The sequence below is a fragment of the Indicator indicator genome, chromosome 6 (genome assembly GCF_027791375.1).
Source record: "Indicator indicator isolate 239-I01 chromosome 6, UM_Iind_1.1, whole genome shotgun sequence".
NCBI lineage: Eukaryota > Metazoa > Chordata > Aves > Piciformes > Indicatoridae > Indicator > Indicator indicator.
Genome location: NC_072015.1, coordinates 22,739,797 through 22,811,885, shown reverse-complemented (window position 1 = coordinate 22,811,885; position 72,089 = coordinate 22,739,797). Strand labels below are relative to the sequence as shown.

At 39.6% G+C, this 72,089-nt stretch overlaps 1 protein-coding gene across 14 annotated transcripts; it reads right to left on the bottom strand.

The window, feature by feature from the left end:
- Nucleotides 1-13,750: 13,750 nt before the first annotated feature.
- On the bottom strand, nucleotides 13,751-69,136 carry IKZF1 (IKAROS family zinc finger 1). Of its 14 annotated transcripts, XM_054381986.1 has the most exons (8): nucleotides 69,097-69,136; nucleotides 61,719-61,838; nucleotides 36,805-36,864; nucleotides 35,064-35,324; nucleotides 26,718-26,885; nucleotides 24,802-24,927; nucleotides 18,800-18,934; nucleotides 13,751-14,457 (listed from the first exon to the last, which is right to left on the bottom strand). In XM_054381986.1, exons 1-8 carry the CDS (start codon nucleotides 69,134-69,136, stop codon nucleotides 13,751-13,753), a joined length of 1,617 nt encoding a protein of 538 aa, XP_054237961.1. The 14 variants fall into 14 exon arrangements, with proteins under 14 accessions (XP_054237961.1, XP_054237962.1, XP_054237963.1 ...); XM_054381987.1 differs by lacking the exon at nucleotides 36,805-36,864; XM_054381988.1 differs by lacking the exons at nucleotides 24,802-24,927; nucleotides 36,805-36,864.
- Between the last annotated feature and the right edge of the window lie 2,953 nt (nucleotides 69,137-72,089).

Below are 72,089 nucleotides of genomic sequence, written 5' to 3'. Positions count from 1 at the left end.
TCACCAAAGAAGTGTAAGAGAGCTCAAGATGATTTTCAGAAACTTTTACTGTCATCTGCTAAAAATACATACTAATGCCTTGTCTGTAAACATCTCAGAAAGGACAAACTTGAGCATGCTGGGAACTGCTCCTTTGTAATTTCATGCATACTTTTAAAAATACTTATGGTAGTAGAGTTCACTCCTCTAGGGACCCTAGAGTAGGGGTAGTTTACACAGGGGGTTTCTTTTTATCTGTATAACATGATCCCTCCATTAAAAATATTATCTTTTAATAGTGTCTTTGTTCTTTCAGCAGTGCAAAAGCAGTACCACCTTATTTATACCACTACAGAGGGATATAGCCATTATCTGTAGGTGAATCCCAATATCCTGAACACATTTGCTTGCAGATGCGGGTGGAAATAGTGCTCCTGCTTCTCATCAGCCACAGGCTAGGGATGTCTTTTGCACAGTGCTCTCATCAAGAAAAAATGTGCAGTGAGGTATGTGAACCAGATGAGTTCAAAAGCTTTTGCTAGCCATGCATTTAGGACAGATTTAGTAAGACTAAAAGATGCCTTGCTGAGTCTATCCTGTGTAAGGTTTAGAAATTTATGGAGGAAAAAAAAAGATTCACAACAAGTCCACTCCATTTCTAGTAAGAGCAGTCTTTTCAAGGGAAAGTAACATTTCTGTAGTGTTGACTTCTCTGTTTTTCTAGCCTACCACCAGATGGAGACCTTTTCCTAAAGAACTTCAGTTTCTGAAGGAAAGCCCAAGGCTAGTCAAATTTATATTTCCTTGTTCTCTCACCTAAAATCATTCAGCATTAATGAGTTGTTACTGGCATTTTATTAAGAATTATTGTTGATTCTTTGGGTGGACTTTGATTTTTAAGAATATTCTTTCTTGGGGAAACTGTGAAAGCAGGCCTGTGGAACTCCCTAATTAAAAAAAGACTTTTTAAAGATTAATTTTACCTTGTATCTCAAGATGTAATATTATACTGGGATTAGGAAAATAAGTGAATCCTGATACAAGTGTATTTGTGTTGAAACTGATCCATATCTTGGGAATTTTAATAAAGTAAATGAGCAGATGTGAGAGTTCTCCCAGGATGAAGATCCTGAAAATGCATTGAAATGTAGATACGGAACAGGTAGGTAGCAGGAGCTGAGTCGAATTGGAATTAATTCAGTCTGAATTCATCTAGTTTTTGCCTCACAAGTAAAAATCATAATCTATCATAATAGGGTCAAACATCTGTAACTGCTCCTGCTCCAGTGGTGCAGGGACCATGTCCTGACCCATCTGACAGAAGTCCCAAAAGACAAAACTCCTACATGCTGGGTAATTAATTAACTTACAGGGGAATCCCTCTCCTAATATTCAGCTGATTTGCCTGGGCAGCATAGGGCATTGCCTGTCTGTGATTGCCATTATATATAGTTTTCATGACTGAAGAAACCACTTGGCTAATTTCTCTGGAGAAAGAATTCTCCAGAGCTGCTGGAGACTTCAGCCCCATGAGCACATTTTGAGTGAAAACGGCTGATGACATCCATGACCATTATCAAGTGTATTAAACCCCCATAAACATTTAGACACAGGTGGCTAAAATTGCTCTATCTTCCTGAGTCCTACACTTTCTCACTTCTCTGCTTTGTGGGTCAAATGCTTTGCAGCCAATTTACATCAATTCCTGGCACTGTTTTTAAAGGAAGCAAGGGGGAACAGCATGAAGTCTCACTTTCTGCCAACAACAGGAAGTGTATGCTCTTTGAGTCCGAGTGCTTGTTTCACCCATGCCTTTTGTTGAATCAAGTTGAACCAAACAATTACTGGACTGCAGATTTGGTCTTCAAAACAGTAGTGCCATTTTGAAAATCCCTGGAAAGTCAATGCCACAGAGTGGTGGCATGGATTGTTGGGAAGCAAGCTGTATGCCACTGTATATCCCTCTTTTGAAGGGAACATTCACTTTAAAGACCAATTGTCTGAAGGAAGAGAGAGGAACTAACATAACATTTCTCTCTTGTTCTGTCCTCTGGATCTGAACATGCTGCTACTGAAATCTTGCTAGGGGTGACCGCTGGAGGAGTCTCATGTTGGAGTCTGGGATGATGCCATGTAACACAACTGTTATGACTATTGACTGGAGAGATGTGCACCCTTAGATCCTGTATTTAATTTTTGTGTTTACAACAGGCTAAGATCCTCTGTGAAGTCCAAGAATTTGTTACATGTTCATTCAAGATTTCCATAAACCAGTACCTAATCCCTATTTTGTTTATTTTTCCTGATGCATTGTTAAAATTCAAACTAATATGAGATTACCTTAAAAAAAAAGTGAATAAAAAAAAATCCCTTATCTGAAATATACATATTTGCAAAAGTTGTTTCCAGGTCTACTTTATGTATGCTGATTGGACATGGCATTTGCCCTATGGTTTTCCTTTTTTTTTTTTTCTTATCACTATAATAAAACTTTTTAGAAAGCTAGCTGCAAAAGTCAGCCATCAACCATCATTCCTCCTAGTGCTTTCCTGATGCAGAAGCAGGCTTGGTCTAAAGAAGCCAAGAATGAGCAAAGTGCAATTTTCTGCAGAAATTATTTTTCTTCTTTTACTGTCCTTCAATATACTTTTTTGAAAATTGTGTAAATTTACTTTCCCCTTTCCACTGCCATCAAACCTCTGTGTGTTTGTTTCTTCTAGGTATTTCCTTTCAAAGTACACACTAGCAACTTGCCAGTGTGTGCTGTGGGGGCTGAATACATGCCTCGTGAGGAAACGGAATGTCTGCAGATGCCTAGTGAAGACTGAAGGCAGATGAAAGCCCCTGAGGCAGTCGTCTGATGACCAAGGGCCAGACCTGGGATGCTGTCTGCTTTCCTCCTGCATAGTCCTGTGCCCTTGCAGGCTCTGACACTCGAGGAGCTTGCTGATGGGCTTCAGCAGGGCACATCCCAAGCTGCAGATGAGGGGTGTGGATATGCTGGGGAAGGGCTCACTCTGACACCAGGAGGCAGTTGCAATGGGAGAGCAGAGAAAGCAAAAACGCTGATGGCCTGCCTAAGATGAAGCATTTATTCTGCTTTTCTGGAGAAAAAGCTCCAAGAATGACCTCAGAAAACACTGAGAAATTCAGGCTGTGTAACTTCCCCTGTTGGTGTAACACAAAACAGCAAAGGCACTTGGCCCTCTGTTCCCTGCATGCCTTTGGGAGAGGTTCTGCTGAGAGCTGCTGAATGGTGCTATCCTTCCTCTTCCCACTGTTCCAGTGACTTTATCTTGTTATTAGTGCAACCTAGGGTTTAAGAAAAAGTGTGGTATTCATAGACTTCTAATACTTGTAATATAAAATTACATAAATCACCAGAGGCTTAGAAGCACAACTACTCATCATGGTAAGAAATGTAAAGGATGGGGTTTTGATCTAAATATTTCTTTAAAATTGCAAAGGAAATTAGGCAATCAGTTTATGTAGAAGAAGCAGAACCAAAAGGAAACCTTTCCCCTTCTGTACATACTGTTTCTCCAGTGAAGCTGTAGTGATCCTGCAAAATTTGACAAGGAGGGTGTAACAAGTTCTTCCTTATTTTCTGGAAATCCCACCCTCTTTCCACAGCTTATCTGAAGTTTCAATTTTGCACGTTGGTATTTGTGTAAAGTTTCCAGTGAGCCTTCTGTTTTCTGTTGTAAATTAGCCTGCTAACTAAACCCATCACAGGCTTCATTTTCTTTGTCAGTTGCCCTGTTGGGGTTTTTTTGTTGTTTTGTTTTGTTTTATTTCTCCTGAGACAGTAGGAAGAGTAAATGCAGTGATTTTTGCATTGTGTTTTTAAGACTTAGAGGAGCATCCAAATCTATTAAATCAGTTGGTTACCATAAAACTGCTATTTGAGCAGCTCATTATATGTGCACTGGCCCTTCTTCTAATAGTGTTTTCCCTTTTTACCTATGCATCATGTAAAGACAACTGCAAGGCAAAAGGTGTCCAACAAGTCTCTGCATGTTTGGTCAAAATATTCTGTAAGGGTAGGTAACGTGATATTTTTAGTAACAAGGAAGTAGAAAAAAAGCTGGCAACCAGTTAAAAATATTTAAATTATTGACTATTTTGAACTAGACATACATGCAGAATATACACACATGCACACCTTGATGTAATATGAAGCCTGAATTCTTAGACCTGTGGCCTTGTTATGAGTCTTAGGAGTTAATGCAAGAATCTTCAAATACCAATTATTGAGTTTACTACCCACTGAAGAGGAAGCTAAATATGAGCCTGGAGAATAAGCAAGTGTTAGAAGGCCTGGTTACCAGTCCTCAAAACCTCACTGGACAGTATTTATTTCTTCTGTATAAGGAATCTTCTTTTGCGTTTGTTGCATAAAGAATTTATGGGGTTTTTTAGGGTTTTTTTGCTACAATTTCCCTTTCAAGAAAGGAAGGCAAATGTAAAAATTTCACAATAGTATTGCTGTTTAGCAGCTCTTAGAAATTGTGTCTTGTTTTTTGGAATCCCTAGAAGAAATTTAGAGATAACAGGATGAAATGCCACTCCAGTTCAGAAGCATTTGCACTAACTGTAATCTTATCCACCCATTTGCACACCACCCCCACGCCCCCTCCCCAAGTAAACATAGCTACACACCTTCAGTACTAGGTGACCTAATAACAGCCTTCCAGTACATGAAGGATGGGGAGAGACTGTTTACAAAGGCCTGGTGATAGGAGAAGGGGCAATGGCTTCAGACTGGAGAAGAGCAGATTTAGACTGGATGTTAGGAATAAGTTCTTTGCTATGACGGTGGGGGGACACTGGAACAGGTTGCCCAGGGAGGTGGTTGGGGACCCATCCCTGGAGATCTTCAAAGTCTTGACAGGGCTCTGGGCAACCTGATCTGGTGGAGGATGTTCCTGCTGACTACAGAGTGGGTCGGACTAGGTGACTTTTGGAGGTCCCTTCCAACCCAGACCATTCTATGATTCTATGAGTCTGTGATCCTATTTGAAACAAAAATGGGTAATCCTCAGGACTGTGTGTCTATGGAGACTGGGATATTAAGAAACAAGAAACTTTTTTTCCATGTTAACAGCAACATGAAAGAAATTGTTACAAAGTATTTACACTCTGTGATTTAACCTATGTGACACACCGCTTTGTCAGGTATTGAAGAAAGAAGGAAGTATGAATGTGTAGCAAGAACACCTGCACTGGCTGGCTGGATTTCGTAGAGGAGGAAGTTGCTAAAATCCAAACAAAAAGCAGTTTTAGTTCTCAAATTGATTTTAGATTCAAGGATAAGCAAGAGAAGAGGCCAATTATTCCACAGTATAAAAGCAATGAAATTATTGAGAATGGTGGATTTTTTTTCCCCTGTAATGCACTGATTTGGGCTTTTCTTAATTCTGTAGTAATAACCCTCATAGTAGAGAGTAATTTTATAACTGCTGAACTCAATGTGTTAATTTTTCCACCCAATCTTCTTCTACTCTTTATTTCCCTTCTAATCTTCCTATCACTTCTGGTACATTTGCCCCTACCATCAATGACCAAATTATGATTCAGTTCTCAAGAACTATTTAATGGAATTCAGGCAGATGCTTTTAGTCTCCTTCTCCTGGTTTGGGCTTTGGAATTCTTTTGATAATGCTTCATTTTAGACTTCTTTGTGTGTTAATACATGCATTTCAATGTCTTCCTAAAACCACTCTAGCTTTTCTTCTTGTGTATTTCTATTCTTTCTGCTGATTAGGATCCAATCTTCTGTGGAAAAGCAGCATGTGGTATGTGCATGAACTTCAGGGTCTGTTGATAACTGTGTGTTTTTCAACAGTTTGATTGTTTCCATTTATCAAGGTTTACTCTGGTCACTGCAGTAGAAATTCTCCTCTCCTAGTTACCAACATTAGACCATATAAAACCGGCTTGTGGCGCAGCCAGCTTATATTTACAAAAGATAGCAAGACAGATGTTTTCAAAGCAGAACTAATCATTCTAATTTGTACTAATATTTAATGAGTCAAAAAAAATCCCCCTAAATACATGTATAACTCTAAGTGCATTTCCCATGTGCATTCGCTAGACTATGCAAATAAAATACTATATTTATTTTTACTCTAGAACTAAGCAACTATATGCAATGTAAAAATAAAGAATTTGTGACTTCTGAGGGGGAGAGGTGAATTGCAAATGTTCTGTGCTCAAAAAAAAAAAAAAAAAAAAAGGAAAAGAAAAAGGTACCAAAATTCATATAACAGTGCTTCTGTTAGTGCCTACAAATATGTTTTCATCGAATATTTACTCCCTTTTCTTTTTCTATAGGCATGGGCCTATATTCTTTCCAACTGCTATGCACAGGAATCTCCCTAAGAAAATGTAGATAATTTTTGTACAGTGGGACTATCAGCAAAACAAAACCAGAGTGTTTGAATCTGGATTTGAACTTGCCTTAATGTGTGGAGCTCTTCATAGTTCTGTTTTAACTTATGTGATACAGTAAAGCTGCAGTGTATTTAGTCCTTGTCAATGCAACAGGAAATGATTGCAGTAAAAGCTGCAATCAAACAGACATTACTATGTCTATCTGAAACAAAATAGGGAGGAACAGAAAAAAGAAACACCTCCTTTACTTGTAGTACATCATATCTACATGTTAAACTGCCCCTTCAATATTCATATTTTGTTCCCAGGGTTTTTTTGTGAAGTTTTTTTGTGCAGCACTGGCAGGTGTAAAGGCTCTGACCAGCCAGTGAGGTTTTACCATCAGAGGCCCACTCTGCCTTGCTCACAGTGAGGAGAGATGCTCTGTGGCTCTTAGCTCTGCTCCTGGTAGGAACAAACTTATGAGGGGTGTTAGCCCAGGCTAGTAACATAACCATATCCACACTCTATCAATTGCAGTGCATGCAAACAGAGAACATTACCTCAGGCTTGCTCTTCCTGGTTGCTCACAGAATGATGTGAAGTGTATGGACTTGAAAATCAAAGTCCACTGAAATTAGTCACTAAAATTTTAAGTGACTGAACAGAGATCAGGATTGTGGCCCCAAAAGCTTCCGTAGAGACTGTCCGAGTCATCCCATCCTGCATCATAGGTTTCCTGAGAAGATAGCTGAGAGCAACATCAAGCAAACAGTAGGTTCAAAATTATAGTTTAATCTGTTTGAATGCTGAGTGGGAAACAAGAAGTGAAAACTGTCAACTGTGCCCAGATCCATTCAGATCACTTCTAGGGACAGTTTTGATACCAAATTATCCTTGTTATGCAAATTTCCTCACCAACCGGCTGGTTCCCAGTTATGCATGGGGAGAAGCAGTGGCCACATCTGCTTCCCGTTTTGCCGTTTCAGAGACGAGCCATCTGTTTGGCCTCATCCCGAACAGCCTGCTTGGTGCTGATTAACTTCCTCACCCTGCCAGCCTCAGGCTCACTGTCTGCTGCAAGGTGTAGATTTTTTTTTCTTCTAGTTTGCTTTTTCTTCTCTAACTGCTTATAAACCAGAACCTTCACTTCTCTCCCAAGGGACAGGAAGGCGTTGCTTTGTGTGATTTGCAGCCGCCACCAGTGTCACCAGCTGCCTTCTATCACTCACATTTCATATGTGTGGTCAGGAAAGATAAAACTGGGAATTGTTCCATGCCCTGGGACAAACTTTAAAGCAGTGAGACCTTACCTTATATGAAAAAGAAAGTAAATAAAATAAATGTTGTAATGTACATTGTAACTTGTGTGTGCAGAGAGAGAAGGGGTTACTTAATGAAAAGTGGGATTCTACAGGATTGGGAGAGAACATAATCAAAGAAGAGCCAACAATACCCTTTTTATATACATTAAAAGCAAATCATACTTCACAGACTATATTTCAGGGGTGTTCTATCACATACCTGCTTGCCTGCCTAGTGACACAAACAAGGCATGCTGTGGTGGAAAGCAGTTCCATGGAAAAAGACCTTGGAGTCCTAGTGGACAGCAAGTTATCCATGGGCAATGTGCCCTTGTGGCCAAGAATGCCAACAGCATCCTCGGGTGCATCAAGAAAACTGTGTCCAGCAGGTCTAGGGAGGTTTTCCTCCCCGCTCTGCAACAAGCTGCCCAGAAAGGTTGTGCAGCCTCCTTCTCTGGAGACTTTCAAAACCTTCCTGGATGTGTCCATGTGTGGCCTGCCCTAGGTGATCCTGCTTTGTCAGGGGGGTTAGACTGAATGATCTCTGGAGGTCCCTTCCATCCCTAACATTCTGTGCTTCTGTTATGTCAATATCAGAAGCATGTCAATATCAGAAGCACTCTTGCCAGTGGAAACATTTTACTTCCTACTGCCAAAGAAACTCAGAACCCTCTGGATGGGGTGTCCTGTTCCACATCTGTTGTCTGTGAAGCCATCTGAGATTGGCCCCTCCTTCTTTAGTTCATTTTAATCTCCCCAAAAGAGTCAGATAATACCAGGAAGTCAAACCCCATACATCTGTGTGTCCCCTTCCCCACACAGCTTGCCCATCCCCTGCCTGACATCTTGAAGCCTGCCAAAACAAGCACAAGTAAAAACTACCCTGCCTACCCCGCCATGAGTAAGGTGCACCAACCATAAAAGCTAAAACCAGAACTTTTCCCATGGCTTAACGGATCAGATTATTTCCTCCTCTGATGAAAAAAATTATCAGATCTGCAAGGTCCAGGTCTGGCTCCGAGTTCTGATTTTGATATCTGCTAAAAGAATCTTATGTGTTTTAATGTGTTTCTTGGTTTCAAAGATTGACACATTGGTTACTGAGCCCATCTTAATGCTGTTTTGGTGTTTAGATGCTTATATATGGATTGGGAATCCTGTCTGGGAGCTCAAGACTGAAAGTACTCACCCTTGGTCACCATATGTTTGTGTCTGTATAACAATTTGCATCTGGGCTCCTACAACAGTTTCTAATATGATTTAATCAAGCTATTGGAGTAGGAAAAAACCCCAAATATAATTATTTTAACAAAGTCTTTAGTTATAGTTAGATACTCAGAATAGATTTTGGGGTACACAGACTTGAATTTAAATCTGTGGATGTCTCTAGTTCAAAGATCTAATAACACTGATTGAGAATACTACATTTGGTCTATTAGTAGTATTTTAATTATTATTATTTTGTTAGTGTGAGCATATTATTATTAAACAGACTATATTTACTTTGCCAGAAAAGTCACCTGCTGAAACAGTAATATGCAGTTTATTTCATTTAATGAGGACTAGCTACAATGGTGAGCAGAAGAATTATAACATTAAAAGGTTCCTTGTTATAGAAAAGTAGTCCTAATTTATGATGAAACCACAACACAGTATATTAAGGAAAGTTTAGATTTTGGAACCTGTAAAAGAATTTGCTGTGGTATTGAATTCAATACCATTAGAATGTGGAGCTTGTTTTAATCTCATTTTCTTCATAATAATGCACTTTTACAAGTAGAAATATTTCCAGAACTTTCTAAACAGTACTTTTTCTAAGTAGAACAGTGATTTTTGTTTGCATTAAGTATGTGATGTGAAATTTACTGTGCTGGAATTTAAAGGAAATGGGGACACCTGCAGAGGAATTATCGTTTTTATGGCAAATAGTAGAAATAAATTCTCAATGTTTCATTTTGAATTACCATGCCTCTACATGCAGAGTATCTGTGTTCTGTAATCACTGTGGCTGGATGGTGGAAGGGAAAGGTGAAAAGGCTGGGATGGAAGCAACCTTCTCAAAGTCTGCTGCTTGCAGAAGATGCTTTAGTTTTGTGGCCAGTTTAGGACTTGATCTTCAGCTGAAGTTTTCTTATCAAAGCTAACTCACCATGATGAATGCTGTATGTGTGGTAGCAGAGGCTGAGGCCATGTATGCTGCTCAGCAATCCCTCGCTGCCCACAGAACAGTCTAACTGTATCTCACCATACATTGTCTCCTCACACACAGAGCCACCACCCCCTGGAACTCAGGGTCCCCAGATGTGCTGAACTTCTTCACCCACTACAAAAGTGATGGAAATGTTCTGAGGTTTGGGCTTGGGTTTTTTACCATGTTCTCATGTCTTAAAAGATACATCTCACTTTGCAGACATAATTTAATAACATTTCCAATTTTTATGAAACTTGTATTTTTTTTAATACAGTGTTATTAAAGGAAAATGAAGTTACAATATAAAATCACAGCAAAAAAAAAAAAAAGAAACAAAAGAAGTGTGTAAATACAACTTTTCTATTAGAAAAGGCAGTGTCTGAAGAAGGGCTGGAAAGCAGTTAGTTTTTGCTTAAAAAAAAAAAAAGGAGGAAGATATAAACCTAATGCCATTTTGATGTACACACAGAGAACGTTCTATTTTCACACTGTCCTTGCATATTTTCATAAATAAAGTTATTGAAACCCTTATTTCTAAATAAATTGAAGATGATTTTTTGCACAAAAAAGAAATAAACAGCAGAAAAATCAAACCTGAAAAAAAAGCCCTTTCATGAAGACTCCTGCCTTTTGACTATGCCCTCTGGTACACTGTGTCTTACACTTACTTATACTACAATACTGTTCAATATACAACATCGACATTTTCTGTTATAGTATAAATAAGAAAACTCCAGACCCAGGAAACAAACCCACTGTGATCGACAGTGGCTCATCATGTCATATGAACCATTTAGCTATATATACACATACATATGTATATAAAATATTAATGGTACACAAACCCACAGATAGGGCATGTGCATGTCGATAAGAAAAGCCACACCGAAACTCAACATGTGCACGTGTGCACAGAGATGTTGCAAAGGCAGTGAACCTACCTGCTAATCAGAAATTACATTTAAAAGCTAAGTTCAAGGAAGATATAAACTCCACTGGAGCTGTGCTTGTTTACACAGTTAATGAATGTGGCTTTATTTGTGTTGGATTTTAGTAAAAACAAAGAAAAAAAAAGAAAGAAACCACCTGAGAAAGCTTCTGTCCCCTTCCCTTTTATAGTTTGCGGTGTTCTAAAAGGAAAGATTAAAAAAAAAAATATGGTGGGGGTATATAGAGTCCTAAATCTAAGAACAGTGGCAAAAAGGTGTAAGAGCACTAAAAGCAGAATGTTTCTGTACAGCCAGCATCTGACTTCACACAGGATATGGTAGCAGTGCTGGGAAATTTGTCCCTTCTTGATTGGTATCATCTGAAGATGGAGAGGAGTAAGAACAGCTGAATACATCCCTTAAAAGCTGTCCAAAAAATCAAAACCCAACCACATTTAAACTTTATTAAAAACAAAAAATAAATAAAGGAAACTCATCACCCCTTGAGAGTCCTCTTCAGGTCATCCCTATGCAAAATAGTAAGTATACCTCATTGTTAGGTACAGTCTGTTGTGAAGCTGAATGTGCAGCAGACATTGATGTTCAAAACGCAGCTGGGGCATGGAAGTGGCCAAGGATTCCTTGTGCCCATTCTCTGAACAGTGTCTCTGGCTGGAAAGTAACAAGCCACGATGTCTCTTAAGGCAACTGAGTTCTAATGCAGGCCTAGAGGGTTTGGGGCCTGTAGTTTACATAACTCATCTTTTCGGGGGGCGTTTGCTCTCTTGTATGTATTAGCCTACCTAACATGAACTTGTAATTTGTTTTCACTGTTGTGGGTGTATGTGTGTGTATCAAGTCCAACATCAGTGGATTGATGTTGATACACAGCATTCACATATGGTGACAAAGCTACAAAATAGGCATGCAAGCACACCCTGTCAATGTAAAGTCTCCTCTGTGCCTATGTGTCTTCTAGTTGGTATGGAAAGCTAAATTAGGAGATTGTAAAAGCATAAATTAGTAACTCATTATTTCATTAGTATCTTTCCTCTAACTTCGCTGTTGTTGCTCCTGACTTACACCTGCAAAAGTGAAAGCAGAAGAAGGAACTCAGTGTGCTTGTGAGAGTATGCATGTACAGGAAATGTATATCAAATATAGCTACACATACCAGGCCAAAGTGGCCTAGATACAAGCACTCATAGTTCCATTGAATCTGTTTTATAATAAATCTATGTGCTTGTATGCACTTGTGAATGGAGAATATGTAACCACATGACAAGTGTGACATGGCATGTTGGTTATATGACTGTGTTTATTTCAAAATACCCATTTATTATGCAGAATGGAAGTATTTATACATTGAGTTAATAAGAGGAGTTATGTTTATGAGTGCTGCCCAGGAATTATTTCAGCACTGATGACAGATTTTAAAGCATCTGCAATTTTTTTTTTCTTTTTTTCCCCAATCTTGAAGTACAAGGGTGTTCAGGAGAGGATTGAACTATTTGGAACAGGAAGCTTAGCAGAAGATTTTTTTAAAGCATTTTATTTTTATATCATCTGGGGTTAAAATTCAATCATCATAGAAGTTTTTACTGTAACCAAAGTTACGGTATTTGCAGCAGAACCCACCAGGGAGAAATCTCTCAGTGGATTTTACTGCACTATGCAGAATGCTGCAGTCTCTGGTCTCCATTCAGAAAAGCACCATGTCTTTTTAACCTTAAGATTGGTTTGACTGGTAAAAGTAACTCAAGGCACACAGTGAAATGATTTGCTGAATGGGAATCCAGGGTTCTCAGCACCTTTGTGGTGCTTGGTCCTTCATTAAACAACAAGTACCAGTCAAAAAAGACAAGGCTACTTAATTCAGCTCAGTGCTTTAAAAATAATTAAGTGCAACACCTACAAGTAGATGCACAGAATCTACAAGAGGACATCTACTATGAAAGCAAAATGGGATTTTTTTTTTCATTTGTATGAGAGGGACACTTGGATATTTTCCAGGCAGTTTAAAAAGGTGAAAAAATGTGCACAGGGAGACTTTCCCCACAGGTATACCTAGCTGGTGCTTTGCTCAGCTGCACAACACACTTTGCTAAACAACTAAAACTTACAAAAGAAAGAAAGAAAAATTAAATACATCATAACTTGTTTATGTGGAGAGAGGAGGGCTTAACAAAAAGTGGGGTTCTATTGGATAGAGTGAGAACACATTTATTCAAAGAGCCAGCAATACCCTTTTTCTATACATTAAAAGCAAATCATGCTTCACACAGTATGTTACAAGGGTGTTCTATCTTTCACATACCTGCTTCCCTGCCTAGTGACACAAACAAGGCATGCCATGATGTCAATGCCAGCAGCACCCTTGAAGATGGAAATGTTTCACTTCCTGCAACCAAAGCAACTCAGAATACTTTGGCTGGGGTGTCCTGTCCCAGCCCAGCTGTTTGTGAAGTCATCTGAGATGGCTCCCTCCATCTTTAGTTGAGTTTAACCTTCCCAAAAGAGTCAAATAGTACCAGGAAGCCAAAACCCATACATCTTGTGTGAGAGCCCTATGCTAGGGGCATTAAAAGAGAAAGCTTGGGCACTCCTGCCTGTTGCATCCTTGTCCATGCAGTGCATCCTGCACATGGTTACCAATTTTGGCATGGGAGGTTTGCAAGAAGCATCAGTTAAGGGAAGGGCTTTCACCTACGTGACTACAAAAGCTACTTACATTACTAAAGGTTTTTGGTGATCAAATATTTCCCGTAAAAACTTTAGTACTCATTTTAGAAAACTGAGTTGCAATGCATGCTACCAAAAGGAGAAAACTTTACTTGTGGGAGAAGATAGATAGCTGAATTCTTCATTCTCTTGTTATTTTTATTGACCAGCTGAGTTGTGCTTTGTTGCTTCTGTGGCTTGTGCAGCTCCTGTAACACAGCTGTTGAGACCAGATCTGTGCTGGAGGAGTTTTAACTCATGTGGAAACGGTGTTCCCCTCGAGTTATGTGGGAAGAGAACTCGTACCTGTCCTGGCTATGGTAGCCACACATGTTGCATTCAAAAGGATCACGGAACCCATGGCAACCCATATGGATGGTATACATCACGTGATCCAAGAAAAGAACTCGACAGTGTTCACACTTGTAAGCTTTCACTTGTTCCCCACTGCTGCTGATCACTTTGAAAGAATCCTGGGAATTGTCAGTACCTGCCCTCAAGACATCATATTGCCTGTTTTCTTCTTTTATAGAGATGCCATTTCTTGCATGGGGACCTATATGGTTTGTCAGGTAAATTAAACCACTGCGTTCCTCATTATTGCTCTCTGTGTCTGTTGAGTCTTGGCAGCTGTTGCTGGGAGAAGCATCTCGCTCAGAGGAGACAGACTTGGCTTTGGAAAGCAGCAACAAGTTTTCCACGGCGCTGTCCTGAGCTGTATGATTGGAGCGAGCCTGATTGTCCCCGAGAGGTTTGTGAAGCTGATACATGGGGCTGATGACGGGCACCACCTCAGAACCAGCTGGTGGTGTCTGGACCAGGGGACGCAAGGACTCTGCCCCCAGGTAACTGATGGCATTATTGATGGCCTGGTCTATCACATGTGTCTGCATTATCTCATTCTCCTTCTCATAGTTGGTGGTGGCATCATATGGAAGATCGGACAGACATTTCTCACCTACAGGGAAAAACAGTCAGGAGTTAGAAGGTTGACTTCTACATAATTAAGGAACCAATCATCATGGATTAATAAAACTGCAACATGAAGAAAAAAAGATCAAAATCACCTCTGAAATTTACCTGAGGTATTCATAATTCTCTGATCTAGCTGGTCAGAAAAATAGTTCTTTGGTGTTGTTTTATGTTGGTGGTGTTTTTTGTTGGTGGTGGTTTTTTGGTTTGGGTTTTTTTTGTTGTTGTTTTGGGTTATTTTAACCTGAAAAATAATTTAAGGTATTTGGAAAAGCAAATGGATGAAAACAGATTCTTGCAATCATTATACATGGACTTATGGAGATTGAGTGTTTCATTGTTCCTTTCTCCTTTCTAACTGGCCTTCCTCATTTGCCTCCTACAGTGAGCTGAGGCATGCTTTTTTGGTGAGTGAAGACAACGTACCAGCACAGTTACAGCAAGCCTGGCCATCATGCTTCAGCACATGAAGGACATTATTAACATTTTTCCCTAAAATATTACAATTATAGATGGGAAATTCTAAGTTTTAGTTTTAGAACCTCAGTTTCTTACAAAAAACTGACATTGTCAGTGTGGTCATATGTCAGTTTGGTGAAAATAAAAAAAAAAAATTAACTTTTGTTATTGCCATATTCCACCCCTCCACCCCCACCTCCCTTTGTGATTTAAATAATTTAAATTAGACACATTACCAGAAGCTACTCATATTCTTAAAAATTTTGTGTCAAAAAGCTACCATCTACAGGAGCATCCAACAACCATGGGAAAAAATAGTGTATTTTTCATTGGAATACATTTTTTCTGTGAAGTAAAAAAGCCCTATACGGAGCAAAACTACATTTTATTTGTAAGTTTTGGGTTGCCAAAAGTAAGAGGACACTGTTAATTTTTCAAAAAATTGGACAACATTGATGAATCTCTAGCTGGATATCTTAGTATTGAACAGTGAATTTCATTACAATTTCTCAAAATTCCTGGACAGATAGGACTAAACAAAACATGGGAGAAGGAGTGGGAGAAAATATTTAAATGCACTGATGCTGATTTTTTGAACCTGAACAATCTTCTCAGTGTAAACCATCAGCATTATTATCAAGCCCCTATTAAATTTATGCAACTAGAAAAGGGGTAAAAAATTCCCATGGAACTAGGGGACTACCTAGTCCTAGGAACTACCAATAACACATTGTTTAAAGTGCAGATGGATTTTCTAGCTCAGCAGATCTTGGGAAATGCACTGAAAGCCACAAACATCTCTGTGAGATGCTGTCACAATTTCCTAATCAACATAACATTTGCTGGTAGGCCTTGGAAAGTCCAAATTTGGTCTAAAAGAAATGCTAACAGGAGCATGGAAAAAAATATCAGAAGATCTGCAAATTAATTTATCAACATTTTCCCACCCAGTTTCTACTCAGTTTGACTACTTGAAGTCAGTGAAGAGCTCAGAAAACTAGCATGACACTATTGCAATGATGGGCCTAAAGTGTAGAAAGCCCTGCTGTCCGTATTTCCCACAAGATAGGGTTTCATACTGTTTTGTCCATGCTTTGCAAGCAGAGAAAGAAACACTCTCAAACACTAAGTTCCTGTAAGGGATGTAGGCTACAGACACTTTCTGGCTGCATTGCACAAGCTTCTGCTTCCTCTTGTTTCCTTTCCCTATTATTGTGCCAATTTGAGCACCCCTCTACTGGGATGCATGTTTTTTTCTTTGAGATTTATCCTTTTTAATTCTATAGTTTTCAGGCAGAGTTTGAGGCTTAAGTTTCCAAATAGGTATTGTGAAAGACTCTTGAATTAAATACAGAAAAACTCCCCTAATATGAACGTATACCCTTGACTCAGGCATGAAAAAAATGAGGTCGAAATCATTTCTATTCCACGGGCACTGTATACCACTGAAAGTGGGACTCGTCTTCATTACTCACAAAAATCTGGAAATCCAGAAGGCATGATTTTAATAGCTGTTTCTTGAGTAATATTTGCTTTATGTAGCATAACTAGTTGGCAGTTAGAATGAGAAGACCAAGAACTCATAAAAAAATATTTTTAAGCAGAGTGTCTGAAACAGACACAAGTTTGAGGTAGGCAGGTATCATTTCTATATCTGGGCAATGCAGGTAATACATGCAGTCATTAGAAATAATAGCATATTTCTGTGGTTATTAGAGCATAAGTAAATTAAACTGCTAACCGTCTGATGCACATCAGGTTTTGCACTGCTCAAGGTTCTGCAGCAGGTAGCTAAACAGTAAAAATACATGTGCATGTGGGCACTTTTTTTCTAGTCCTTTTTGTTTTGCTATTTTTTTTAACCCTTCTTTTCTTTGATGCCTACTGTATCAATATGATACACATCAACCTCTCCTGCAGTTCTCACGTGCTAGTTTGGATGGCCCATTTCTGGTTTCGGGTCTGGGAGCTATTCCAGCTTAGAATACAGACAGAATTTTACAAGTAACAGGCTTTATGTGTTGAAAATCTCACTTTTGAAAGATAATTAATTTAGCCTTAAGAAAAACAAGTGAAGCAGTAAACAGTCTTTCCCTTATGTGAAGTATGCCATTTGCTCCATCTCCTCGGAGTTCAGCACAGGAACTGGGACAACATTATAATTTACAGGAGCAATAAACCTGTTTTATTACCCAAAAGCTGTCTGGACCAGCCAGCTCATCCCTGTGTTAATCAGGAATATACTTATTATATAGCAGGTGAGGGCTGTAAAGGCTGGGGGCATTTTCTTCTCAGAAAAGTCTGTCCTTTTGGAGGTTAGCTGATTCCTATAAACATCTGCTGTCAGTAAATTGTCTTCCTACACTGAACGCTGACTAACTGACAGAAAACTCTGTCCTCCTAAAACTCATAGCTAATCTGGCTGTCTTTACTGTTTCTCAGGGCGAAGAGAGAAAACAAGAACAAAAAAGCTAGCCCACACCCAAGGATGTATCACATATAAGATACTTGGTACAGTACCTTTTAAATTTCAACACTTCTGGTCTCCCTGGAGCTTTCATAGAATTAGTACTTTGCCTAATGCAATCAGTTATTAGAGTGTCTCAACAAATCAAGTTTGCTTCACATAGCTGTTATATTTTTGATAACTACCTCTATTACAACTTTTGTCCTTTAACAAGCATAAGCCTTTCTGATCAACAATTTTGGACATTCATTTGAAACCTTGTGTTATACCTTCTGAAGTAGCAGAGATTGCCTTTTCCTTGTCTCAGAAATACTAATTTTCCCTTCATCCTTGTGTCTTCATTGAAGAAGGGATATTTGGAATTTCTGTTCCATAAACTGGTCTTTTTTTTCCTTAACTTTTGAATAAAGACCTTCTTATTGTGTTATGTTTTAAAGACTTCCATTTTCTCTGATTGTTTCCTGTTGAATAATATTATAAGTGAATGCACAGAGAAAAAAATTAATCTAACTAGATGTTGTCCTCTGACCACCCATGGTTTTATTCATTTAAGACTAACTCTACATAGATAACAAAATATTGTCTGTGGGTCTCACTATTATAAAATTGATGTAACCACTACTTCATACAGGATTACCAAATAGAGCAATATAAGTGTAGCTTCCATTTTTGTAAGTATAGTCTACATTTCTTTATTGTTAAAGCAAAAACTACTGGGCAAAAGTAGGAATGAAGTTTTTTCCATTATTTATGTAATGTACCCAAAGATCTTTTAATTTAGGTATTATTCTCAGACTTAGGTTTATTTATTTCAATGATCATTTTGGGCTGTGAAAGTATAGAGATTTTATGAAGTGGTGATGAATATTATCTAGCCTATGCTGAACTATTCATAAATGCTTTCACAAAGACCAATATGCCCAGATTTGGATGTCATCCAAGACCTTAATAAAATAACTCTGAAAGCATGGTCAAACACTTTCCTGATAGCAAACTTCTATTCCTATCTTCAGTTTTTTAACACAACTTCAAGAGCCTGAACAGATCTTGCATTGATCTGCTTTATAAGCATTAGAAAAAAGACAGGAAATAGACTTCAAAATCAATCTCCAGATGTGGGAAAGTAAATGTGGAGAAATGTATGCTGGAGAAGTTGGGTTTTTTTGTTTGTTGGGTTTTGGTTTGTTGGCTTTTTTTTTTCCTTGTTTGTTTGGGGTTTGTTTTTTTTTTTTTTTGTTGTTTTTCAATCCCAAACATCGCTATATCTGCTTCTACAGAGACAGATATTGCTAATTTAGTAAAACAAGCAAAATTATAAGACAAAATTTAATATCCTGTGAGATGTTTGGGGATTTTAGTTTTGTTGTATTTTTTTAGGAGACAGCAAACGTTTAACTCTTACCAACAAATTTCTGAGGCATAGAGCTCTTACGTTTGGCGACGTTACTTGCTAGTCTATCCAGCACGAGGGATCTTTCTGACCCTATCTTGCACAGGTCTTCAGCCATTTCACTCTGGTTAGTTTCGTCTTTTATGACTGAAATCAAATGACATCAGAAGGGTTAGGCACGTTTGTTCCATTTTAAAGGAACTGTTGTCTTCAGGTTATTGTTTCTCAGCTAATGTCTTTTAGGCTCCTCAACCAGCTGGAAAAAGGAGCTCACCACTGCAGACACAAGACAATTCTGACTCATGGTAAAAAAGTCCCTCATGCTGAGTAATCTGTGAACATGTTCACGCACTATATCCGTGTGTATGATCATTGCTCCTTTAGCAGGAAAAATGGACAAACTTCTCAGCTCCAGCAGTGGAAGGTGCATTTGCAAGCTACTTGTATTTGCAACACTTCTCCCCACCCTCTTTCTTTCCCCCCTAGTAAATGTTTCTATACTTTCTTGGTGTACTTTAAATGACAAGTTGATAAAGTCACATCTATTTCCAATACTCAAACCTGTTTTCTAACCTCCTGCTGCTGCTGAGACACTGTAGAATTAGAAAACAGCTTAGCAGTGAGGCTCTAGCAAAGGGAGACTATCTCACCTTTGTTTTACTTCAGTACTTTCCTGCAGATATGGAAGAGATGTATGAAAATGCATCAGAACAATGACTATGAAAAATGTATGGAAAGGTATTTCTGACTTTCAACATCTAAAGGAAAGATGAGATGCAGTGAGATCACAGAACTGTTTGTTTGGTTGTGTGTTTTTTGTTTGTTTTTAATATTTTTTTCCTTTTTGTTCATTTGTTTATTTTTTGTTGAGGGAGGTCAGAGACAGGAAAGAAATTAGTTCATTTTACTTTTACCTACAACTAGCATATGTATATTGTTCCTGAATGCCTGAGTTGCTATTAGAAGAAGAAGCAAAAGATGATTTTTAGGCTTTGATTCTACAAGCCATTTGAATCAGATGCAACACTGCACTACATTTTGACTTCTGTGCCTGCTGAGAATTTTTTTTATCACTTTACTGGTTCACAGAACCCATTACTCTAGTACCTGGGTGCTGCTTAACAGTTGAGAACATGCCATTCCCATGCAATGTTATTTTGGCAATATATCACTGCCATAAAATGATAACTGTGAAAGTTTCATTGTTCCTGAAAGATATAAAATCAGGATCTGGTGGAAATAGCAGGTGAAATAGTCTAAACAACACTATTCCACAATACCACACTGAAGAGTACACAACTGGTTTTTGAGTTCCTGATGCAGCAGCACATACTGCAATGACAATAACAGTATCAGTGACAGAGAGTCTTATGGAATTATGGCCCAGCCCCATGAAGACTTTGACCAATGCAAGGTATGAGCAGAATTTGGTTAGAAAGTTGCAGATGAGTAAAAGGCTTTGATAGTACCTAGTCATTATTGATCAAGCACATGCCAGCACCTTGCATTAGCGAAGGCTTCTATCTACCACTTCAGGAAGAGACTAACAGAGAATGTTTTAAAGCAGTCCATTCCACGTCTGTGGAAGCTATGCTGCCATAGCAATTTGTCTCAAACAAGCTTCTCTGCTGCCAGAGAAGTTTGTCTCAAGCAGACTGCTTCTCTGCTCCCCTTTCTTTGTATTCAAGCAACTGTGGCAGTCTGTTCCTGGAACAGGACATTGTGGTTCAGACACTGCTTGAGCACCTATACCTGTGCCAGCTCAAGGCAGTTGCTGCCACCTTCATAACAGCCTGCACAGAGGTGAAGCAGCAGTCACCTGGAACATTTGGGGCACTCACCATTTTGCAACCACCACAACACTATGCAGGCACCCCAAGAATGGCTGGGGTCCCAGAGCACCTGTGCCATCGCATGAGGTTCTCGTGCTGTGAGAACACCTCTACCAACCACCCCTAGGTGGGGAATGAAGGGAAATTCAGGAATAAAAGCCAGCAACATGAGCTGTCAGTGTACACCCACCACCAAGAAGACATCAACCACATGGGATGTCACTGGAAATCAGAGTGGTGATACTTTTCTCCTCTTACCTCTGATCTTATCTCACTTCTCTCTCCGCTCTTCTCTCTCCCTCTGACATACACTAGGTAATCGCCTCACCTGCTTTAAGAGCCACTGGATGATCAAAGAGGTCTGCACAAATGTGTAATTAATAAATCTGTAATCATTCCAGCTATTTTGGTGTCAGTTTGCCTGACATCACTCCTTAGGTATCCCTAAAGAACCTCTCACGAACCTTTCTTCTGAGGTCAGGTCACAACAGCAGGGAACCAAAAGACTGAAATTCTAGTTAAAAGTTGAAATGATTAAGAAATATATGTTTAGGACATAATAACATTCAAATTCTAATCAATTCCAGAGAAAGTTGTGCATTCAACTTTCTAACTTTCAAACTGTTAAAACTGCTACTTAAAAAAAAGGGATAAATTGAATTATGTACTGATTTCCAGCCTTTGCAGCAGAAACCTCCTGAAATTTGTTACCAACCTGACAACTATTTTTCTGTAATTTTGTTTCTGTGAACTGAAAAAATAATAAAAAATCATCTTATCTTTCCAAATGAAAATCCACACACAACTGAAGAATTGTAACTGACTCTTTTAGAGCTTCATAAACTATTTCTTCTGTTATTTTATATAGGCCTGATAAGATTTCAGCATACTTCCAATCAGCTCAAATGCAACACTCTAAATAAAATTTGTAAGAAAAGAACTTCATATGGACAGTCAGATTCTAGTCCTCTAAAATAAACATTGTGCTATTAAATTCAGGAAGTTCCTAATTTCATGCTGAAAGTCCTCCTTTTAAAGAAAGAAAAGTTAAAATACACTCTCTTGGTCTTCTCCTTACTTGTCTTTGCTGGATCTTCCCCTTTATAAAGTACTTTCTCAAGTATGGTTTTTAGATTTACAAGCTGAGGGAAAACTTCTACCATTTTAGGTTCTTTCAACTGACATTTTTTCTGTGTTTACTGCACAAAGTACTTTCAAAATGCTGTAAAAAGCAATCCCTCTGTAGCAGAATGTCAAATCACATACCCTAGCAGTTTTATCTATAAACTTTTTTTTTGAGTCTGGCAAAAGAAAAGGGCCTGAGTTGTGGCTTTAATAGCTCCATATCACACCCTGAAATACTATAAGAACAGTAGTAGCATAGCTATGTGTTTTTCCAGATATAATGTGGAATGCACTAAAAATCCCAGGACACTCATTTTCAGCTGTTTCAGTGTACATATTAACCTTTGAGTTTTTAAGAGAAATAATGCAAGCATGGCAAAATGACATGTTTACAGTGAAGTAGAATAGATGAAAATACAAAATACTAGGAAAATGCAGGGAAGTTTAATTTTTCAGAAATGTAAAGAACTGATCTATTAACTGAATACTAATTTCCTTTAAGAGTGAAATCTTTAGTTAAATCAAGACCTAAACCTCAGAGTTAATCCTATATTTTTTTCTCATTTGATATGAGTGCTTTTGTAAATATGGATTTATATGATATTTTCCTAATATGTAAGGAACAAGTAGTCTTTCCAAAGCTTTCCTTAATTCCCCAAGTTTTCAACCCACTGAGATATTAGATAATCAGTCCTAAGCTAGTGTAAACTCTCCTGTAATGAACACCCATCTCTAAAACTATATTATTTCTTATCACTTTATGACTCCTGATACCAGTTTCTTCTGGACCATTTTTGCTTACTAAGATTTTAGCAGTAGTTCAGCTGCTCATTCATGCAGATTTGCCTGTTCCATGTGCAGGCATTCATATCCATGTGCTAGACACTGAAAATTCAAATCCCAATACAGAATATTTGCTTCTAAATTCTACCAGCTCTTTGAGGAATAAGTATTGCTGCCAACTGTATATTACATTGAGTTTTTCTATTTATACATTTTCCAGTCCCTCAATAAAATTAGAAGGGGTGCTGCTCTAACATGCTGTCTGCCAGAAGCATCTCAGCTGTATTTGCTGCCACCATTATGTGCATATACTTTGCATTATTTGATAGCATGTAAAAACATATTCAGGCTCTGTCCAGATATAAAGAATTAAATGAGCCATTATTTCAAACAGGTCAGAGAGAACCTTCTATTTTTGTCACTTGACAAACCAGATAACACATACTGACAGGATCAAAATGGTATGTAAGAAATGTAACTTACTGAATGGATTTAAACTCTACCACAGAAGCTGGATCTTACATTTTCTATGTCAAACAACACAGGCAAAGGGATTTTGCATGATTATTTACTGTGATCAGTTCCATACCCCTTCAGGATATTTGTTAAAAAATTTCCAAACCTCAATATCAGCTTACTCTATTTCCAGGCACAGTTGTAGATCTGATATTCTCCAAGAAATGGACTTTACCTTCATAAGACTGAGCTCTAAGAGAAGCGCATTATCATGGAATCATAGAAATATTTGGATCTCCAAATCCAACTGATAATCCTACTCTACAAGGTTCACCCCTAAACCATATTCCCAAGCACCACATCCAAACGACCTCTAAATGCATCCAGGGTTGGTGACTCAACCTCCTCCCTGGGCAACCCATTCCAATGTCTGACCACTCTTTCCTTGAACACATTTTTTTATAATGTCCAGTTTAAACCTACCCAGTCACAGCTTGAGGCTCTTCCCTCTTGTTCCATCACTAATTACCTGCAAGAAGAGACCAGCACCAACCTCTCCACAACGTCCTTTGATGTAGTTGTAGAGAGTGATGAGGTCTCCCTTCAGCCTCCTCTTTCAAACTCACCATCCCCAGTTCCTTCAGTCACTCTTCATCAGATTTATTCTCAGGCCCTTCCCCAGCTTCCTTGCCCTCCTCTGCACTGGCTCCAGCACCTCAACATCTCTCTTGTATTGAGGTGCCCAAAACTGGACACAATACTGGAGGTGTGGCCTCACCAGAGCCGAGTGCAAGGGGACAATCACCTCCCTGCTCCTGCTGGACACAGCATTTCTAATCCAAGCCAGGCTGCCATTGGCTTTCTTGGTCACCTGGGCACACTGCTTGCTCATGTTCAGCTGCTTGTCCATTAGAACCCCCAGGTTCCGTTCTGCCAGACAGCTTTCCAGCCACACTTACTCAGGCCTGTAGCATTGCTTGGGGTTGTTGTAACCCAAGTGCAGGACCTGGCATTTGGCCTTGTTGAAGCTTATCCTGTTAAGGATGGCTATGGATCCAATCTATCCAAGTCCCTCTGTAGAGCCTCCCTACCCTGGTGCAGATCAACACTCCACCTAACGTGGTGTTATCTGCAAACTTACTGATGACATACTCTGTGTCTTCCTCAAGGTCATCAATAAAGATGTTAAACAGAAATGGTCCCACTTCCTCACTGCTTCCCAGTTTTCTTTTAAAGGAGGTTGGCAAGAAGATTGCCAGCAAATTAATAGCCTTTTTGGACTGTCTCAATCAAATTGGCTAATGTCCTCTTGCTTAAAGAGTGAGATCAAAGACAGATGGCTCATCCTTGTTAAAAGAGTTGGTTCCAATGGTCTGGTACAACATTTAAGCTGTGCCTAGGATGGGTAGGAGATATGCAATGTGGAAGATTCTGCAGCCCAACCTAGAACACTGATATTAAGTCTTTATTAAGAATACATCCAGAAAAGCATTACTATATCGGACTCCAAGCAAAAAAGAAAGGTGGTGAGATGATGTAGTCATACTGTCTTGAGATGGTGAACTGAAATCTTCCAGGTCTTGCATGTGTTTTCCTACATGCCTGAGTGTAACTTTGGCTTTTTGTTTGAGATAAACAAAACGAGGCAACAGAAAGATATTTATCAAATATAGAATAAATCCTGATGTGATCTCATACATATGGAGTTTATGAATGCCTCCTTAATGCAAAATATGCCACAAATGGTACTACTGTTCCTTTTGCACTCCTTTTTCTGAGTATGTGACAGGACAGCATTAATCCACACACATTTATTACCTGAATAAAGGCTGCTTGAGATATTCATTGTTTGCAGGTAGTTATGACAGCGTTCTTTATGTTCTTCCAAAGAGCTGCGCTGCTTATAGCTGCGACCACAGTATCCACACTTATGGGGTTTGCCAACTGGAGAAAACACAATTAATCAAGAGATACAGAGGAAGTATTCAACAGCATTATTAATAATGGTATGAACAACAGTAAAAAAGCCTTCTAGCTATTCAGTTAGAAACTGAAATATTTTCAAAGGTCTGAGTACCAATTCTTTAGTGCCTTGCCCCCACAGAGCTTCTTAATGAGGGAACTGCTGTTGTAGGTAGAGACACCTGCCCATGGCTGGATGTAGTCTGATGTAATCATTACTCAGCTCAAGCCTTTAAGAACAATGCTAGGTTTCATATGTTTTCCACTTCTGAAAATTCAGGAGAAATGGCATGACAAATTCTTTTCTGCATTACACCAATCCGGATACAGGTAATTCCAGGAATTTCACAGTAACAATATGGTTTCATGTAATTCTGGACCTCACTTTTCTGTTTTAGTAATACAAGATTCTCACCTTTTATGTAATTTCAAAATTTTAGATGGTTATATGGCTTAACTTTTGAATTTTATTAACACATTTTCAGGTGAAAATGTGAAATGAAAACAGACATCCAACTTGTTTTATAATGTATTGATGTCAATTTGCCAATTGCAGGAACTAATCTCAATCCATAGTTCATGTATTGTCTCTTTAGCTACAGAATCCTCAGAGTCTGCCAAAAGTGTCTAGGTATAATTTAATGTATATATGAAAACATATGTTTAAAATTGTGCAGTCATGAAAATCACTAATAACAAGGGAAGGGGAGGCAAAATAGTGTTTTAATGTTGTGCTTCCCTGAACTGATTCAGGACTGAACAGAAGTGGAAATTATTTTGGGCCTTTGGGAACAACACTATGGATCTTATTATTAAATGTGTGTGCTAGAGCAGAATTTCCTTATTTTTGTGCAACACAAAAATTTCACGTTGAGACCTCCCCTTCTGCTACTCAAAACTTGGTCCCAAGTCAACTTTTGCAAGCAAAGTTACCAGTGTCAGTTCCAGCAACACATTTTGGAGGTCTCTTATCCAAATATATTACATTTTCATCTTAGTTTCAGAATCTATATGAAACAGTCCTCTGCTTTTAAAGGCACTTTCAAGATGATAAATTGGTTTTGCTTCACAGAAGCTATGTGACTATGGCTTCTGTCAAACAATAAGAGGTTCATGGTAATGGAAAAGTGCAGCTATTCAAAAGTATTTATTCAAATATCCATACTAGTGTTGAGAAAAAACACTGAAACATTCTAGCTGAATCCTCTTTTATTAGCTTTTTCTCTCCAACCCTCTCCTTTCTCCTCACCTTTTCTCTTTCAAAGTATGTGTAATAATGAGGTGCAACAAATAACTGCTGCTAAATGCTGCAGGTGATATTCACTCCTTGATTGAGAATGACTACCAAACAAGGTTTTTAAGACTTCATTACTTAAACCCTACTGTGTTTAGAGCTTACATTATCTCTATAGGCAGATAAATGCCATCCAAATGCTAAAATGCTCATCAGTTTTAATTCATGTTCGTAGTTTCATGAAATAGATTACTCACATGAGGCTCGTAAGACAAAACCCTAATACAGAAACTTCTAATCAGTCAAGAAGTATGGGGGGGAAAAAAACAGGTCTTCTGGTGAAGGATCATGAGAGGTGTTTAGTCATTTCTTTGCTGCTAAAAACCTGCAGCCAGCTCACAGCTTGGTTAAGCCCAACATGAGGCTACTCCCCTCCCCAGGGAGGTAAGACCTCTCAGGCTCAGTGGCCACAAATGGCTCTGTCTCCATAACAGTTGTGGAGATGAGGATCCCTGGATGATCCCACACCTCTACCTACCTGAGTGTGTCCTCAGGTGTCCTGTAAGGGCATCCCTGCGACGGCAGGCATAGTTACACAGGTGACACTTGAAGGGCTTTTCACCTGAGTGCAACTTTATGTGGCGCAGAAGGTTGCCCTTCTGCGTAAAGGAGGCTCCGCACTGATTGCACTGGAAAGGGCGTTCTCCTGCGAGAAGAGAAAGAAAATACATGAGAATAAAAAATCTTAGGTGGTAACAAGAGAAAGATTTCAGTGAGAAAGTTGTTTTCTCACTGCTGCTCTGTGACTTCCACCAGCTGCATGTTTGATATAACATGAGGCTTTCAGACTAAACCTGCCAGTTTCTTAATGCTTCACTGGCTGGGTCAATTTGATCTGAAAATCTAATTTTTTTTTTTTCTAAATCAGAATGGCACATCACAATGCAAATTCAAACTCATTTAAATAAAGTGACTGCAACATTTTGTGTTGAAGAGCCACTCTTCCTGATCAGCAGTTTTGGAATAAACCAATATCCAATTTTGCATGTTGTGGCATTTGGTGGGGTTTTTAATGTGGCTTTTTTCAAAGGGTCTTTAAAATATGCCACTGAAGCAGCAAAATAAAAAGGAAACTCATTAAAAATGCATTTCAGGATCACAAGTTCATTTCAGCGTTACATTCTTATATTTAAATGAAAGGCACTTCATTATAACAGTTATAATAACTTCTTTTCATTTACATTTTCCCTGTATTTTCCCTTTCAATTTCTTCTCCATTACCTGTCTGTCCCTAAGCAGCCAAATCAGGAAAGAGACAGAGAAAGAGATAGTAAAATCACATAAGTTAAGACAGTGCAAAGGAAGCCCTGTACTTTCATGCTAAAGTCCCAAACCTTTTCTAGGTGAAGTATGAACAGAGGAGCTACACACATGAGCTCTGCTGGCCTACACTTTGGATGGGCGGGGGGAAAAAATCAGAGACACAGCCTTGATTTGTCTAAACTGGTGCCTGTCACCAAAGAAGCAGCTCAACTAGCCTTTGCAAAAATTGGTGTGGTTGTTTGCTTTTTAGTGCTGTTAAAATCAATATATTCATTTATTTACTTAGATATTATTTTTAAATTTAAGATAGATGAGGCCTTTTCCTAATTCAGTGTGAAGTAAAATATGTTTCTGGTTGTACCAGATAGGAGTAAAGGAAAATTTATACGTAACAGCACTGCATCAGCAGGAACTGCTTCTGCATTCCTGTTTCTCCATAACCCCTGACTAAGTCAAACAAGCCTTTGAAACTCATTTGCTGAATTATTTTTCTCTTAGGCATAAATGTAATCTGCTATAGGAATTATAATTCACCAGCTATATTTAGGAACAGCCCAGAGATGACCTGCTCTTAGTCTTTATTTTCTTTATATAACAATAATATTGAATTTAAAATTTCAGTGCTGACGTTAAAATATATTAAAAATACATAAATACAAGTTAATCAATTACTTTCTGCTCTCTCAAATAACCATCATGTATTATTTTGCACATTTAGGATGAACTTATATGTCCATACATGTACACATATGTGCAACATGATCATTTCTGACTTCAGTAATGCAAAAGAACAGCTGAAAATCAATTAGAAAGCAGCTCACTCTCAACCTCAGACTCTACTATTGGGGCTGGCAGCTTCATCATTCAGCAAACAGTAAAATGAGATATTTTCATTGGTCAAACATCTACAAGCAGGTCAGCATAGTCCCTGTCAAGCCAAACAAGGTGACTTTCTTTGTTCATCAAGTAGCTGTGTTCATCTAAATTGTATCTTCAACTGGTTCAAACTGGGGCGGCCCAAAAATATGCAAGTTATACCCTTATAGGATTTTGCAATGTACTTCATACTTTGCCATGCACAGCAGTATTTAGGGGAAAAAGAAAAGGGCTAAGAGTCTGTCTGCTTTACCACTTAATCTGTGGGGCAGTTACTCAGCATGGAAGGTATTTTTCAGAAATGAACTGAAACTAATGAAGTCAGTTTGTCATGGAGGACACGAATTCTTACTGAACAGCTTTTGTAGCATTCATTTATGTTATTTTTACCCTGATAAGCATAAAAGGAGAAAACAAGGATTGCAAAAGTACTCCGGGAATGAAATGTAAAGCAAAATAAAAATGAAATGTATCTCCTACCCCTCATAATTACAGGGCGAAACATTGCATTGGGTGGAGAAGACGGATGGAGCATTTCAAGTAAGGCTGCTGCATAGCAAATATTTCTACAAAACATACAGTGGGATCAAATGTAAGGGAACCTGCACTCAAGCTACTGTACAAAGAAAATGATATTACCACTGAAAAAAAAACGAAACTACATGTAGCTTGGGCAGTTCTTGGTCATCCATGCTGCAACTAATCAGGGTGGGGAACACCTGCCTTGTGAGCCCAGCAAAGCTCCCAGCCCTGCTAGAATGGAGATGGTCGCAGATGAAAGGTTACCAAGTGTAGCACTATCCCTCAAAAACGAGGAAGGAAGAGGATGAAAACGAAAAAATACATAATGTTTGTTTCAACAGTCAGCTTTGTGTGTGATTTTCTCACCAATTTTGAGCAGCACATGTCTAGCCTGGGCAAATTTCACCACATGGTGTCCAGGAGAAAAAAATTTCAGTGAGACCCTGAACTGAGTTAGCCACCACTGCAGTGATTTGAAGGAGCATGGGCCCTGGTCTACTTAATCAGTGAAGAATATTTATCATCAAGGTGATGCAGTGGTGTTGCTCTTTATGTGCGAGACCAACTGAAATGTGTTGAGTTCTATCCAAGGGGGGAGATAGAATAGGTTGAATGCTTGTGGGTAAGAATTAAGGGACATGGCAAGGGGGGTGAAACTGTTGTGGGTGTCTACTATAGACCACCAAACCAAGAAGATGTTGATGAGGCCTCCTACAGTCAACTGGGGGTAGCCTCTAGAACATACTCCTTGTTACTCACAGATGACTTTCATCAGCCTGACATTTGCTGGCAAACCCACACAGCCAGGCACAGACAGTCCAAAAGGCTCTTGCAGTGTGTCGATGATAACTTCTTGATGCAGGTAGTGGAGGAGCCAACAAGGGGAAGCTCACTGCTGGACCTAGTATTAACTAATAAAGAAGGACTGGTTGGGGTCATTAAGGTCAGGAGCAGCCTTGGCAACTACTCATGACATGGTGGAATTTAGTGTTATACGAGGTAGAAGCAGGACAGTAAGTAGGATTACAACCCTGGACTTCTGCAGGGCTGACTTTGTACTCTTCAAAGATATACTTGCAGGAATACCATGGGCTAAGGCTCTGAAGGGTAAAGGAGCCCAAGAAAGTTGATCATTTTTTAAATGCCACTTCCTTCAAGGTGTGTTTCCTTGAGTAAAAAATTGGGTAGACATGCTAGGAGACCTGCATGGACGAGCAAGGATCTATTAAAGGAAATCTCATGTAAGAAAGAGATTTACAGTGCGTGGAAGAAGGGACTTGTCGCTTGGGAGAACTATAGAGAAGTTGTCAGGGCATGTAGGAAGGCAACAAGGAAGGCCAAAGCCCTTTTAGAATTAAAACTGGCAAAGGAAGTAAAAGAGAACAAGAAGGGCTTCTTCAAATATTTCAAGTAGTACAAGGAAGAACAGGGAAAGTGTGTGCCCACTGCTGAATGAAGAGGCAGCCCTGAAAACTGAGGATGCAGAGAAGGCAGGGTTGCTGAATGCCTTCTTTGCTTCAGTCTTTACTCCTAAGACCAGCCCTTGTGAACTCCAGTCTGTGAATGAAGGAAAGCTGGGAGGAGGGAAGACTCTCTACTAGTCAATGAAGAATGGGTTAGGGATCACTTACATAAATTGAATATTCACAAGTCTGTCGGCCCTGATGAGATGCACTCAAGAGTGTTGAGAGAGCTGCCTGATATCACTCTACCACTCTCCATCATTTTTGCAAAACTGTGGCAAACAGGAGAGGTGCCTGAGGACTGGAGGAAAGCCAATGTCACTTCAGTCTTCAAAAATGGCAAAAAAGAGGTTCCAGGAAACTACAGACCAGTGAGCCTCACCTTCATCCCTGGAAAAATGACGGAGCAGCTCATTCTGGAGGTCATCTCTAGGCACTTGGAGGAGAAGAAGATGATCAGTAGCAGTCAGCATGGATTTACTAAGGGGAAACAATTCTTGGCTAATCTGATAGCATTCTGTGATGCTGTAACTGAATGGGTAGATGCAGGGAGAGCAGTGGATGTAGTCTACTTTGGCCTTAGCAAGGCTTTTGACACTGTCTCCCGTAACATCCTTGTGAGCAAGCTCAGGAAGTGTGTGATAGAAGAACAGGCAGTGAGATGGATTAGGAACTGGTTACACAATAGAGTGCAAAGAATGGTGGTCAATGGTGTCGAGTCCAGATGGAGAGCTGTGAGTAGTGGAGTCCCCCAGGGATCAGTGCTGGGTCCAGTCCTGTTCAACATCTTTATCAGTGACATTGATGAGGGGACAGAGAATCTGCTCAGCAAGTTTGTTGATGATATGTAACTGGGAGGCTTGGCTGATACACCTGAAGGCTGTGCAGGCATTCAGTGAGACTGGGACAGGCTGAAAGGTGGGCAAAGAGGAACCTAAAGCAGAGTCCTGCACCTAGGAAGGATAATAAACTGCACCAGTACAGGTTAGGAGGTGATCTGCTGGAGAACAGCCCTGTGGAGAAGGACCTGCGAGTCCTGGTGGACAAGTGATCCATATACAGCAACATGTCCTTGTGGCCAAGAAGGCCAATGGGATCCTGAGGTGCATTAAGAGTGTGTGCAGCAGATCAAGGGAGGTTCTTCTCCCCCTCTACTCTGCCCTAGTGAGGTCCCACCTGGAATATTGCATTAAGTTCTGGGCTCCCCAGTTCAAGAGGAACAGGGATCTACTTGAGAGAGTCCAAAGGAGGGCTGCAAGGATGATTAGATTAAGGGACTGGAACACATGCCCCATGAGGAAAGGCTGAGAGCCCTGGGGCTTTTTACTCTGGAGAAGAGAAGACTGAGAGAGGATTTAATAAATGTTTATAAATATATGAGGGCTGGATGTCAGGAAGGAAGGGACAGCTTCTTCTTACTTGTGCCCTGTGATAAGACAAGAGGCAAAGAGCATAAACTATAGCACAGTAGGTTCCACCTCAACGTGAGGAAGAACTTTGCTGTAAGGGTCACAGAGCACTAGAACAGGATCCCCAGAGAGATTGTGGAGTCTGCTTCTCTGGAGACTTTCTAGACTCATCTGGATGCATTCCTGTGTGACGTGCACTAGATTATATGATCCTGCTCTGGCAGGGGGGTTGGACTTGAGGATCTCCAGAGGTCCCTTCCAACCCCTAACATCCTGTGATCTTAACTGAAATCTTTCTGATTTCTTAAAAAATGTTACAACAAAATCAACTAATATTGAGAGACAGGCATAAGTCTTTTTTTCTTTGTTTTTCTTTTTTTTTTTTGTGTTAAATCCTCATTATTCAATGGACACTAGTTTTCTAAATGAATTTGAGACATTCAGACCCAACAAGCCATGAATGAAATAACTGGTGACTTAAGTAAAAGCAATGTACATATAAAGAAGGAATATATATCCCTGTGCACACACACACACATGTGCACACTGAGCAAGCAGAGCCTGACTCTGTACCCTGTGGTTTCAGTACCAGGGAGCAAAGAGGGGTTCTCTCTTCTTTCTAGAGCTCCATTTTCCTAAACACTAAGCAAGACAGCAGCAAGCTGGAGAAAATCAATGGAAGGAGAGTGAGGAGAGTCAGGTGTCTGTGAATGGGATTCACTCGGCAGACAGGAGTAGCAGGGAAAGCCAAGGAAGCATTCAATACAATAAAGCTGCTTGCAGACAGGTGGGGTCAAAAATATCAGGTTTTGCTCTGCATATCTGCACTTGGCAGGTGTATTCATTAAAAGTAATTATGCCTTTTATCAGGTCAGGCAGTCATTTAATTTTGGTACTTCAGCATGCTAGAGTTTTGTTAGTTTGTCAAATATTTATTTAAGGAAACCTCAATGCATATGCAGGTTTTACATGAATTAGCAGCAAAGCAATTCTGTTGTGAGCATATTCCCTCAGTAGGCATATACTGAAATGCACTTCAGTGTAGAAAGTTAAATGTCTGTAATAGTTTCTACTTTAACTTCTACTTTAATTTCCACAGTGCAGCTGAAAGGAAGAGCACCACTGCTTCCCTATGACATCCCTTTAATTTAAACTACCAGCTCCAAGCCTTCACTACCTTGTCAGCCCCTGAAAAACTGTCAGAGCTCACCCAAAGAGGCTATTTAGGAGATGAGCTGAGGGTGAGTTACAAGGAAAAGCAGAAGTTTTCTTTCCACAGAAGAACTTGAGGCTGCAACTTCATGCCCTTTAGTTTTACTAAGTGTAAAAGAAGGGTGTCCTGCTGAGGGAAGTGCACCTCGTGCTGTGCTTCCACTGTAAGTTTGTTCCTTGATTAAAAAGAGGGTCTCATTGGCAAGGGGAGGGCTCTGCAAACGGTGGAGAAGTCTTGCAGCGACTGCCCTTACTTGATAGCACCCTGAGCACCCTTGGCAGGCACATGAGTTCCAGACAGGAAGTTTGAGCAACTGGAGGTTTGTGCCAGGGAAACCACTGAGGTGCACCCTAGGGATGCTGCTGTAGCAGCCCAGCTCATTCAGTGGAGACTCAGTCTGCCAGGTACCAACCAGTGCACTAGAAATAAAGGCAGCTCTGCTCACTGCCTCCATAAAATCAGGTGTGCCCCCACACAGGTCATTCAACTTCAATGCAAACAATGCCTCTGACTCTCAGGGACCCAAAACTGTTCCTCTAAAGCAGCAACAGCCTGCTTTTAATAAAACAGTGGTGTCCTTAAACAAGCATGAAAACTTCTATGTTTGAATCCATTTTAAGTTGCAACATTTTATTTCCACTACTACAGCATCGTCCTCAAGCCCGTGGGTCCATTTAAAAAGCCTCATGTCCAAGAAAATTTCCATATATATTTTAGCAACATTTTAAAGGAACACATTAACATCTAATTTTTTTTAAAAAGGAAACACTTGTCCAGCAAACATTTTATTGTGTCTAGGAAGTGGGCTGCAGCCTCTCTTTTGAGAACTGGTTGTGGCTTTTCCAATAAATATCACTGTTTGCTCTTTCCTGACAGAGGGATTTATATTGAATTAGGGAGTACTTTGAAACAGGCCATGTAACAACATTGCTGTCACCACAGCTGATTCTATATGCTGCTAACCCCTGTTCCACTAGCAGATCACACCCTTCCAGAGCTTGGATAGCCACAGCGACAACGACAGACATCAGCGCCAGGGGAACGGACAACATGTGGTGTCTTTTCATGGATCCTCTCCATTAAACTTTGAAAATACTTTGTTAATCTCACTCCTTGGTACTTCAGGGATGTCATTTAAGCATCATTGAGGGTGTATGGAAGAAGAAAAGTATCTATATATTCATTAGTGTATCTATTTCAGTGGAATCTAACCACTGGACAGGATGTTCTTACCTTAAAAATATTTTTTTTAATTCCTACTCATTCGAATATTCATGCAAAAATTGAGATATTTAGCTCGTGTAGCACAACAGTACAGATCAGTTCTCCTTCTTTGACTATAGATGACCTCAGAGTTTAGATTGGAAGCACAATTTTACACAGCTTATATCAGGTAAGATGAGACTCACCCTGATCTCTACTTCATTTGTTTCCACCTCTTCGTTTTTTTGCACTATTTGAGACTATTTAGAATTAGAAAATGAGTCAAGACTCACAGAACTGTATAATGAAAAGCCATCCCTATGGAGTACAACATCCTTATGTTTATTTTAGTGTCCCAGCGGAAAACCCTTTAGTCCAGATTGGACCAATGACAATATGTGTTTTTACTTCATAAATCATTTGATGCAAAATTAAAACCTTTTTACTGAGACTGCCTGTACAGTTCTCTTCGCATTTATTTTACCAGTCATTGATCCATAATGAGCTTTGTTGCATTGCTGGAAACATTAGGACTGGGTCAGCTTTGGAGTTAGTCCCAAATGGGTTTGTCTTTAGCAATTCTTTGAAATTTCTTAGAAATTAAATAAGGTGCCTTTACTTTTTATTTTAATTTGAACGTTTCATTTAAACCAAGCAACGTGCACAATTTCTAGCCCAATAGGTAGACTTCCATCAAGAAGATATCTCAATTCCTGTGCTATCCAAAACGGTGTAAGAGAATAACCACGTTCTAAATCCATACTGATGCTGCATTATTTTACAAGAGGGAACATGTGCATGACACAGAAAACAAGCCTTTTCCTAACACGTGGCCAATTCTCTTAAACTAAAGGAAAAACTATGGCAGGCCTTACCAGTGTGGCTTCGTTTGTGAACCATGAGCACATTGGGACCGATGCAAATTATCCCACAGATATCACATTTTAGCTTTCCGTTAGGAAGTCGAATGCCTCCAACTCCTGACATAGCCTTGCTGCCTGGGCCATTGTGTGAGCCATTCATTTTCTCTCCCGAGGTATCAAGCATTCGTAAATCCTCTGCACATTCTTCCCCATTCATTTCACAGGCACGCCCATTCTCTTCATCACTCTGAGTCTCTATTTTAATATTACCAGCTGAAAAAAACAATACAGGACGCCACTCAGTTTTGTTGCAGAATAAATACGGTGGCAAAGAAACAATCACATGAAAGGAGGTAAGTTCTAAACATGGTGTACAACAGAACTAAATAACAAAAGGTGCAAAGACAACTACATTTCTATGGGCAATGCAATGAGTTTGTAACACATGGAGCAATGAACAGTGAATATCGGTAAGACAAATACAAGGCATCCAGGGAGCTGGGAACCCAAACAATGTTACAAGTCTGTTTCTAGGTCACTTTTAGGTTTTTGCATGTGTAACATTAATTTTGACAATTCAGGCTAACTGGAATGAAGCCACTTCATGGATTTGTCCAAAAGAATTGTAAAAAAAAACAACTCATCAAAGACAATGGGTGAAAATTAACTGAAAATGTACCATTCTCCACTTGGTAGGAAGATCCCAGAGGGTTTGTACTGAATTAAAATACTCGGTTTGCAGTTCTATGGGGTAAGCAAGGACAATGGAAAAGCAAAAAGTACAAACACTGATAAAGAAATAAGGCTGGAGAAGGATGGAAGGAAGAATTTTAGAGCAAGAACTAGCATTAGAGAAAATTCTGAGTGATAATTTTGGTTTTAGGACAGCAGGATTAGGAATCTCTGAGTTAAAGGAAAGGATCTCTAGAACTTATAAGTGGTGATCTAGCAATGACGTAAACTATGGGCAATAATTATGTCAAGAGATGAAAACTTTGACATACATTTGAAATTTAAACTCTTCTCTGCTACATCTTTCAACCTCCCAGGAGCTCCTGGAGGATGTGACTGACAAGAATACTGTTGTTTGTTAAGGTGTTTGCATTTCTGAACACTGCTTGGCAGGGCACCTTTCATAAAGTCTACCAGTGATTTTTCAAATATTGCATTTTTAATAGAAATCATATGCAAGACAGAATGAGTACACATTGCAAATAGCAGTTTCCCAAATGTATGCCCTACAGAGGAATAATTTAGAGATATAGAAAAAACTTTTTAAAATCAATGACCAAGCAGTGATTTACAAAAAATTTACGAATGGCTAAACAGAAGTGACCTGCACTATTCTGCAAATTTAATGGACTACAATCCTGTGATGTTGTTTTCACCATGGCAAACAGAAGCAATGGAGCTATCTGGTTTGACCATACAACAGATTTTCCATAGTTCATACACCAATTTTTTTTCCTCTAAATTGTAAGAATGATAATTTGAATGCAAATATATTCACATGAAACAATTACAGGCTCCTTGGCTGCCAGAGGTTGGGAGAAGGTGGGTTTTGAAGTAGGCTTTAAGCTAAGTTAAAACGAAACACATCTGAATGACACAAAAAGATCAGACTACTTAAGCCCTTTGGTAGCATATGCAGACAAACGTACATTACTGAGAAGCAAAATGACACAAACAAAAATCATAGAAGTAGGAACTAGATGGAAATGCTCTGTAGCGAGCTGAGTTTGCATATACTTACGGGAAAAAGATTTGGGAATTATTGCATGAAAGTCCCTAAAGCCTTCTGCCCCATATGCAGCTGCAATAAAGAAAGCAAACAGGATGCTGGTTTGTGGTATTGCTAGCAGTAAATGTAAAAAAAAAAAAAAAGATGGCATTATTGCTATAAGAGAATTACCTAGAAGAAAGACAGCACTATCATCACAGAAGCAAAACAGTTTAGAATGAAGCAGGAACAGCAGCAGGACAGTTGCCAGGAGAATCCTGACCTGCCCAGAAAAATTCCCATTTGTAAAAATGACCATTCAACAAGTTTTAGCATATATTCCAAATGCAGAACTTCTCTTGTGTGTTTCATATTCTTGCAGATTAATTATTGCTGAAGTCAAGAGCAGCTTCAGCCAAAATGTCTTGAAAGGGTCAGTGGCAGCACAGCCACTCCCTGAGAAACCACAGGCCCCAAATGCAAGCTGCACAATCACACTATACCCTACACTATACCCTACACTATTATGTGTAGCCATGTATAAATTAACATGGCAGAGAGCACATTGATAGAAGTAATGATGGAGCTCATTACTTGATGTAAGTAATGATAGAGATATTGATCCAGTCAATCTTCACTAAAGCTCTCCACAGCTAAGCCCCTGGTGTGCTGTAGCTGTGCTGCTCAATGAATGTCCTGGTGTAGATGAGGCCAAGCATCCAGGATGCCCTTACAAGCGCATCCATTTGGCAACACAGCTCATGGCAGGGGTCAATTCAGATGTGAAGCTCACTTTGCCAGTGAGAGCTTTTTTGTTTGAGTCCTCAGAGAGATTTTACAGGTATAATTTACAAACAAAATGTCCTCATGTTGAAACTTAACCCTTTTTGCAAACTTATTTTCCAAATGAAAACTAATGAAAAAAAAACTTTGCTGAAGTAGAAGACCCAACATGAGAGAGAAATCAATTCAGTAGAAACACTGATGACTTTTATTAAAACTCAATGAGAAATAGGAAGGTAGGCTATATGCTATTTTTGTTGGAGTCTTAGACTGAAAATAAAAATCAACAGTGTTTTCTGTATTTTTGTGAGAGACATTCCTGTCCATCTTGTAATAGTGGGGAAAATCACTTGTAGAGTAGTGATGATGTGACAAATACTAGTGATGATGTGACAAATACCTGAAAATGTGACTTTTCGTATGTGTTGATAAAGAACATGTTCAACGTTTGTAGAGGTTTCTCAAACAGTTACTCTATATAGATTTTATACAAATAATTTCTGTGCACATTCGTGTCTATGTTACACATACATGCAGATATTATTCAGCTCTACATAATTCATGGTAATAATTTCTCATTTTCTCTTCTAACACCAGGAAGATATTACTCATTAATTAATTTGCTTCCAATTTAGTTGAAGATCACCTTAAAAGGCTATGTATTTTATTATCTTTGTAGGCATTAGTGCACTTCATGAGAGTTTAATCCAAAACAAGGCTATTTTCTGTGCAAGGAGTGTGGAGTGCACCAGTGTCACTGAACTGACAGCTTTACACCACTCCTTTTTACCTACATGGAGTGTGGAAAAGTTACCTAAAAGCAGGGCACTGGGTGGGTCCCCCTGTACTCTCTGATGTTTACTAGGAGCTTCACTTGGGATTTTGAGAAGAGCATTTGAAGTTTATAACACAACAACTGTTTTGTATTCTATGGTTAAAGACGGCTTATGCAAGCCTTTGGGGAAAACAAACAAACCAAAAAAAAAGAACTGTCGTGTCAAAGGGGAGAGGGGTGAAGATATGATTTATCACTCAAGTGCAGTGTAGCTGGCTCATCACAAGACTCAGTCTGGGGCAGTCGGGAAGGCAGGATGGAGGGCAAGGTAACAGTCACACTTCCCTGAAAAAGAGTTGAGTAATGAGGAGAGAGAAGGGAGGCATTTTGCAATAAATGAAAAGAGTTGGTAGAGGGGAAAATGGAGGAAACAAATGGACCTCCTGGGAAGCGGGACATGGAGGTTGGCTTTTACAGACAGAGAAATAGGCAAGTGGTAAAAAGGAAGTGAAGAAATATTGTTTTCAATCTATTGCCAACGTACCTTCTCTTTAAGCTATGGGACTGCCTCCCAGATGCAAAATCCTTTCAGTTTTGTGAGACAGTTTTAAGTACCAGGGCCAAAATCCTATTTGGAATGGAGCATTCACCTCCCAAGTCATATTCTTCTTCAGTGGGATTTTTACAGAATCAAAAATTGTAAGACCTAATTATCGAATGGATTTAGAAAGTTAGGAGAGAAAAATAAACTACACCAAAGCTTCTGGGGAATTTTAAAAATTGAGTTCCCAAACTCTTTGATTTTCAATGGGACTTCAGAATCTTCAGAACTTTTATCCCAGTAGGTACTTAGCTGTATCTTGTGGCACACACTTGCCTTTTAGAAGCTATCCTTTAGCCTGTCTTTGAAAGTAACAACTATTGGATTTTGGGTCCATGCAATGTGTAACTGCTCCCCTGACACACAACGCCAGCTTGAGATAAAGAGATTAATATAAGAAAAGAGTTTAATATAACATATCATAATCACAATGCATGATTACCTTAGCTAATAATCTAATTAATCTAATAATACAATGTGTAATTACCTTAGCGTAGCCTATTTGCAGAAGAAGTGCAGTGAAATACAGGAAAAACCCAGGATAAAACAGAAAGCCAAAACCAGCAGCTACTCAACTCCCATTTGTTCCACCACCATGCTTGCGGAAAAGAGCCAACACTCAAGAATCCGGAACCCAGAAGCAGCAATTGGAACAGGAAGCCTTCCATGTTGCAATCTGAACTTCAAGTCCCATAATACTTTGCTCCAGTTAGCACTTTCATTTTGAAGCTGGCATGACTGCAGCATGGTATGAATAACAGCAGCAGGTTCAACTCAATCCATGACATTCTCCACCCCTTACTCTATACCATCTGCATCAAGCAGCAATCAACATCAAAAAACAGACATCATATGTCAGTCACTGTCCATTCTCACTTGCTCACTTGCTTGAAGACCTGTCTTCAAGTCGCTTTAAATAATTTAGGTGTATGTAATTTTTTTTGGCCTGAGTGATTCATTTGTTATTCCAAGACAAATCAGAAGTATTTTAGTAATGCTAGCTGTTGTTTAAATGGTAGCTTGAAAGTCCAACAAGAGTTTTCCTCGAAGGCATCATAACTATTCAAGCAACAGACAGATGAAGCTACAAAAACACTGGGCTGATTTGAACAGTGGATTAGCACTGTTGTGGTGAGAAGAAAATATTTCACACCCTGCTTTCTCACATGCCACTCAGAAAACTAAGGCACACAAGCAAGTTGTTTGACCACAGAATATTTAAGGAGTCTGCATTCACTCTCCAGGCTTGACAATGACAAAGACCAATTCTTTAACATAAATTATGTTTCAATTAATAGTATGAACTTCCAAATTGACAGGAAGAATCACATAGGTATAAAAAAGGCCAACAAAGTGTCTAGGCAGAGCAACCACAGTCAGTTATGCAAAGGCCTTAGCCCTTCTTGAGTAAAATTCAGAAGATATATATAAATAGGTGGGACTGATTCAAACTATTTTTTTAGCCATAAAAAAAATGAATACATTCAAGTGCTTTTAAAAATGACTGGTTTGCCCTTCCTTTTCTTCATATAGAACTCCATTGCCCAGTTAATCAAACATTTGTGGTGTCTGCATGTATAAAATGATGGAAGTTACAGGGAGCTCAGAATTGCCTAAGAGGCTGGAGGCTACAATGTGACTAAATTGATATGGATGAAGGGAAATTTCTGTTGAAGAAGGACTTAGTATTCACTGTGTCACAGGGTACAGAGCCCATTAGCATAGTAGAAGGGGAATGTCCGAGGCTGTCAGTGCAGTCCAGGGACACAGTGCTGGCACCTTATTGTTTTGCTCGAGAGAGCTGAAGTCTTTACCACAGGCTGCAACATGGCAAAGAGAGGGCAACAGCTAAATATAAAGGTCTCTTAATGAGAGGTTCTCAGGCTGGCTTTTTAAAGGGAAACAAAAATAACAGAAAGAATGGGAGCAAGAGCCACTGAGGCACACCTGTAGGTAGAGCAGACTGGTGCTAATGGATAAGGAGATCCCTACTGTGAGGTCCATGCTGCCCCTCCTTTGACTCCAAGTGCCAATCAGCCCTTGGCAGCCAATTTCTTCCCTACTCTAAATTTGGCTTTCAATCAACATATATTATTCCAGAAACACAGGCATCCCGAGATAAGCTATCTCCCATGGGACAACTGGTGTAAGAAGCTCCACCCATGTCATCACCCATGACTGCCATTTCCTCCCACTGCCAGGCACTCTGTGGGGAGGTGCCCATCGCCAACACCAGCACCTGATGGCATGCACAGCTTGGCTGCATTGCAAAACACACCAATGTGGTTTTCCAGTGGGTGCAAGGAGATCAAGCTGCAGGGAATGCAAAGAAATGCACAAAACATAAAGTATGTCCTCTGTAGGTACAAAAGGTGGTTGTTGCTTATGGTGTAGACTCCCAGTAAACTCCCATGAATTTCCAATGGGAATTCTCTAATGCACCAGTAAAGATGGACAGGTTAAATGGATTCAAGTAATGCCCCCCATAATCTACTTACACAGTCGAGGCTAAGTGCTTTGTATGTATCTTTCTGAATTTGTGTTACAGCAGTAACCATCTGCAACCAAGCCAAGGGGCTGGTCTAGTTCATGCTTATTGTCTGTTATGCTACCTGCTGGTACATTTTGTACTGGATTCAAGTTGTTTTTTTTCAAAGGACTGTTAACTACTTGGCTGCCTGATGTTCATCATCTGAATTACCAGTAAAACTAAGTTTTAAAGGTGAGAGAAAAAGCATTGTCAAGAAAAGCCATTCAAAATATTTTTCTCAGATTCCATATGTATCTGTAATCCATGCTTCCTCTGTACGAAGTCCTCTCCATCTTTTACTGCCTGCATGTTGGAGAAGCTAGAGGAACTGCTGCAGTCTTGCTGGTAACAGACTTTATTGACAGTTTTCTGTTTTGAGAAGTAAGCTGGGAAGATTTTCAAATTGGGCAGAAAAGTTTGCTGACAAATGATAGCAAGAACAGAGCTTCTCATCCTCAGTGTCTGTTCTGCTTCCATCATATTTTCATGTGAGTATTGAAGTATGGGGAAGTAGCAAAATGGCATTTAGCAAGAATTTTTTTAAAAGCAAAGTAACCTGAAGTAACAATACACAACAGTCAGGTAAAAAACACTACTGTACATGAAAACATTCCCAGCCCACATAGGTATACCTGTGTGGATACGGATGCTTATGTGCTGAGTCTGGCATCTATGAAGTTGTGTTCTCCCTCAAATGCTACAGGCACAAACATTGCAGCTTCTGCTCTTAGCCAAACAGCAACAGTTACCCAAGAAAGGCAGAGTCTCAGACACACAACAATCTGCAGGGATCCCTAGCCAAAGCAAAGGGCTTAACAAGTGCATAAATATGAATAAGGCAACAGCTACACACTTAAGGTGATCAGTTACATACAAATGATGTGTAGTTAGAGGGGGAACTATAAACCTGCCTGACCAAGAGAAAATCTTGTGAAATCTTACTACAGGGGACCAGGCCTGTACCAGCTGAAGACAACAGGTGTTACCCAGCAGAAGAAAGCTACCACTTAAGAGCAATGAAGCATCCTTGGTTTGTGGTAGAGAGGACAAAGCTCCCAGGCTCACTGTACAGCCAGTGTGGTGCATGGGGGAGCACAGGGACAGTCAGAGAGATGAACTATTTTGCATATTGCTTCAGAGTACCTAAATTTGCTTTACCCTGAATGCAAATTTAGTCCTTGCAAACCTTCCCCTTTTCATGATTCAGCTCAGTGAGCTGTTTACACATCTTTCATTTCATCCCTGGAGTCGTGCAGAGCTACCTTCGCTCAGGATCAAACCCTCACAAGTCCACCCAGGTGAACATTTAATGTGCTGTGCCTTCAGTTAGCAAGATGGATACACAGACTCCTTATCTACCATGATGATGTCTTGAGCACTATTTCATGCAAGTGCTCATAGTTCCCCATCTGTCAAAGGGTCAGTAGATCTAAAATTAGACCAAGCAGCTGTGTTTAGGTTTGGGGAGGTGCCTATGGGTGCTGCACCAAGGCTGTGCTGTGTCACTCTCCTCTTTTGAGGTCAGAGGATAAATGAAGAGGAACAGCCATTTCAGCACACGAGAGAGAATACTTTATGACAAATTTATTGTCTTGTCTATGAAAACAAATTGCAGAGTTTTAGTTGAGTTTCTGGTGCAGGTATCACCATGCCTCCAGAGACGAAAGTCCAATATGGCAATCCACTCAGGTGCAGCTTCCTCAAACTCCGAGCAAATCCTCAGCATGCTTAGGTCTGATGGATGTAAAAGGGTGTTTAAAATTATTTTACCACTCTCTTGAATGAGTAATCTGACATTTGAAACTCACTGGAAACACAGTTAAGATCACAATCTTCAAAGGGACAATCACTATGCCAAGTATCACTATCTTACATCAAAATGCAACCATTGTCCTAACATGGATAGATCAACAGTTTCCAAGCCAATATGTTGCTGGCAGAGCTTCAAGGAAAAAGGCTTTCAAAATAATAGTTGTTGAATTAGATATTCTCCAACAGCACCACTCTAGACTAAATTGTCGTAATTATCCCCAAACTGACTATTATGGACAGGAGAAACCTACATAACTCAGACCACGGAAATTCTTCCATCAAGGTCTTAATTCCTGGCTGTTACAGAAGAGAATAAGCTAATAAATTTAACCAGCATTCAAATACTGCTTGAATTTTTCTAAATTCTTCCATTCCTTTCAATATGTCTGCCAATTATTTTAATCCTAGCCCATCAATGAAAGGTTTTTACAAAAGCAACCAATGTTTTGGGGCTCTCCAACTTCAGATACTAACAAAACTAGATTATCAGTCACTGAGAAATCAGACCACCGTCTCAAGCTCCATCTCTGAATTCTGGGCTTGCAGTCACCTTTGAAAATTAGAATCAACCTCTGTTTAGCACACATGTCCAAGCAAGCATTTGTTAGGTCCTCACAAACTCTATTTGCTATATCTGTAAATTCATCATTGGAGAAGTAGTTAACAAAAGTATGCATATTTTCATATTCGGATTTCAAAGCTTAGAGTCAGTTCAGGTATTGCTTCCCAATCTGTAACAGAGGGGTACTATCAAACTCTCATTCCACTAGAGCATCCCACTGACTGCAAGAAACTGTGTGGCAGTTGAGAGTATTTTTTAAAGTATCTGAATGACTTGGGAGCTTAAGTCTCCTTGACTTCTAGCGAGTGGTAATCAGACTTTTAAGTCAATCCAAGCTTTGCATGGCAAATCCACACTGAATACTGTTGAACTTGAGTTCAAACACAGCCATTGCTGAGAAACATCACAGCTTCCCCCTTGTCCAACTTAACAGGAAACCTCTATCTACTGTTCCTCTAACTCCTTCCACAAACACACAGAGCAGTCTGGACATATTACCCATTTCCTCCCAACCCACAGTTGTTTATCTCCTTAGCATCTGTCATGGCCTAGAAGTTTGGAGCAAGTCCTACACCATTTGCTATGATGTAAATTTAAATCAATCAAGTTGAAAGGCTCCTACAAGATTCTAGGCAGAAAAAAAAAAAAAAGGGAGTGGGGGAATAGGAGAAAAAAGAGAAGGAATAGGGAAAAGGAAAGGGTGAAGGAAAAGGAAAAGGAAAGGGAAAGTGAAAGGAAAAAACTTCTAATTAACGGATGCCCTAGGAAGTAGTTGGAGCATAGTCTGTGGGAGCACATTTTGGAAGTGTGTTTTCCCAGCTGCCTGACACCTCAAGAAAACAATAACTCCTCATTTTGATCCACAGCATTTTCCAAAAGTTTACTTCACATACAGACATGGACACAAATAGTAATTTTCCCTTTGAGGTTTTATTGTTGTTTTCTTTTTTGTTTTTGAAAGGGCAGTACTGTGCACAATACATGCCTAGAGGTCTGTTCAGCATTTTTGTCTCTACAGGCAAGGTCAGAAATACATCAGGGCTATATCTTTGTGGCAGCAGTATTGTGGGAGACAGACTGTCATCACTCCTTTGCATTCAAGGACACAGTGACATTCAGTTTGGGATTACCTGAAACTATTTGACAAGGCATTACTCCAAGTTCTGAAGTTGGAAACCTTCAGAATGACTTTCTGTCATTTCTCTTCCCTATTTATAATTCTGTCCCTTCTTTCCCTCAGCCCCCAACTCCTGCTTCTCCACCCTAGCCTGCTTTTGCACACTCCCAGAGGTGAAACTGAAGAGCTGCAGTTGTGACACTGCAGTTTGTGTGTCATATTGTAACTGGGTTTCCACATCCTCCTCAATCTGTTGTAAAAGAACTCGAAGAGGAAGAAGGGCAAATAATGAAATATAGGAAAGCAGGAAAAAAGGGGAAGCAGCCGAGAGACAGCAGCCCAACTGAAATGCTAAGAATTATGGAGAAGTGACATAAAGGGAAGCACAGACCAGGAATTGTACTTGGTGGCTTAGCAGATTTTTTTTTTTTTTAAAACCAAACAAAAAATACAAAAGCTTAGCTTTTTCCACCTCTCCAGCAATCTCCTAGATTACTGTTTCTCTCTGACTTTCACCCACTTGATCTGCATTTCCCTTCCCACCTCCTTTAAGACAGCAAACTGCTGCTCTGCGTACGGCTGGACTTCACCAAATTTGAGCCAACAACTATCCTCCTCCTTATCTTCACATCAACCAAGAGAAGGGATTCTTAAAATCACTCTCACAAAGAAAAGAGAAAATGAAATATGAAACAAAATGCCTAGCCTCAGAGTAAGAGGACTCGATTAGGCAATCCATTTATTTGCTGAAGGCAGCCACAGGAGGTCAGAGTGGTGGAAGAGTACAGAAGGAAATTGGCTAAAGCACGGTAAGGATTGCCTAACTAGGCAATCCAGCCTGGCTGCCAGTGGATAGATCAGACAGCTTAGGAAGTCCCACCACTGAGATCACGTACTGTTCTGTCCTGCTTGTTCAGAATGAAACTTGGCCAGAGCAGAAAACGTTTGAAATTCACATGAAGAATTTTCTCTTCTCCATTTGTAGACAAGAGATACAAAGCAGAACATGAACCTCTTTAAGAACAGAGCAGGCACCAGCTTTTTATGATCTCCCATTTCTCAGGGTCTTTTCAGCAAGAATTTTTCTGATGAAGGGCTGAGTTGAAAGCAAAAACTTGAGAAATGACCCTCTAAAAAATATAACAACACTAACAGTTATGCATCCTCTTTGTCAAGCTCCAGTCTTTATCTTATCCGGTGGCTAACTGAATTTTGTAGTTTCTCAGGAAAATAGTGGTGAAATCCTGCATGTAAATGAAGACAGGAGTGTTACACAAAGGTGTACTGTGGTATAATTGTTCGTTCATCATAGCACGAAAGCTACCCTCTTGGAAGAGCTTCTTCAAAACCATTTGTGGCTATTCCCCCACAAAGGAGGCTGTCAGGAGGTGATAAGAAATGGGTATTAGTGAGGCTACACTTTCTTTGAAACACTTTTGCACGGACTATCAGCAGGCTCAGCTATTTTCCCTACCATTTATCTGTGAATTAAGAAATATCTTCTGGGTCACTACATCAGTGTTCAGCTCTTTCACTATAGTTAATGTATTTTGGGGCGTGTGGGACAGAGAAGAGGTGACTTTACCTGAATAGGTAGCTGCAGTTAGCAGTTTCCTTTTGCAAACTCCAACAGTCCTTTACTGTCCCTGACTTGGTGACCTGCACTTCACTTCCCATCCTGCAGCTCAGACTACTCTTTCACTTCCGTACAGATACAACACCAATACCTCCAGTTCACAGCACCACACTTTATAGACTGCACTATTTTTCTAGGGATGGTAGGTGACCAAGCTGTGTAATGCCCATCTACACATATGTGAGAGGGACTATGATTTTGAAGTTTTGTGTAGCTCATCATGTCTTACCTAGTACAGAGAAAGGCTGGTGCAAATTTTGGGGTTGAGGGATATGACCTGCCTTCTAGCTTCACTAGTTCTGGTCTGGTTTTAAGCTCAGTGGAGCCACTCTTGATTTAGTTCAGCATTTCCAAAGACAAAAATCAGTCATGCAGTTGGTCAAGAAATGATGCTGTATCAGGTCAAATGAGTAGTGTAAGAGAAAACCTAGCTACAGATGTTCTCCACAGCAAATGGACACAATTTGCTATTTGATTTTTGATGAGAAATATCAGGCAGATTAGGAAGAAATATGACCATTTTCCTGTCAAGACAGTCATAATGTTACTTTTAAACCAGGAAAACTGGAAGCAGATAAGCACTGGCCTCTCCTGCAATCCTAGCCATAAGGACAGGCATGAATAGTTTGCCTCATTAAGGAGCAATACCATAAGGGGATTTTTCATGCTGATGTAAATGTGGAAAAAAGAGAATACTAAATAGCAACAGAAATGGGCAATACTTAGGCCAGAACTAATCTCTGTTCCTCATCAATTATAAATGTATCTTTTAATAATTCTCTTTCTCAGAAACAGTAGACACCTTCTTCATCCTATACAGATTTCGGCAACAAACAAAATTTTGTGGCCTCAAAGAGGGACAGGGCACTGGATGCAAGCTTAGGAAATCTAAGTTTAATTCCTAGCTCAGCCACAGACTTCCTGTGTGGCCTTGGGAAAGGCACTTAATCCATCATGTGCCCTCACTTCCCTATCTGCACATTTTTCAATTCTCTTGTAATGGGGATAAGATTTTTTTTCTCTCTTTCTTTTTTTCTTTTTTTTCTTTTTCTTTTTTTTTTTTTAACGGAGAATCTGAAAAGCTATGTTGCTGTTTAGAGTGATTTCTACATCTGGGTATGGGCTTCTCAAGTGTCCTAAAACAGGAGGCCATGCACTGGTCACCCTCCTGGCATGTGTCCCACAGAAGATGATAAGAGATCATGGGGAAGGCAGCAGTTGTAGTTTAAGAGGTTGCATCATTTAGGTGCTTTTGGTAATGTTACCCATAATCCGTGATTTGTTGTATAGAATTACACAAGGGTAGAAATATTGTCCAGCCTATCAAAACTTGATTACACCCATAAAATATTGAATATTGAGTGCTTGGAGCCCTCAGCCAGCTCTCCCTTGTCTGGGATTGCTCAAGGTCAAAAAGTAAGCTTTTTCTTCCTCAAACTAATGATGTTCCAAGAGAGAGGTAAAAATCCCAGAAGCAATTGCTTCAAGGAAAAAAAAAAGTACAAGCTGTTTAAGATACCCAAATCAGTTTTTAAATTCCAGCCACAGTGCAGCCAGCAGGGCAGAAGTTTCAAGTGGTCTGAGAAAGGAAACATGAGAGGGGCTCAGCCTGCACATTTTTTTGTAGGAAATGACTAAATACTGAAAACTCTGTCATCTCCAGTTAAGCTTCTTATACATGTTCGGTTAAAAGGTGTGAAATCTCACTCTACCAAATTGGTAGAGCATAATTTTTGTAATGAAAACCATCTTCAGAAATAGCTCAGTAAAAAGAAGTGCATGGATGGGATATGTAGTCGACCCCCTGAAATCTGGACTTATATCCCAACTTTATCCTCAGCTGCCCACCCTCCCCGGACCAGTCTCACTCACTGCTCTGTCACACCAGCACTGGGATGTAATTTCACCCATTGTACTGCACTGGGATTCCTGCCTGTGCAAATCAAGCACAGAGCTGGAAATTATCCATGTTTTTTTCCAAAAGTCCAAGCAGCACAGTGAATTCCTCCTCTGTACTAGTCAGAAATCAGATAATTAGTTTCTTCCTGATTCCCAAAATGATCCAACCATTTGCTGTCAATTCCCTCATGCACCATTACCAACTCTTTAATTTCTGTCTACCTGTTTTATATTTTTTTACCTTGTTTTTCAATATAAAAAAGGTACTGTGTAAAACAAAGCTGGGTACTTTGAACCAAACCAATCTGACTGCTCCTTGTTCACATATGACTGTTTTTCTGCAACTATTAGAAAATCAAATCTGCTGTCTGGTCCCCAGAATTCTATTTACGCTTTAGATTCCACAGCACAATTGATTAGATCTCATTGTGCCCTACTTCACATTTACCTTGGTTAGAACTTGTAAGGCTTAACTAATCAATTATGTATATATAGCTTTAATTAAACTGCAATCTCTTTGGGGCACGCTGTTGGTATTTGTGCAATGTGTAGAGCAACAAGGAACTGTTCCTTTTCCAGGAGCCCTGTGCTGCAACAGAAATCCATAGATAAAAACAACAAAGCAATTGGACAGAAATGTCAGTAGAAACACCCAAAACTTAATTTGATCTACTCGTGAGTCTTACATAAACAGTGAGAGTTCATATGGACAGAAAACAGGCATCTACACACAAGGAGAAGAAGATGTGTGCTGTGAAAAATGGTGCCAGGCACTCAGAGAGTGATCAAAACTTGGCCTCCCATAGCAGGTCATGATCTGTTAATTTCTTGACCTCGCAGCATTTATGGAATATTGCAAAGTGTCTAGCAGGAAAAATTTCTGCCAAACTTCCTCTCTGCTCCTAGACAGTGTGTCTTACACAGTGTAAGAGTCTTTTACTTGGAGGATTCCTTTTGCCACTTTTTAAAGCATCTTCACTGTTTATGTTTAAAGTACTCTTCAAATACTGCAAAGGAATAGACATTGTGCTGCATTTTTACCAAACATGAAGGATTTTAGGCGTAGAAACACCCAGATGTGTGCTATCACACGTTAGGAAACCTTTCCTGTGAACTACCAAGTTGCAACTCCACATTGGTACCAAGCCAGAAAGAGTCCTTAAGTACTACTTAATTCAGGATCCATAATACACCTAAATTTCATGCTGACACCTGGACAGTGTGACTGGACTAAGAGTGAGGCAAATGAGAAGTGTAAAAAATCTTCCCCATTAAAATGCAAAGCAGCTCTACAGAAGGTGCTATTTCTTATTTCTTTGATATCTGTGCTGAACTGTGGAGTATAGTGTGAGGTCAAGAAGGAAAGAAAGCGAAATCCTGCTAGCTCTACCATCTAAGCACACACACAGAGTCAAGCAAGTTTGTCAGAGTCTGCAGCAAGTGAGCAGACTCAGTCTTCAGAAAATTAATCTTTACCTCATAAACTAGTTAGCAACCAGAGACAAAAATATGGGACTGCTAAGTGACAGTTTATTCATTTGGAGGACAGAATCTCAGGGGAAGTTGCTTCTGCCTTGTCCAACACAAGGACATAAGCACATAAGGCACTCAAGTCCTAGCGATCCCAGTGTACTACTGGCAGGCCTTTGGTCATGGAAACTGTTAGACATCAATACAGTCACATGCACCACAGCAGCGCTGAAAGCTCTCCTTGCTGCTGGGACAAATGAAGCCCATCTCATCCACACCTACCAATTCCTTTACCTCAGAAGCACCATGGAGTCCCACTGAAACTGATGTGAGCCACGGGCTTACAATTTCAGGGTAATGTGTTTCAAAACTGGTCATAGAAAGTTTCATTTTCTGTTGTCATCTTTTTTAACGAATAAATGTTCAGTGGCTGTCAGTAGTGCAGGACCACGGCATGCTGTGGCAGACCTTCCCAGTCAATCTTGTGAAATTTGTTTCTGATGATGCAAATGTCCTATTTGCTAGAGCTCCCTAGTGCTATCTGATGAACTCCTATGCTATGCCTGAACGTGAAAAACACAACCCACAGCCCAGAATGTGTGGATTGCTGTGTTCTCAGGAAGTATGCAACTAATATAACTATTTGTGCTCTGTCTCACTGAGGGTAAAAAAGAGGGGTGAAAAAAAACCACCATTGCACAGCAGACACCAGACCTCACGCAGGAAGGCTGAGGACTGCATTTTGTCTGACTAGACTGGCCTTTGTGAGGGGTTATACTTTGCACTCAGCTGTAGCTCCCAAAATGTACATAAGGACATCCCCTGAATATCACTGCCACTTTCTGGGGCAGGAGAGTAGAAGGGTCCATCAGTACATCTGTTCCAGTGGTTCTTTTAGTTGTACTGTTATACTCCTTAGCTCACCCATCTACTGAAGCATCTCAAAGAACACTTTTGAGTTAGGTATGCATCAGCTTTTAGTAGAAAGCTGTATTTCAAATGAGCTATACAAGATATTATATCTGCATTTCCATTAGATTATTTCAATGTCAGGCATCTATCCCTCTGTGAGGACCAGATGTCCCCCAGCATTTCACTGTGCAAACCCAAATTTGGTATAGGACTATAAAAGAATCTGCTGGGAGAAAAAAAAAATCATCAATGTATCCCCACTCTCCGTTACAGACCTTACCTGAATAACACTAAGAAATTAAGAGGAACACGGGAAGGAACAGCACTTATGAACTGCAGGGGAGAGTCCTGAGTCCATGTACCTGTCAGTTAGGGAAGAGAACCTCTCCAGGGCATCACCTCTGTAACGAATGCCAGGGGGAAGGATTGAGAAGAGGTGTGTGTCTCTCTCTCCTTTTCCCAGGTTTTCTTAACTACATGAACTCCTTGTGGTCCTTGTAGTACCATGATCCCATCCTCACAGCTGCCTTGGCCCCGCAGCAGGCCTACACAGACTGCAAAAGCAACAATGGGTGCAAACAGGTTTTCTTCAGCTGCAGCCCACTTCCCAAGTGGAATTTACACTTAGGTTTCTTACAGGGATACAGACAAATTATCAGGAGCTAATCTTTTCCTCTTTTGGTTTGAAAAAAAAAATATTTTTATGACATGTTTATTTTGCAGACTGTATGTTTGATAGCTTTTCCCTTCTTAAAAAGAATGAAAATCTCAGCTCTCAATATAAATGCTCCACTGCCTATGTGTACTGCTTTTTAATTTTTTTACACAGACACACACAGAAGAATTTGATTTTGCAGGCATAAAATTTTATGTTTGCTGACAGACATCTTTGTATGTACATGTGTGTATGTGTGTACATTTACACATGCAAAAGATGGAACTTGGAATAAATGGCTTCTCTTGGCTGGAAAATGCATAGCCTTTTCCAACTTCAAAGACAGTATTAAAGAAAAGCAATGAATTACAAAAAGTTTTAGAAATTAAAAATATTTTTTCTTTGTCTCCTTGACACCAAGGTCTAAATTATGCATTGTATAAATCAGCCTCCCGTGGCACACAGGAAAGAGCTTACTGGCAATGGTTACACTGTATAGCAAACATACAGCCTGATTAATGCGTAATTATAGAATAAACAATATCAGACTCCTCTAGTTTGTTTCACAAGGAGGAAAAAAAAACATTTAACACCACAATAAGCTCATGATAGGATACCAGTTCTGCTAGGATCTACTAACAATGTGGTGGTAAGATTAAACAAATGTGTTGCTATACCAGAGGTAATACCTTGTTAACACTATTCCTTCCTCATCGTTTACATGTGTTGGGCTCCAAAGCCAGTGAAGTCTTTTTCTAGCACAAATATAATGCCTCATCTTTATTTCTACTTGCCACTATATGGACAAACAGGCAGGAAGCTCAACCCATCCCCAGAAAAGCCTAGCTCCCATTTGACTTCTAGACAAATTGTTGCAGGTCCGAGATGAAGTTCCAGTGACCATGCTAGCCATCAAGGCTTCCCTACCTCCCCTCCAATGTCCAGTGATGGGAGGTGTCATTTCCAAAATTATTTGGATTCTCGGAGGCAAAAGGACAAACCCCAACTCAGAAAGGATGGTGCCATGTCAGTGTGGAAGGGATGTTCTCACCTCTTCACTCATGGCTTCAGCCTGGGGAAACCAGGACAGGTGGTCAGCTTAGGAAAGATAGGCATTCAGTCTGAATTGTGAATACAGCCAGCTGGAAATCTGGGTAGGGATGGATCATGGATGATTCTACACTTCCCTAGGCCACAGATGTGTTACTTACCCTTTGCAAATATGGGCACAAAAAGCAAGTAGTGGGTCTCAGTCCACCCCACAAACACATTTTTCATAGTGAATTCTATGTACACATGTGCTGTTCTCCCTTGAAAATAAATTCTTAAATCAAAAGACTCAAAAGGACTTCAAAACATAGACGAGGTGTGGAGAAATAGCAGTGTTCTCCAGCTGGCAGTCACCATTTCAGTGCTAATGAAACCATCCTGCTTCAACACCAACCATTGCCACCACTTCCGAACATTGCAACATACATTCACAGCAGGGAAAAAAAACCAGGCTTAATAACTCAGTACATATAATGCTGAGGTGTACAGTAGTGTGAAAGATCTCCCTCCAAAAAACCCCTAAACTGCCATTAAAAATCAGAACACAAAGCTCTTAGCTTTGTGGTTTGTATTTTGTCTAAAACCACCAAAAATTTGGGAAGTTCAAATCCATATTGGGGATGTTGACTGATCACTGCTTCTTACAAATACAGGATGCTTTTAAATGATGAAATAAGGAGAATGAATATTTCCTCTTCTATTAATTGCAACACAAGTTGAAAATGTCACCAACTTTAGTTAAAACCCACCTTTCCATTGCATTAAACATTTCTGTTATTTTACTTAATCAACAGGGAGGGCAAAAACATATACAGATACTTTCTGTTACATGAAGGAATTAGCAACTTCTTTCAAACCTCTAATTTGTTGGGGTCTGGCTTTTTTTTTGTTTGTTTGTCTAAGGAGGGGTCAGGGACACAGGCAGTTACTGAAAACTCTGGTAAGAGCCACTTCCTCAGAAGAAATATTTCCAGGGTAAGAAAAAAGGCTTATGCAAAAATTGTCCTTCAGTCTCCTCTTTTTTTTTTTTTTTCTTTCCCTCTCTCTTTAAACTCTGATATATGACTTGGAAAATTGTAAGTCCATTCATTCCATCAGATTTCACCACTTTTGCTACATTTATTACACTTCTTAAATGAGACAATTTTGGACTATCTTTGGGGGAGGAACAACAGGGGAAATAGAAGGTAGAAACCAAAGAGCAGAACATAGACCTTTTTCAATCAGCTCTGTTTTGGTTGGAAATGGAAAGTAATCCTCTGTTTACTTTGCATGTACTCATTTTCCGAAGACCTTCAATGGGGATTTTTATTCCATTTTTAGGTATAGACTCTGGCATGTTAGGACTGAAAACTTATTTACATCAAAGGAGTAGAAGTTACTCACTTCCAAAAATTCCATTTGGTGCCTGTGGTGTTACTATAGCTGGTGGTGGAATGACAGATTAGATATCTTCTTGGGTTCTTTTCTCATACCTATAACTTAGACACCTACATACTTCTGAGAAACCTCCATGAACTGCAATGGATACAAGAACTAGGCACTATTCCTAACTTAAAAGTATGTAAAAATGAAAGAGATGCACACACCAAATGGATTATTTTATTACAAATTATGTTCCCTGCATGCACACCTCTACAACATAGAAATCACCTACTGAGAAGAGAGGGAGCAGCAGAAACTACCTTCTATTGCAAGCTGCAGGACTAACCTGCTTTTGAGACACTATGTTGACTTGCCTGCTCAGGGAGGCAGCTAGATGTGGCAAGACAGAGCTTTCAACAAGGTGTTTCTAGAGGCAAAAATCCTAGGGTGTTGGTTGATACACCTTCTCAAGTTAACATCTTGTGGTCACACTTCCTCACTGTAAATGATATGCTGAGGATGAGCCTACGCTGACTGCTATGGCATATTGCTACTGCACATGGGGCAAAGCTTTTTCCATAAAGACCATCTTCTGAGGCTTCAAGAAATCTCACACAGCCCATTATGTGGGAAAGGTCTAGGGACAAATCTCTGTCCTGCTGCGAGTGGTGTTTGCCTCTGGCTTTTGGACTACCGCTCCAAAATGGAGCTCACTTCATCACCCTACTCTACCATTAAGGGCTTATTCTACCTGTGGTGGCAAGGTCACACTGTAAATCCTTCCCCACAAATCTCTAAAGCAGGGATGCCACCACAGTGACAATGTGTTTGCACATTTTACTATGGGACAGAGTCTGGGGAGCTCACACCTGAGGGGAGAGCATCACAGTAGGTCCTCAGCAGCCGGAAACTGTCTCCCTGCAGGGACGCCCTGTAGCAGGAGTTGAAATGACAGAAATGTGAGGAGAGGCTCACAAAATCAAAACAGCAGTTTGTTCTGAAATGACACCTCTATAGAGGCAGGTGGTCCCCACACTGTGCTTCAGTCCAACAGTTAAGCTTTTCACTCAGGGTGCACTCCAGAAGAGCACTCAAGTAAAAATGTGTTCAAGGTAAGGAGCAAGCCTACAACAAAGAGTAAATGAAAAACAATACAGAATAGAGGGATGGCTGGTGTTGAGAGGTTTATCCAACATTTTGATGCAGAGTCACTCCCTTAAAATAACCTGAGGTTTGTCAAGCTGCAGTTACAGAGGTCCTCCCCAGCTTAAAATATGCCCCCTCTCCAGCCAGAGCCCTGTATTTCTGAGTTGTGCTGCAGCCACAGCTGAGATCCTGCTAGATAATTTTAACTCCTGAGCTAGAATAGGGCTTATCTCTCAGGCACATCTCTTCTGCTCAGATAAAGACAACTTCCTCTAACTGCAGATTAGATCAGCAGGCTTAGTATCCGTACCTAAAAGCCACACAGCTAAACAGACTTCATCTCTCCAGATCTAACAACACTTGCTGCTTTCTCAGTGCTGAAGAAACAAAACTTGCAAAGCTCCCAGGCTTTCCCTGGCTTTTACACTCATGTTCCCCTCTGAAAACACAGCAGCAGCCAGCAGGCACTCATGAAATTGGCTACTGCTATCCAGCAGTATATAAGAGAAAAACCCATAGCTTCACCACCCACCACAACATCATATTTCCACACATTGGCAACAGAAACCATACTTGTACCAAACAGTCCAGTAGTAAAAAATTCCTCACAAAATGAATTAGAAATCACTGGAAAAGTACAATTCTCTTTTAGAATCAGTTCTATTCTTGAGGATTTGATTTTTTCACATGCTTCAGTTGCATCAGAGGACAAATTTTTTACATGCCTGCTTACATAGTGGCTCTGCCCTGGCTTTGCATTGATTGAGCCTATGGTGGGACTGCAGCAGCTCTCCTTTCCAGACTGGCTCACCCTTCGAGACACTACTTCAGGTTTGTTTTAAAAATGATCACCCTCTATTACTTGCAGCAAGCATTTTTAAATTTGATAAAGGGATTTACCTTCAGCAAGAGGGCTGTTTTCCACTGCCCTTGTGAAAATTTGTGCATGTTTTTCTAAGTCCTAAGTCATAACATTGAGCAGAGCTTGTCTCTATCAGTGTGGCTTCCCAATGGCCCCATATACTTGGGTCTTTTGCACTTCACTCTAGGACACTGTTTCACAATATGCACATGCAAAACATAACTTTGAAGGCTGATATATACTGTATATCTCATACAACATATGTAAAGGCATTAATAAAATTTGTCACATGCCTTCTCCTGCTAAATCCACCCCCCATTCTCCTCTGTACAAATTCCAAAAATACTTGCAAACAAAATTAAAATAATCCTGACTAAAAAAATCTCCTGCATGCTCCTTAAAAATATGTAATTCGTACTAACTCATACTCTCAGAGCATACAATACCAGCCCATACTTAGGACTGGTACCTTGGTACTAGAAAAAAGGACTTCAGACCAAACAAGAGGGGAGATTCCCAACTTCCCTATTTTTAAAAGTTCCTACAATATTTTACTTACAAGTTTTTCAATTCCTTCAGAAGCCTTGTCAGCTGGACTTTCAATCCTTGTTTCATTGTGGAGGGCTAAAGATAATTCTTAAAGCTCCCAAACTATCTTGAAAGAAATGTTCTCCCTGCTCACAGGGCCAGTGTGGGTACATCAGGTTAGAAAGCAATTACCAGCAATTATTTACAAAGGCTCATCAGCACAGTGAGCAGCAGAGATGTCCATCTGAAACCTGAGCAAGTAAAACACATTACACAGCCCTCCAGGTTACTTTAGTTCTCTCAATGATCATATATCCCTGTGCACACATACCACCTGTGCATTTTATTATTTGTACACAACACCCTGTCTTCACAGCCACTGAACTCTTACAGGGGGAGCGTGCAAAGATGTTTAGCTCTGTCAGTCTTTTTCCTCAGTCCCTTTCCCTGCCCTACAGAAGTGCCTGTGCAGCAGTGAGCTGCACCTGTCTCAAGCAACAGGACTGATTTTGCAAGCTGGGGTGGAGCACTTCCCTTTTGGCTTTTCTCCCTTCTCCTCTCCCTCTGCAACCTTTCCACACTTTCATCTGCCTCCACCCAACTATGTGTGCGTTGCAGCAGATTTATGTAATGGCAAGCTGCTGTGGTTGGCCTACTGGCCTCTCAGCAATGTTCATGTCCATGCTCTCAAATGGTTGAGCTCCTTTTAAGGAAATAAAGCACTGAAGCAGCTCAGAATGAGGACACTTCCCTGCACCAAAAACTACCTACTCTTGCATGTTACCAACCAGGAAAGCCCATGGTTGGGAGGGAAGACCTCAGGATGTGAGGCCAACGCCAGGTTCCCAGTGATGTCAGGAAAATGAGGCTCTGCAGCTGCACAGGGTTCTGCTTCAGTAACTGGGGCAGAAGGTAATATCAGTCTCTTGGCATTTCCCACTGGAGGAGGAGAACACCAAAACACTCTTTCCTTATAACATCTCCTCCAATAACATTGTCCTTTATTTTAAACAGGATTTCTAACTTCCTATAAATATTATCTGTCTTCTACTGATATCTACATCACCTTGACTAGGGCATCTTCTGTCAGTTGTCCAAGAATTTCAACCCAGATTTGTGAGAGATCTCCTCACCTCTTCCTTTCAGAAAGAATATCTGTACTGACTGTACAGATAAGTCCAGACTGTAGTCTGTGACTATGATGATGATCACTTCTGGTGAGAAACCCTTGAGTTCTCTCTTGGAAGTCTAAATGGTCATCTTCATCATCAGAGAGCTGCCAGCACAGAAATGAGTCCACAACCTATTTCTGAGCACCATAACACTGTGAGTGAGATGCTATGCTATGGGCAGTTATGGATAAAGGAACGTAGGACTTGCCTTTCTAGGCAAATGCTACCACTGTAGCAAATGGATTTTTCTGCACAAAGTAAGGTTTGACCAACAGCTCACTGAATCATTAACTTCCCATAGCTTGAATTAGAGTACAGTACCAGGGCAGAAACAGTCCTAAATTGCAACCATCTACCACAGACAGGATGTTCAATACTGATTATCCACAAAAGTGTGGATAAATGCATATGCAACATGGACCCTAAAACTTGAACAGAGATAGTAAGAATCAGCAGAAGATATTTCAAATCAGCTCCTATGTTACAGGTTAGCATGAAAAATAATTCTGCACATACAAAATAGGCTACATAGCATTAATTCTTAAGGGAATAGAATTTCAGTGGGATGCATATTTCTAAATAGCTTAAAATAAAATACAAATTACATTTCAAAATGTCAGAAGGATATTTAGGAGAGATGTTGAACCATTTCTCCAGTATGTTAAAGAGCTGTGAAAATCTCTTTGCTTTCCTTAAAACATTCTCTGTGTTTCCTAGAAAAACTAAATGAGGAGCTGGAGTAAATATAGAGCAGGCAGGTGAACAGAGCAAAAAAAAAAAAAAAGTTATAGAGCAAGAGAGATTGTGTTAAGAAAGAAATTTGAGGTGGAAAAGAAGACAAGGAAGTAAGAAGATCTAGTGGACAGAGCAGCAGAAATTAAGTTCACACAAGGAAGCTGCTCAATACATAGTGGCATTCTGAGAGTTACAACACTAAGAATATAGCAAGCTCATCAAAGCCAATCTTTCTTTTCTAAAAATACATTATTTCCCCTAATCTTTGACCTTTTAAATGCTAAACTGGTGAGAAAAGTAATTGAACTTTTGACTCCAAGTTAAAGGATTTATGAAGTATAACTACAGATCTGAGTAAGCAAACTGTTATTTGAACATTTGTCTCACAGATTGATTAAAATGAACAACATATTTCTCACCTATTTTAGTAAGATTACATAAATACTTACTTTTCATTTCTGAAACCTGCAATTTCCATTGTTACCTCTGTAACATTACATGTACAAAAATGTCCTCTAGAGCCAGGGGCCCTCTTCCCCAATGTCTGACCCAAATTACCCTTCCTCAGTACATGCTATATGGACAGCTGGTCTCTTGCAGCAATGCAGATAAAGTGGAATGCACTGTAAATAGTATGTTGAAATACAGCAAAGTACTTAGGGGATTCCCTTTTGTTAAAGTAAGCAGGTGGGACACTAGGAAAGTCATACAGACACAAATTGTTGCTTGATCATCTCTGCTCATGTGAACTGCCTGTCAGTTCTCATAAGTCCCAGTCTAACTATGAGGTATATATAATAACACAACATAAAACATAACATAGCACATCACATAAAACATAACATCATGTAACATAACATCACGTAACATAATGTAACACACAATGTGGGTCTTTTTACGATACTCTGCTATCTATCTATTGTTCTTCAAATCAGTTTTTCAGGTGATCCTTTTCTATGTGCATCTGGTAATACAGGTAAAAAACAGATCTTAGGACACAGATGACAGCACTGCACTGAACACCAAGCCTGTCTACACCATCACACCCCTGCCTAGGCAGAAAGACAGTCCCCTTCAATCCTAATACATCTATGGGATCGCACAGACTGAGCACCACTCCTAAGGCATTGGCTTCTCTCTTACAGATTTTCTTTTGATGATGATCCAGAATGTGCACAGCAATTATATGGCTCCTGCTACATTTGGGGCATGTGTTCTTATCTGTTTTTGTAAAAGAGGAGGTTGGGTTGGTTTTTTTTTTTCAGTATACTGTTTTCAAAAAGTTAGTTTAGGGCTAGAAAAAGGAGCAGTAGATGAGGTAAAAGTGTATGCAGCTTTACAGAAAAGACAAACACTGCAAGCGTTGGAGCTGATACCCTACAGTTAAGATCCATAAAACTGAGTACTGTGAATTGTCTTTGTTTATGTTGACTGTGGTAAATGTCTCATTAAAAGATGTGACCATACAAAACCAAAGAGCTACAGGTAGAGCAAGTGGCTGTAGAGAAAGTGTTGAAGTCAGGACAAGGAAAATCTAATTTATTGCTGAGTGTGCAAAGTAAAACTAATGAGAAAAACAGATGAGATTTACATATTTAGGACACCAAAGACAACAGTTTCTCCTTCTTTTATTACAGTAACTTCTAATATGTGTTTATATTGATATATAATTGAACTGTTGGGAAAATCATTACATTATCAGCAAATATAAATTTCATCTTTTCTGGTTCTGTATGATATTTGTGAGCTGAATCATGCAATCAAAAATCCTGCTTGTTCGTGTGCATTTGTACAAGGGTTTGGTTGGGTATTTTTTGTTTCTTGTCATTTTGGGTTTGTTTCTTTCTCTCTTTCTTTCATTTATAAAAGCGTTGCTTTTAAAATCAAGGCTTAAATATTTTGCAGGGTTTAGTCACTGTGGGACAAAAGAGGCTTAAGTCATTTTACGGAGCTGATACACAAGCAGTGAAGTCAAGATTTTGTGCAAAGGGCTTTCAGAAACAAAGCACTACATAAGTGACCAGATTATTGAGAAGCATTAAAAAAATAATAATTCACTCATAAGGTGTATCAATATGCATGTAGGAGTTGAACTTTACTCTCATTTTTGGTAGGAGGAGTTCAAGTGGTAAATAAAGTGAAGATGCATAAGATGCTGCATTCTCTACTAGCTAGTGATGGAGTTTGGAAATAAAGCCTCTTCCTAATGCTGACACTATTCTGCTGTATTAACTTGAATTAGTTATTTTGCCTTCTGTGCCTCCCTTTCTACCTACCATCCTTTATAGGACTTGATTAGACAATAAACATTTAAAGGCACTTGAAATCTTTCTGTAAACAGTCTTCCACCCTGACCCTCCTTCTTACAACTGGAATGTAAGAATGATGATCAATACTTTTATTCGTGAAGAAGCAAACATTTTTGATAGTTATTCCCCTCCTGGCATATTTTTACTATATAGGGCATTGATTGCAGCATTCTGGGAGTCATTGTGCTTTTTTATTGTTTTGTTGGGTTTTTTCCTTTTTTTCCCCCCTTTCCCTACTACTAAATGACCATTGTACTCAGCTAATATCATCTGTTCTTTTTTAGTGGACTACATGTGAGCTGATGCATGCAGTACAGGAGCATTGCTAGTCTTTGGTGTTGAGTCTGGGATCCCTAGGAAGAATCAGCGTTTTGCAAAACCACCTCTAGAAAATAACTTATTTTAATCAGTTGTGGACTTTTACCCAGAAGAACAAAATTTGAGTGTTCCCTAATGTTGTCTTAGATAAAAAAAAAATCAAGGGTAAGTGAAGATCAGATATTGAAGCACAAAGCATACTGTGTGTTTTCTAATAGGGCATTTTTTGAGAAATCTGAATAGAAGATAACATTCAAGATAGCATTCAAATTAATAATCATAAAATAAATAATAAAATAATAAAATAAAATAAAATAAAATAAAATAAAATAAAATACCTGAGAGTTTACTGAAATCTTATCAGACCTGAGTTCAGATAATTTTGACCTGGAACTACATACTGAATTCCATTTTCTATGCAGAATGAAAACCATCTTTCCTGAGGAGAATTTTGTGTAATCAGTCATGTTTTAGAAATAAGATAAATAGTAGGATTTTTTATAACTTCTCTGTGGATGAAAAAGCTTTCTGTCCTTCAGAATACCTTTCCCAAAGATAAGATTACATAAAACCCACTAAGCACCTGAGTAATCCTGTGCTGAACAAGATGAAAAGGCACAGGAACTGTGCTTGCATTATAACACTTTAATATTACTGGCATATTGCATTATGTAGTAATATTTCTCATCAGAGTGGACTTGTCAGCTTACCCAAGATTCTTTCATTCTTAGCACTCTGTTGTCCTCCAGTACTAGTTGAAAGGTCCTCTGGTACAGGCATAGGTTCATCTGCATCATCTGGGACATCACTAACTGGAGGACTTTCCTTTCCTAGTAGTGAAGAAAGCAGCATCAGTTAGTCATCACAGTGGCATCATTTTTAAATAGTACTGTAAGAGGAACCACAAACCAAATAAAATTAACAAAAAAAAAAAATCTACACACCACTAAAAAGCACAACATTGTTAGGACCAAAACTTGCTATTCTGCAGAGCAAATTTTTTTGATTACTATGTTTGTGACTCTTTTGCTGAAGCCTGAAAACACAGTTATCAGTCTTAAATTTTCAGATATTTCTAACACACATGGATATTTTCCAGATGTTAGGCCCAGAAGATCCAGTTTAGCCAACACAGACTGGCAGGTTACAGAGGTTATCAAACAGCTGTCTTTTGTAAAAACTCCTCTTTCTTCCACAAATGCTCCTTGAGAGTACATCAGGACTGACTTTGATGACATGGTGAAGTCTAGTCCATAAGTATTCTGGGGCTGTAGCAGAACTACCTAAAATTAAAAAGTTATTTCAAACTAAAAATTCAACTATATCTTCAGTAAGCTTCACTAATACCCACAGATTAAGCTTTGGCTGGTCCTTCTGCCTACAAGTAATTCACTGTCTGTAGCTCCTGGAATTTCCTAAAAGATGTACAGTTAGCAGATATCAGTCAAAACATGATTTCAAGGGTTTTATGGTCTCTTACTTGTAAGGAGGAAACAAATCTCAGTATTTTTTGTACAGAATGTTTTGCAGTAAGAAAAGAGTCTGGTGTTTTAATGTGTTATAAGTGTTACAGATCTGTTAACAGTGTAGCATGCAATACAGTAAGGAAAATACTCTCTTGCTAGGTACTGCAATTCCAGAAATGGTGAGTTTTCTTGTTTTAACTCTCAATCACAACATACATGTCCTGTCCACAGTACTATCCCTGGCTCGTAGAGCTTCTTTTAGAATTACTTCTTGCATCCGTAACAAAAGCATGCTTTGGAAACAGCTACCTAAAGAATTATCTAAGTGATTAGTTTCATTGACTATTACTAAAAAACTGGTCTTTGCATTAATAGCAATAGAATAGGCCCAGAGCCAGGTTTAAAACCAGTGATGTTCATATAAGACCTTTGTCTCCAAAATGGAGATGTTACAGGTCTACACTGATGCAATTTATTAGACTTCCTGTGGTAATCAGCACACTAGCAAGGGCAGTAATTTCATGGTGCAAAGGCCTAGCAAGTGAGTGGATTTTTCTAACGAAAATTCCCACATTAATGAATTCTGAAATAACTTCTCAGAAAAGGAAAATTAAAGCAAAAACAGCTTACTTAAGTGTCAACATTCTGATGATGCCAGTTATGTATTTGTCCTGAAAGAAGAAAACATTTTCTTCCCAACCTCCTAGGTGGAGCAAAGCATCATGCTTTCTGATTTATACTGACTGTGACAGGGGGGAAGTGACAGGCAAATTTGAGTTCTATCCAGATTAGCTGGTTTGGATACTTTGCACAGATCTAGGTTTAAATGACCAAAATGAGTGGGTGGCTGTGTTTCTTAATGATGCATCTATCAGACTGTGAAATAGTCTCTGAGCAACAGTGGTCAGAGCAGCATCAGGTGAACAATCGAAAGGAAGAATCTTGCACTGGCAGAGAACTAAGATGATTCCTTTCCATCTCCATCTTGTATGGGGTATTCTTAAATGGGTAAAATAACACTCACTGAATGGAGTGCAAGAATGAAGGTCAATTGCCTAGATAGAAATGTAGGATTATGAATTTTACAGCAAAGGAAATTAAAAGCAGGAAGTAAATTCATTAAAACAGTTTTTGCAATTCACTGTTTAGCTCACTTTTTAGATAATCCTGCCCTACTTTGGGGGGAGGATGTAAGGAACTTAAAGAACTTGTCAGCAACTTTCCAACACAAGTCCTATCCTGCCAAACTGAAGAGCCTCTTACAGATAGGATGCATGGGTGAGGAAAGAGATGAAATATTTCAGCTTTTTTCAACACTTCCTCCTGTAGCAAAACAAAACCCCAGAAATTCAATTGAAAGGCAAGAGGCAATCTGGTCAGAATCAGCTCTCTTGACACTACATGCAGGTTAATGAAATCTGTTAAAAAGTAGTAGTAAATAGTAGTAATCAAAAGCCACCTGCATCTTTCAAGGTTCAAATTGTGCTCCCAATTACAACAACACAAGTTGATGATTTGGCTTAGTCTAGATTCAGAGAACACTTTTCCTAAAAACTTGAAGGCTTTTTTTGGCTGCAAACCAGTATGAACAAGTAACAGCAGACCTATAAGAGAACAAATAGCAAACAAATCAAAACTCTCTTAGTGAGTAACCAGGCATCCTACAATAAGCAGACTAATTAGGATGCTTGAAGATAAATCAAAGCAGCTTTTTGGAATAGGAGTCTCTTAGCAGATGAGTACTTTCACAGTTTCTGAACTGTTTGGTTCACTAAACAAGTATCTGTCTTCTACTTGTGAAATTAATAGCCATTTGCCTAGGTGGCATGAATCAGACTACCTTCTTGGACTGTGTGAGGGGGAATCTGTAGATCTGGTGCATTTCTCTCTTTGCAGTAGACTGCAAAGAAAAAAAACTTAGTAGACTTGGCTTTAATGACTCATTTCATATAACTAGATTTCTTCCTGCTACACATGATAGAGAAATCCCTGCATGCAAAAAGGCAGGGTAAGAATAGTGGATTTAAAATCGATATCTTTGTTGAGCTCTGTGTCTTGGATTCTAAAGCATGATACTTGTATTTCATGCCTTAACTACATCTAAGTTGTTACACCATGATAAGTTCACGACTGCATGGCAATCTTACAGACATGCAATCTCCCTAACACCCTTTTGCCAATGAATTTAGAAATGGAAAGGGAGTGGGGGAAAGAAGGGAACAGTTTTCCATTTATTTCTAACAGACATGTCCAGAACAATAAGTGGCTGAATGGCTGGAGCTAAAAAACCAATGACCTAGTAGCAAGTACTGGAGTAAATTATAAAAACGTCATATAACAGAACAAAGAACCACAGACTTATTCTACTCTCATTTTATATTTTTGCTCAAAAATAAAAAGTGAAGCACAAACAGTGCAATCTAATCTTTGGGCAGGAGTGTGTCTTTTTTTTCCCCCTAATATTTATAAAGAGCCACCAGACACATCAAACAAAAAGGACAAGGCAACTGTAGAGGTGAAGTTCTGGCACTGACGCTGATTCATGGTGTCCTTGATGAAGTCATAAAAGGAAATAACTTCAACTGCAGGCTTGTATCATACAACGTATTGTATTATACAATCTATTGTATCAGACAACCTCTCAGTTTGTTCTGAAGCTCTGAGAGATGGTCTCAGATTTCTGAACACTGCCATTTCTGTATGAAAATCATCAAAGAAGTGTCCGGCCTGTTAAAGGTAACTTAGTAACACACTCAGCTTTCCTCTACTTGAGTTTCCTCATCTCTGCCCTAGCAGTATAGAGACATGAGGAAAGGAACAAAACTCCCAGCCAAGTGAGGTTTTATGCATACTTTATTTCTACCAAAGTCTGTAGCTTGGTGTTTCTTTAACATCTCCATTCAGCTGAGAGCAATTCAGGATGGTGCAGCTGGAGCTATGATTGTTTAAAAGAAAGCCAGGGCAGGATTTCTGACAGAAATCTCATCCTCTACCCTTTCACAAACTAATGCTGGATGTATTTAATACTTAATGGTTATTTTCTATGAAAAAAAAAAATAGAATCACAGAAGACACACTGCAAGAAAAGCAACATACACATTTTTCTGAGACTCACAATGCAATTCATGTCTCTCTTTCACTAGTAGAACCTCAAACCTCAAGTGATGAGAAGAGAGTTGCTCTGGGACAGGAGCCGGGCTCTCAGACAGGAGATACCAGCCCAGGATACAGTCATTTCCCAGGACCCAGAAAGAACACCAAAAGCAAACTCTTCTTTCTGCTTTTGCAGAACATGGCACAGCCTGGTCGGTGCTAGGCATCTTTTTATGTTAGATGGGGAAAGATTTGCACGTTTTTTTTCACCTTCCTTAACTGTTAGGCCCAGAACTGAGAAAAAAAAAAAAAAAAAGAACGAAAGAAAGAAAGGCAGGAAAAATACTGCTTGTTAAGTAAGATACTATCTGTGTTTTCTTACTCTCTTGGGTGCCGGATACTGTTTGGTTAAATGTATGTCAGCTCTCTCTTCATTTCAGAACTGCAACTGCTTGCCTCATGAAATATCACTTTCAAGAGAAACACAAAAAATGTCTACTCTGAGCCAGTCATATAGCATTTCAGTTCCTCTAGGAGCCATCCATGCTTGGATTCCCAGAAGAGAGAATGCCTATGTGCACACAGCATTTGGCTTACTCCCGCTGGTTTTGTACTCTCTTGGCCAGGATTGCCCCTGACACACTTGAGTCAGCTATAGCTGCATAAAGCTCATGGCTGCAAAACATTGCTTTTGAGCTGAGAAGACTTTTCCTAGAGACCTGTTTTGTTTCTGGGTTAAAGAACAAGTAAATAAAAGAAAAAAAAATCCTATCCAAACAAAAAAAATTAATCCCCCAATCCAATCTTTTTACTTCGTTGTTTTAAAGACAAACAAATGCACTAATGAACCAAGCCACCTAATTTTATAGGATCAGAAAGTAAACTAAACCTGATAAGCATTACTCACAGAGAACAAGAAAGAAGTGTTTTTCAGCTGACACTGTGCAACTAACTGGTTCCCAATATATAGTAGAGCTCCATCATCATGCAAGGAAGCAACCCAGAAGCATGTCAAACTCCATAAGCTTGAAAAGAGAGGAAAAAACTCCTTTCTGGATTCACCTGCCTATGAGAAAGAAGTAGGTAACATCCCTTTGCCATCAGGTGGTCATCTACCTTTGAGGTCTAGTAAGAGCTTGCAAAGAAGCAGCATCTGCAGAACCTAATCTGACAACCTTCTGTTTCCAGAAGCCTGAGTTCACACACAACTCAGATCATAAATGAATGTAAATTAGCAAGTTCTTTCTTTGGCCAGCTGTTCACAAATCCAGCAGCCCAGTACAACTCACAGCCTCTACTAACACAAAGTTGAAGCAACAGCAGAAAGATGTCAGAGCTTTTTTTTTTTTTTTTTTTTTTTTTTTTTCCCCAGCAGGGCGGGGCATGTAATCTCTTTATGTAGGTCTACCTCTTATCAGAGGCAAAATCCCTCTTATTTTTTTTTTATAAGAGAACTCTCATAACAGAGTACTATTCAGTATGATTTGCTAGAAAAGCTGAATGGCACAAGAAAGTACTACAGTGGTTCAAATCCTGGAAAACCTTGAGAACTACAAATTATATATATATATATAATGTATATATTTACATGTGCACAAGCATTTAAAATGGCAAATCTCTTGCAAGACTTCCCTCTTGAGGGAGAGGCAAACCATAAGGCAAAGTGTGTGACTTTCTAACCTACTTCTTGACTCAAGCCAAAATCTCCCACATTGTTCCTTCCCAATATAAAAAAAACCAACAACCAACCAACCAACCAAAACAAAACAAAAAAACCCCAACCTCCCCCCCCCCAAAGAAAAACCCAAGCAATTTTTTAGTAACAGTTGGCAGGTGTGGAGCTCAAATTAACACCATTGTAAAGAACACCACAAAGTTAGGTGTGAGTATCCAGAGGAGCCTGGGCTACTGCAGAGTAATAGGAGGTCAGTGCTCCAGACTCCAGGAGCTCACACAAGCCGGAATGGGTTTCTGCAGCAAGCTCTGGAGCTGGGCTTGAATCATGACGCCTCACACTGCTCCAAGCAGATCCACAGCACTTTGTCTGCACAAATGATTAAAATCCCACTGCTTTTTCTGCTAAGGCCACATATGCTCCAAGCACAGCAGGTATAGGACAGGTTTTACTTAATGCACAAACTGTTTCAGCATGTGACAAAACACTGATGTGTAAGAATATCCAGTTACAATGTTAAAATTGTTATTTGAGGAGGAAAGCAAAGCATGCCTCCTCAGGGATGACTAGGGATGATTTCCCTATAGTAAATATAACTGATAATCTTTCTGTTGGCATGAAGGATTAGTATGTTTTTATTCTTTTAAGACAGAAAATGTCTATGATTTTCAGTTTTCAGATGACAAGTTCTGAATTCCGATTTTTAACAAAGCTCAAAAAAAAAAAAAAAAAAGAGAGAGAAAGAGAGAGAGAAAGAAAATTGTGTTCCTATATTTCAGGAAAATCCAGTAGCCACCCACACTATCCAGACCTTTATGACCTCCAATATCTAGCCTCCAGATGCTGAGTTGGCAGTCCCCAAGAGCTGCTGCTTAAGAAAAAGCCACATGTCCAGATATCTGCCAGTAGCAGCAGCGATGGGCTGTGGTGCTCCAGGCTGAACAGTGAAAGTGAAAACTGGAAGCCATTAACCATTGCAGCTGCCAACATATTAGGAAAACAAGGACATAGACTAATTTGCCCTTTTTCAACTGCAGAGCCATAAGAGTATGAACATGAATAATCTTGCTTAGCCATTTTTTTAAGGAAGCAATTTCCAATGAATTTAAGAATAAAACTTCCCATAGGAATACCAATATGGGGTAAGACTACAGAACTGTAACCATGCTATTACAGGACAAATTTTAGAAACTTAAGTTCTCTGATTTTTAAAAATCTTTGAAACACTACCACCCTTGACCCCCCCAAAAAAACCAACAAAACAAACAAACAAACAAAAAAAAACCAAACAAAAACCCCAAACCAACCCAATCAACCAACCAAAAAAGGTTAGATATGTAAAGCCTCATGTCAAACAGTTGTTATTTTTATATTTTCTTTTTAAAAAAAATGTTTATAAATAAAACTGAATGCTCTGGGAAAAGTCAAATAACCCTATGTGGTAAATACAGTTTGCTTGCTTTTAATTAGTATTTGCCCCTTCCCACCTGGTGAACTTTGTTTGTTCTATATTTGCTTTGTAGCAATCAGAATCTTACTCCCAGAAGAAAGAGCATAAACATGCACCCAACTGCACTTCAGGGATGTGCTACCACAGGTTTAATACAAAATTACATCTATGCTTCTATACTCCTTTGACTTCTTTATTTACCTAGTTCCTTTTAAAAAATCCATGCACTGTTGGGATTCATATCAAGTGCTATCATTAATTATATCTCAATTCCTACTCTGGTTTTAAAAAAAGAGACCCAAAGAAATTTTATTGACCAAAAAAAAAAAAAAAATTGTACCATGCTAGAAAGATGAGCATGAATTAAGGATTTTCTTTGCAGAATTAATTGTTAGAGACCTCACCTGAAACCTGGGACATATCTTGAGCCTCATCTGTTTCCATTTTCCTGAAGTTATCTGAGAAGAGAGGAAGAGCCTTAAGTTAATGCAAAATAGCACACACATGCACACACAGAAAGAGGGAAAAAAAATACAGCAGCCAAACCCCAACCACACAGAGGAGAAAGAAGGGAGAAGAAAAGGAAAACCTTTTGCTATTTAACTGTAAGATTATCTGGGAAAAATAATGTATTTTTCTCTTTATTTCCTCCCTGCATTCTTGCTGGAGTATCAGACTGGCACAGACCTTGATCCTTTTAAAAACAGCATTACAAAGATTTATAAAAATATCATTACAAGCACAGGAGGACCAAATTTGTTATTTATTGTTAATTTCCTACTGCATAATAACCCAAAATGCAAACTGACTGCAACAAAATTAAGCAGAAAATTAAATGGCCCTGGGTCATTGTAGGCACAGAATTCATTCTCTTGCTTGATCCATAGTTATGTTCTTTCTAATTTACTGAGCATGCATCGATGAACCTTGAGTCAGCTTGGTGACACGCGTACAATCAGCAATCAAAAAACGAAGCAATTTGCTGAAGAATGTCTCATTTACCCAGGCAGGGCTGCATATCTGAGCAGCAACCGCCACTACCTCCATTAATAATGAATACACCTCCAGCCACAGCAGATGGGCAGAGCAGCAGCTTCAGGCTTTGGCCCCTTGCTCGCCCAGGAGCCCTTTCTTCAGACCGCACCAGCCCAGCAGTGTGCGAGGGAGAAGTACAGCTCCCCAAAATAGCAAAACAAGCCCAGGAGAGAAAGGGAACCCATGCCTTCCTGTTTTGCTAACAGATGGCTGGCTCCATGGCGTGGTGAGCGATACCGGGAAGCTCCTGCCCTCTGCTTGCGACACACCATATTCTGAGGAGCCAGCAACCAGTGACCACAAGGAGAAGCGTGCAGAGAGTTAGTGGGGCAGAAAAAAAAATTCAGGTTTTCAGTCAGGAGGGGACCTTGCAAGTCTCAGGGCTCAAGCACCAGCTGTGGACAGCTGGTGGCCTTTTGGACAACAGATGTGCTGCTGGAGCAGGTAGTCCCAGCACAACCTGTTTCCCACCTTGAAGTATGGTGTGGGCAGATGAGGTTGCCTCAGGTTGGGAGGGAACAAAAAGTCTACAAGCTCTTTGTTCAGCCATGGTATGCTAGGTCATGTCTTTATCCAGTGTGTCCTATCATGCAGAGGAGCTGGCTCTTTGCTGCTCCTTATAACTGAGATATTTGCCCCATCAACCCTGCTTCCTGGAATTAAAGAAAATGCATTTTCTTGAGGGCTGGAAGTAGAAGAGGGTGTGGCTTGAGTTCCTACAGAAAGAGTTCAAATCCTATTCTATCCTTTTTAGCCCAACTTCCATAATTTCTATTTTTTTTCCACCAAAAAAAATTTCAACTGCCTACCCAACAAGCTGCAATGGGTGTGATGTGGTGACATTTATTATTTCCTAAGTTTTACAGACTCCTCACTTGCTTCTGGAATGTCACCAACATATCTAAGATCCAATATATTGATACCTCTGCCTTGCAAAAGCTGGCTTCCTTCACCATGCTCAACTTGCATAAAGACAGTGAGTAGACTGCAGGGCTCCAGACAGATAAACTGGGGAACAGATCTTGGTCTCTGCAGTTTGCAAAAAGTGTTTGGTGTTCTAAGAGACCATTCTGCCTGTTGCAGACATACCAAAGCACTGCTTAATATCCAATAATGCTGTATTCTTTATTCTCTCTTATACTTTTGTGGCAGACAAGCAATTTGTTTAACAACTATATATAGTTCTCAGAAATTACCAGTTGCATGCAAAACACAAAAAGCCACCTACCACTTAACAATTTGCACCGGTTCCTACAGGACTGAAGAGCTTTTGATAGTCCATTTTTAACGAAGTGTCACTGGGAAACACACCTTGTCTTGCTGGAGGTTAAACCCTATGGTGGTAGCCTGCTCAGTTATTGGAAACGTGGTGTATTTATGGCAGGTGGTATGGTAGAAGTGCTTGGTATAGTCCTTTATTTCTCCTGCAAGCATGAGTGAACACAAAGGAAGAAAAAAATGCCCATGCATCTATTACTGCCTTTGAGGGTCACCTGGCTACTATGAATCAGCTGAGTACTACAGTTTTCCAAAGAGTACAGCAAACCTAACCAACTAAAGAAAACATCCCATGAAAACGCCCACCAGAATGGAACCACACTCACAGTGGGCACTTTATTCTGATTGCACCTGCCTTCTCCCTATTGCTAGGGCCTCAGCAGGAGTGGGAGCAACATGGCAGGGGGGTTGGAACTAGGTGATCCTTGTGGTCCCTTCCAACCCTGACTGATTCTATGATTCTATAATTCTATGGGGAGGATGTGGCAACAGAGTAAATTTCTTCTGCTTTCATATTCCTGAATTTACCTGCCTTTGGCACAACAAGCCTTATGTTTAGCATTTCTTCAACTTCAGCAGCACACTTCTCAGCTGTGCTCTTTTCCTGCCTCTTGCTGCCATAAGGTGGAACTCAGTTTGAAAACAATTCCCAACTCTTAAATGGTGACTGTTGGTTTATTGTGGTTTCGTTTGGTTGATTTTGTTTTTGTTGTGTTTGTTTCATTTTTGGTTTGTTGTTTGGGTTTATTTTCTGTTTGTTTTCATTTTTTAAACAGATCTAAACTTGGTTAATTTTTTTTTTTTTTTTAGTGGAATACTCCTAGGCTTGCTTTCTGCAAGGCTGGATGACTGCTTGTACCGAAAGAGATGCCCTCAGTTCTCAGAGATGACTTCAGGGTTCATCCTTGAATTAGGTGATTTTAGGACATTTGGCAACACTGGTCCATTGCCTGGGGATGAAACATGGAGCCGGTGGAAAAGTGATAACAGAAAAATTTCCCCCACCTAATTATTGCTCAGAACAATTAGGCATGTCTCCTAAATGTAGATTAAGATCCATAAACACTAAGCAAATTGATAAAAA

What these genes read in the sequence shown, in the direction of transcription:
- IKZF1 (XM_054381986.1), bottom strand. Translation starts at nt 69,136, where the DNA reads ATGGAAACAGATGAGGCTCAAGATATGTCCCAGGTTTCAG. An exon ending in ACACCTGAGGACACACTCAG is followed by an intron (nt 24,928 to 26,717) that starts GTAGGTAGAGGT and finishes TGTTTTCTCCAG; the next exon opens with TTGGCAAACCCCATAAGTGT. An exon ending in CTCAAGCAGCCTTTATTCAG is followed by an intron (nt 18,935 to 24,801) that starts GTAATAAATGTG and finishes ATTTGATTTCAG; the next exon opens with TCATAAAAGACGAAACTAAC.